The 72,089-nt window shown below is 40.6% G+C and overlaps 1 protein-coding gene and 2 non-coding genes across 3 annotated transcripts; 2 read left to right on the top strand and 1 right to left on the bottom strand.

Annotated features, from left to right (window-relative positions):
* The first annotated feature begins 24,022 nt into the window (after window positions 1–24,022).
* Window positions 24,023–61,978, top strand: LOC148824928 (uncharacterized). Its single transcript, XM_088926305.1, has 6 exons — window positions 24,023–24,410; window positions 27,596–28,035; window positions 28,225–29,224; window positions 56,572–56,604; window positions 56,805–56,951; window positions 61,944–61,978. The coding sequence occupies exons 1-6, from the start codon at window positions 24,023–24,025 to the stop codon at window positions 61,976–61,978; spliced, it is 2,043 nt and encodes a 680-aa protein (XP_088782431.1).
* trnai-uau (transfer RNA isoleucine (anticodon UAU)) lies at window positions 50,331–50,424 on the bottom strand. Its single transcript has 2 exons — window positions 50,387–50,424; window positions 50,331–50,366 (listed from the first exon to the last, which is right to left on the bottom strand). It is a non-coding gene; the product is annotated as a tRNA-Ile (tRNA).
* trnag-acc (transfer RNA glycine (anticodon ACC)) lies at window positions 61,958–62,029 on the top strand. The gene has a single exon. It is a non-coding gene; the product is annotated as a tRNA-Gly (tRNA).
* Window positions 62,030–72,089: the final 10,060 nt, after the last annotated feature.

The raw sequence follows: 72,089 nt of genomic DNA, 5'->3' as shown, positions 1-72,089 counted from the left end.
AAAATAATAGTATCCGGAATTTCCGCAAGGTGGAGCTAATAAAGCTCAACCTCTCATGTTTGAGCTGTGGCCATCAAAGTCTTTAACGGAGATATTACTAATAGTATTAATAATGAATGACCTTGGACAAGCTGTAAGTGTAAACTCAAAGTATTGCCCTGGTCAACATTCTTTCTTTCATTGACCGTCTTTGTAAAAATAACACCACAGCATTTCGCAATCACGCATTTGTTTCCAATCATGCAAAGTACAGTAATTTTTGAGAATCGATTCACCATGCCTTTCACATGCTCATAAAAGAGATTGATTTAGGAACATTAACATATTACCGTATAAAAACTGTACTGTATACTGTACAGTATGTATATGTATATTTAATGTCTTAACTGTGCCCGTTTAAGTATTGAATATTCATATCTAATTTTACCACTGAAGGGAAATCTTAGTAGCTGAGCATAAAAAGAATAGGAGCATACTGCAACGCGTGTGAAGGCCATAAACGATATTAATTTTGGAACATAAACATACAGTATATGGCTGGTCTCGGTACTTTAAAGAAAACATACATGAAACATGGTTTCATTATGACCAGAATCGGTCTTGAGATATTTTTAACTTGATTTACAGTATTTGAGAGGTATGTCTTAACACCGATACTACAGTACGTAAATACTGCTCACGTATATGTTTCTAGGTTTATATTATGCATTTCATACGGTCAAATTACTTTTGAGCAACTAATTAGAAGCGCGAAACGGTATGCCCAGGGCGTTTTAGTTTCGTTTTGTGCTGGGACTCTGCTTTAACAATGTCGCCGTGGATTGATTAGAGATATCAAGTACATACAAGTCATTTTTTAAATGTTGTAGTTCGTCTTGTAAAAATGTTACGAGTACATCATCTATCAACAATTACACAGGTTCTGTTTCCATATTGCGGATTTTGGTTACGTAATATTATTTTCTAAATTTCACGTTGTGAATATATGATTTGGGCAAACAGAGCCGCAAAGAAGTACATTATGGGTTGTTGTTTTTTTTTTGCAGTTTTATCTAAAACAAGCAATGCTTAAACCTTTGTCTGATTCTTGTGAAACTATCCACACGACAGTTACAGTACCTAGGAGTTGACTTCAGTGATGTCACTGATGGGATGTTTCTAAAAATCCATCCTCTGTAAAACGTCTTCTCTAGTTGTCCTGCATATGTATTCGCTAATGAAGCTGTGTGTTCTGAACCTGGATCTTTACATTTCTGTATGAACCAGCTTAGAGGGCTAAAGACAGCTTGTGTTTAAATTGAGTGTAAGGTAATTTATGCTTCTAAAGTCATGGTCAGCATTTATTATTGTACTGTGCTGTAAACTTGTTCTGTGCCTAGTCACATTATTTTATAGCATTTTTATAGCATTATCAAATCTGGTGGCGCTGTGTGTTAGTTTCCTGACTCCCATGTCACATGGTCTGTGATTGAATCCCATGGAACTATGACTTTATTTTTTAACAAACATTTCTTTGAAAAAATGAAACATTTCCCTTGGTCAGAGATTAAATAAAGCCTCACTCGCACCAAACAAATTTATATTTCTAAATATCACAACATGATCGAATTTAAGTCTTTTTAATAACAATGAATAGTCACCTATGCGTTACAAAATAAACATTTATATTGATTTGAATCGCGTTTTGATTTAAATCGTAAACGCGTATTTAAATATATGTGTTTAAAGGCGATATACTGTATAAAAGCGCCGATTCTTATGGAGTGTGTTCCGCCGGGGATTCAAAAAAATTATTTTTTTTAATCGCGTATCTAAGGAAAATTGCAGTATAACTTTGTTCATGCACAAACAGTGGCATGTTACATTATAATTTGGGTGTCTCCTCTTGCCAGAAAGCTCTAAATTGCATTTTGAGTGCGGTTTTTGACTTTTTCTAAATTGCAACCCATAAATAAAGCTGATAAAGCTTAGACTAACTGTATTCTAGACTGTATTACAACAGCACATTGGACAATGCAACGTAAATTGCAAAAATGCACTTGGAATCTGTCCAAGCCCTCCTACGAAAATTATTTAAACTGCGACACTGATCATTCATCTCTAAATAAACTTTATTTTATATAGCGTTTTAGGCGAATAGGTAATTAGATTGCTCATGACCTAATCGCTTTTTCTACATAAACACAGCGTGATTGCTCTCTGAAAATGCTTTTCCTTTATATTTAGGCTCAGATTTCAACTATAGATTGTATTATTATAAACTTTCTTGGAAAAATGTATTTTATGTAAACCATGTTTGCTATTAATTCATTTAGGGCTAAAATACGTTCATTGTCTTCCAATCGAGTCGAGTTGACATTAGAAGCTTGCCACTCCCGGACTGTTACACCAACGCATTAGCATGTTAAATCGATTTCATTGAGGAGCCCAGCTACCAGTTAACACGGTACTTCCTACTTTGAAAATACCTGTGAAACCGGTTTAATTCGTCACAGCCAGCATTCTTGCAGAGAGGGGGTTGTACTCGTAAAGTAGAAGCAGGCGAGATTTCCAGCGAAAGACACCTCCCCCCCCCCTCAAAAACCCAGTAAGCAGTAATGCTTTATGTTGAAAATTGAGGTGGATTTTGTTTATGATAAAGAGGATAAACTGGGATGGGAGGAGGGTTTGGTTTTGCATAAGGGGCGGGATTATGATAATTGGAGGAATTTGCGAGAGTATAATGGTTTGATATATTTGATTTTGTATTGTGGTCGTTATCTATGTTTTTGGTTGGTATTATGTTTATATGGTTGTTCTTGATGGTTGGTTGTTATTATGGTTATTAATAATACGATCTATAGTTGAAATCTGAGCCTAAATAAAAAGAAAAAGCATGTGATTAGGTTTATGAGCAATCTAATTACTTATTCGTTTAAAACGCTATATAAAATAAAGTTTATTATTAATTTGCTGGACAGAGCGGTGAACATTATTATGCATAAGACAAAGATAACGATCCTGATCAGTTTAGAAATCTGTGTATGCTGTAAGGTTTTTACTTCTTAAACTTTTAAAATACACGTTTCGAATAGAAAGAAATCCTCTTCCTGGTACAGTCGGATGAAGAGAGAGGCAAAACAGCCCTACACAGCCCTGTCGCAGTACACGAATATAATCATATTGTTATTAAATTCTTTAGATACGCGATTCCATATTATATTAGCAGAAAAGCTTAAACTACCACTTTTTCACACGCTATTTCACATGTTAGTTAAATTTAATTTATTTATATATTATATATTTATATCTCTGACCAAGGGAAACGTCTCATTTTTTCAAAGAAATGTTTGTTCACAACGGCGACTGTCAGAAGATAGGACACAGCGGCTCAGGCACCCGCTGAATGGAAAAGGGGCACTTTAATGTTCTGTATGGCTAATACTAAAGCCAATACTAATATTCAATACTTTAATATCCTTTTCTGTATGTTTAACAATAGTGGGTACTGGCCTAATTCGTCCCTGCTCCCGTTGTTAGGTGAATGTGTTGTTAAGTGTGAATTTGTACCTGTTTTCCTGAGGTCTGGCTTTTTTTCTGGAAAACCATAACTCTGGTCTTGTTCAGTTTGACTGTCGGCGCCCAGGTCTGACAGTGCTGCTCCAGCAGTGCCAGGTTCTGGCGCAGCCTCTGTTCTGTGGGCGACAGCGGGACCAGGTCGTCTGCACAGAGCAGGAACTCGATTTCCATAATTAATGCAGATCAGTAAATCAAGGGACAAAACAATTATTGCGCCCGGGTCCTCAATGGGCTTTGACGTGCTAATGCGTTGGTTTAACAGTCCGGGTGTGGCAAGCCTCTAATGTCTCCCGACTTTGAAAACCAAGTAATAACTTAACTATATGTGCAAACGTTTCATATGTTGCTGTTGTGGATGCCTGTGGAGTGTATCTTATTTGCCGCGCGCCCTCCCCACCTCTCTCCCTCAATTCAATTCAAGGTGTTTTATTAGCATGGCAGATGGGTTCAATCAGTGTTGGGTATTTACTATGCTTTGAGATTCCACTTTTAAAGGTGATATATAAATTTTTGACTAAAATAAATTGATATCTTTGTCTTCTAAGCTCTCTGTGTACAGTGGAGCCTCCTGTCCAGCCAGCACATGTCCACAGACATTCACAACAGCGACATATCATAAAACGTTTGCACATATAGTGTGCAAAAATGCACTTTATTTACTAAAAATAAGACAGAGATACTGTATCAATTTATGTTGCATTAGCCTGATTATAATTAAAAAAACACATATAATTAAACACACGTTTGCGATTTAAATCAAAACACGATTTAAATCAATATAAATGTTTATATTGTATCGCATACTGTCCAGCCTCCATTTCTCTATAAAAATTTACTCTATTACACACACACACACACAATAGAAGCAGGAAGCAGAAGCAGGGACCGTTGTCAGAAGGGAAGAAGGTGACTATTCATTGTTATCAAAAATGACTTAGAATCGATCATGTTGTGATATTTTGAAATATAAAAGTCAATTGATTGTCCATAATATCGCTATTCTATTTTTCCGAAGAAATGTTTGTTGAAAGAAAAGTCCAGCACCAGCTGGATTTGAACACACAAGCCGTGAGTTGGCAAGCAAGCACATAGACCAGTAGGCTACAGGGGAAGTCACATGAAGAGGGAGGCGAAACAGCCCTACACAGCCCTGTCGCAGTACACGAATATAATCATATCGTTATTAAATTCTTTAGATACGCGATTCCATATTATATTCCCTATTAATCAAATTCTAAAAGTATGCTTGTTGACTCCGGTATCTCTTTAGTTAAAGACTTTGATGCTTAAAATGTTTAGGGAGAAATGGAATACTGGTGTGTATTTTTTCTTTAAAGTACCAAGACCAGCCATATACAGTACTGTATGTTTATGTTCCAAAATCAATATCGTTTATGGCCTTCACACGCGTTACAGTATGCTCCTATTCTTTTTATGCTCAGCTACTAAGATTTCCCTTCAGTGGTAAAATTCAATATCTACAACGGGCACAGCAAAGATGTTTAGTGTAAGTCTTTCTACGACAGACCAACGGACCACGCGTGCCCCTGTCGGTCAACCAATCACGTACTGCGGTGCCTCGCGTCATCTTGCGTCACAATGCTCAACTCCACCTGCCTGTAATGCGCACTTTGAATGGCTGCATCTGTATACACTTATAAGGCTACACAGGACACTAGAACTACTATGACATTATTTACACAGTTAGGGCCAGCTGCTGGTCATCGTGCTAACCCTCAGACTCTCCCCGGCTACAACTCCCAGCCTGCCCAGGGGTACTATGAGCGCCTAGGGGCGCTTCCTCTTCACCACCGGGCGAGGGCGTTAAAATACGTATATCTGACGAATCACTGCCCACTGGTGTTGCTTTCCAGACACCACAACTATTCATGATGAATCTTATGAATACACATCTTTATGAATAATAGTATTATTTATTAATAATTAACTTTAATGTATATCTTTATTAGTAGCTGTATTACAGGTAATGCATGTACAGCCTTTATTATGTGATAGTGAATTTGCAGGTATCCTGGGGAGGGAAGAGAACTGAAATTAAGGAAATACATATTTAAAGGGGGTGTAAGTGTTACATCCGTTCTGTCACATCTGGGTGTTAACTGAATAGATTTGTGGTATTATTTATTTTGTTTGAACTCTATACTTGTGTTTCTCAGGAGACAGCAGAAATATTGGCGACCTGTGGCTACAGACAATAGTGTGAACTTTATAGGCATATGTAAGGTTACGTTAAAGAAAAAAAAAACTTATTGTCACCTTTATCAACGTGATTATTTGAGACAGTTGTTCGGAACAGTATCTCTTTTCATATCTGTGGCTGTTGTCCTACAATAACGGTGGTGAAACAGACAGAATGTGTGGAAAGAACTGGAGATAGAACAGGAGACTCATCCAGTCAATAGTAAGGTTGTGTAGGACCGCACACACTAGGTGACAGTGTTGAGTAGCATGGTTTAAAAGCTTGATGAGCCAGACAGGAATCGAACCTGCAATCTTCCGATACGAAGTCAGACGCGTTATCCATTGCACCACTGGCCCTACTAGCTCCTTCCCCAACTGCACTACAGTGAACTCAGAGCCGCTACTAGTGAAGCATCGCCCCGGTCCACATTTTCTCAATTAGATTCAGGTGTTTTTTACGTGTGTCTAATTACTACGTCTTTCATTTTGTCTGGTTTTATAAAAATGTCTCTTTAAAACAGACAAAGGGTTTATGTGTCTCCCTGAAATTCACACACGAAGGAAGTCACACGAGGAAGGAAATATATCGCGTTTAAGAAGAATCCAGAGTGGAGACGCCGGCGAATGAAAACGAAGCTTCATATAGTACGTGCACACTACCACGGAACTAAACTCCCGATAGTGAACTTTTTCCGCAGGTTAATTGTGTTAGGAAGAGCGAACAGTCAACAGAGCGCATTTTAAAGGCCAAAGCAAGACAATTAGATGTGAAGAGAATTCAGAACAGGAGCTTCTGCTTCTCTGTTTACTGAGCTTTCGGTGAACGTCAAAGTGAAAGACAAATTCGCTATTTTCACTTTTTAATTAACGAACAAGAAAACACCATCCTTCGAGCCGGATTCAAAACAGCTACATAACAATCGCCCACTGCTTTTTTTAAACAGTTTTACGCTCTAGCAACTGAGCTATCGAAAGGTCGACTCCAAACGCACGCGTTTTGTCATACGCGTAGCCCAATGTAGTGTAGAGTTCCTGTTTATATAAATCGCAGTTCGACATCAAAATACTCACTAACATAGTCTCGTTTAGAAGAAGAAATGGACCAGGATTCTACTGTATAATCTTCCAGAGGTCTTACAAAACGTTTGGAGGGACATCAGTGCAGGTGGAAATTGACTCTTTTTCTAGTGGGATCAGTACCATATAAAACCTTTCTTTTGGATTGAGAAGAGGATCATGGTGACACTCAAAACATCCCTGTCTTTGCTTCTTACGAGGACTTTTGAGCTGCAAACATCGGTTCAAAACAAAACTCTGCTACTGCAGTTGCTTCTTGGAGAGTTTCTTCAAATCTTTCAACTGAACGTCTTGGGATATTGACGATGATATAATACAGATTGTGGTTTTCTTTTGATCGAAAATTTTATTAAAATATGAGCCTCTTTTACCTTTGTCTTGGATGTTTCGCAAGGTATAATACTTTCCCTTGCATCCTCAGATAAACATTCTAAATACCACAGAGTTACAATATATGGAATAGCATTTATTTTTACATATGTTTTAAAATGTACTCTTATTTAAAACTACATTTAGTGCTAGGTAAAGATAACATTGCTAATACTGATGTAGTAGAAATGTAAGATGAATTGATAGCTTTATCTGAGCTAAAAAAGTCCTAAAACGCCTCCTATAACAGGAAAGGACTCGTAGCAAGATTAAACTCCAAACGTTGCTATTACATTATGCATTATGTAAACACGACCCATTTCAGCTTCTGGTGAGTGCAGTTTTTCCAAATTGAATCAAAACTACAGCTCGAATGAAATAAAAAAAAGTTTATGTGTCTCTTTGCTGTAACAACTCTGCCAAAACTATTCAGATACATCAGAACGTGACTAGATTTTATTGGATATTAGGAAATTTATTTGTGTGCATTTCCCTCTACGATCATAATACCTTCCTGTTTTCATCGTGTTTATTGTTTCTGCCTGTGATCTCGGAAATAAAGTATGTGTTCACCGAAATATTCCGGGAGTTTGCTGTGGTTTGAGAGGAGTGTATGAAGGTAATGAAGGAGGCAGGACACGCGCATTCAGCACGGGGAGCGCAGAGCAATGAGCCGCGCCTGCAGTTCTCCGAGTCTTTTCTTATATAACCACTGAGTCCGGACACACAGCGTTTCCAGCCCGTGTTGGAGAGTGACAGTTCAGAAAACGACTGTCTCGAGCAGAAACTGATCTTCCTGCTTTAGTTAAGGTTATCGGAATCGGCGGCTGCTGTGGGGGTATAGCGCTTGTATCTCTTTTCTCTGGCTAAACACTATCTACTGTAAAGTATAGAAATAGACAGAAGATGAAATACAGCTACAAATACTTCAGGAAGGCCGAGCAGATAGGAAAGTTTAAATCAAATGTTCTATAAATCGATCTGCCTATATTTTCGAACTCTCTGTTCGAGCTCTTATATAATCCTCTCTGCTCCTGTCGTTGTCACTCTGCATTCAGTAGGGCTATAGGTTGATTTCACAATGCCACAATTAATTAAATACAGGAGAAACCGCAAGGACAACAATATGTTTTAAGAAATCTTCTTCTGGATTTATATTTCGGTCTTTCTCCTTTGAATGCATACCTTGCCGTAAATCTTTACTCGATTACAGGCACCCCAAACAGTTCTTAAGGCAGAAATCGAACCCCATTTGATTTTCTGCTAATAACGTGTAAGTGTTCACGAAGCATTTCCCTGCACATCATGTGCCCACAAACCGGTTTCTCCGTTTTCCTCTTCCTGTCGTTGTTAGCGAGCACAAGAAGACGGGACAAATGCAAGAGAGGGAAAAGGGAGCGGCTGTCAAAAGTGAGATTTGAACCCACGCTTCTATTCAGAGACCAGGGGGTGAGTTTCCCGAAAGCATCGTAGCGCTAAGAACATCGTAAACTCGCTCTTAAGATCGATCGTTGATTTACGAGTGTTTCCCAAAACCTATCGTAACTAAAGTAGAACGTTAAATCCTTCGTAATCTACGTGCTCCCCAACCCATTCGTTAATCACTAAGTGCTTCTTAAACTGGCTACCTCTTGCGCCAACCTTAGCGACAGAGATCGCCAGACAGAGCACATTCAATTCACGTCATGGGAATTCTCTGGAAATATAGAATACTAAGATTTTATATTAAGGATTTTGATATTTTGTTGTACTATGTAAGAGGAAATTCGAAAAAAGAACATTTATTTATACAGTTATGAATTTATTAGTCATCTTGGGTAAATTTCATATTCATAAGTCAAATGTTTTAATAATACTCCCTCTTTTAGTACTTTTGGGGTGGGGTTTAAATTGTATTTAAATTCCATAAAGAACGTGAAACATGTAACATGTATTACAATGTAGCACCACGCAGGGCGGGCTGAGAACAGCACCTGGGGACTACCGGACTGTATATAGTGGGACGGAGGCTGAGATACAGTCTCTTCCCTTCGTGTGTGTGTATGTTAGTGTAGGTGCAGCGCTGTAACCCCTGTCCCTGTACCTTTCCCGATTCGAGTTATTAAATGTGTTGTTCAACCCCATTCCCTGAGTCCCACGCCTGCTCCATTCTGTACTGAAACCCGCGGTCGATACAATATTTTAAGTTCGAATGCCGTTTTATGTTCTGTCTTGATTGTTGACGGTAAAGCTTAGACCTACTTGTTTTTAAATTTGATTATAGGTCCTGTATTTGTTGAGTGACACGTGCCAAGCTTAGTAGTTATTTTTTTCCAGATGTCATGTTAATAAGACCAATTAAAAAGGAGTTCCAACACACCCAACAACTTTAAATAACAACAGTATTTTCTCTTGAAACACTGTGATTCCTAACAATGGCAGCGTGACAAAAAATATTGCTTAAATCAAAGACGTCGTGCAGGACCCATACACTGTTCACACAGTTAAACTTGGTTTTCTTTTACAGCATGTCAGTCATTTATTTTATTTTCTCTTAGAAACAATAAGGGTCCCATTTTGTGCCTATCTATACGCTTTCGCTTAAATGGTTGTTAAATTATGATGTCATGTTTACTTCATATTCCTTTTCACAACTTTATTTCATCACACTGAAGGACCAAAACCGACACCATATAATGAAAGTATTGTCAATCGACTTGTGATGCTTTTTGCTAAGCGACTTCAGGGGCGGGGTTAACAAAGAAGTACTTTATACTCGCTCGTTAAATGATCGATTAAGAGGGGTTTTGGGAAACCCACGAAAGAGTAGCTCATACATTACGTACGTACATCGTAAAGTTGCTCGTTCGTCTCTAAGATTCATCGTTTTCGGGAAACTCACCCCAGAACACCCAAGCAATGAAAAGATAGGAGTCCTTGAGTCTGGCGCCTTAAACCACTCGGCCATCCTGACGAGGTATGTAAGTTGGTGTGTTAAAAGCACCAGTAGTTCACAAAACTGAGAAATGCTTTGCTGGAGAAGCACCACGTTGCCTGTTGTTGCCTAAACGGATCGCGGAAATCAAATATTCGGATCGATTCAGAGTGTGCTATACAGCCTTTGTGTAATATTTTAAATTGTTTTTTAAAAAAGTGTGTGCTGTGTACTACGTTTAGGACTAGTTAGTGTGGTAGAATATGGAGATAATATCCAGCTCTGAGCTCAAATGCAACAAGAAGTCATGCTGAACAAGTCAGAGCCCAGCTGTACGTGTGCTCAGTGTGGTGCTCAGGACTCAGGAATATTGTTGTGGTTCTAATTTGCACGAACTGCAGGGGCTCTGAATCCGAACATTTCAATTTATCTGTTCAGTAAGTTAAAATGCAGGACACGTTAAAATAGGATTATTACTTTGTCTCTGTCCCGTTTGTATATAACTGAATGTCCCTTACATTTTTAAGGACACATACCTACTAATGCGATACTCATTGCAAATAGTCCCCAAACAAGCACGTCCGGCAGCTGCGGGGTTGAAGGTGAACATGTATCGTATTCTAATGTCTTCTATTTCCACTGATGAATGAGACAGATTCACAAGGAGATCCTTCACACAATTAAGCAAACACATTGCCTTTTCTGTCTGATGTAGAGGCTACATTTGTGTCAGCAGTACTATACAGGTAAGTCGAATACACTTTCGGTGGCTGCATCTGTAGCGCTTCATCTAAGAGGATTGTTAGAGTATAGTTACATTCACCTACCCAACTTATTCTTTGATCATCTAAGAGGATTTTTTTACTTTCGCACACAGTTACATTCGCCCACACAACATATAATCTCTGAATGTCCAATGGCTCAATAACCCTGTTTTCCCTTGAGAACCACCAGTGTACAGTCCCATCCCATTCAAAAATATAACAGATATACTCAATTAATATATTCAATTAACAAATATACAGAGATATTATGAACAAGAGAACTCTTGTTCATATAGATCCAGGTTTACACAATTAATTTAATGCATACTCGAAGTGCTTGAAGTCTTGCTCTGCTGTTTTAAATATACCTCCAAAGCATTTAGTTGTGTTAACTACCAAATTATTTGAACTAATTTAACGTCATATTCAGGAAATTCAGAAGAAAGTCTTCAGACTTGTCGTGGCTGTTGAAGAAGCCACCTGTTGAATCTCACCCGGGATTTCTTGAGAGATCATTCAGCGTGCGAGTCCTCCCTCTGGACTCCGCACTGAGCTGAAAGCTGCAAGAACTCACTGCATGTCCTGTACTGTTACAGGAGCTCTCGTGTATATGTGGAGCACAGCGACAAGAACACCTTGAACTTTCTCCATAAGTAAAGGAAAATTCAAAAGAGCATGAAAAGTATGGATCGTATAAAATATCCATGGTACAACTCGAGAAAAAAACTGAAGGACTAAACAACGACTTTTGATGATTACAAGAGATTCAAGAAACACAACCGTCCGCACACGGGCTTGGATCCTGAAAGCTTAAGTTAAAATACGAAGCGAAGGATGCGAACTGTAAACTCTCTTCACGTCTTACAGTTTATGAAATAAAACAATTTCTTACTTTCTTTATAATTTCTTACTGCTGATAGACGATTTATTGCATTTTAACAAAATCACAATTACAAACATTTTGGGTTAAACTGTTATTGACACACTCAAACAGAGAGAAACGTTAGTGTCTTCAGGTGTGTGAGCCCACTTCTAAAAAAAATAAAAAATAAAAGTTATATGAAATTAATTGTTCTACTTTTTAGGCTTGCATAGCCTTATGAATATTTCGGTTAAATCTTTTTTTTTCTGTAGTAATTTCAGTTGATATTAATATTAGTCAGGATTTACAATTTTTGGACATGGTTCATCTTAAATAATTTTGTAATTAGTTTCACTTTTGGAAAATCGCACCCAGAAGCTACCAAAACTGGTAGTGTTCATATAATGTGTAATGCAATAGCAGTATTTTGGGTGGGAAAACAAAAAGTATTTCTTGGTATGAATCCCAACACTTCATAAGTGGCGTTCGAGGACTTCTCGCTTCAGATAAAGCTGTCAATACATTATAGATTTTTAATCAATATCAGCAGTGTTATCGCTACTGAATGCTAAATATAGATCCTGGCAATAATTCGTGAGATCTTCGTAAGAAAATCCAAAATACTACAGAAGCAATCAAAGGTATACGTTTCTTTTGGATCGAGAAGAGGATAATTATGAGACTCAAAACATGCCTGTCTTTTCTTTTTTCGAGGACAAATGGATTATTGAGGTGTAAAGTTGGGTTCAAAACCAAGATCATCTGCTATTGCTGCTGTTTCTTTGATAGTTTCTTCAAATCCTTCAACTGATCATCGATATCGAGGAATAATATTATACAAATTGTGGTTTTCTGTTAATTGCCAATTTTATTGTAATTACATCTTCGTTTACAGATGTCTTGCATGTATCACAAGGTATAATAGTCACCGTGCGTCCTCAGCTAAAATGTTTTAAAAAGTACGACAAAAGTACAATATGCTTAACAACATTTATGGTTCTATCTATATTAAAATGTAATTTTAGGTAAATATACCAAGATATTAAAAAACAATTTTACAGTCCTAACCTAATAATGCTTGTGAAGTTTTCCAATAAATCCGAACTGTAATTTTGAAATATTATTGCTGAGAATGCAAAGAGAATACAAAGATCAAATTCAATGAGTGAAAATACAAAAGTAGTTCACTAAACTGAGTTTCTTCCCTGAAATGATTTGCTTGCGAAGCACTAAGCAGCTTTGAACGGAACGCGGGAATCAAATCTACAGATGGGTTCAGAGTGTGCTTTCCAACTTTGTGTAACATTTTTCTTTGATAGGGCGGAGTTCTCTTCACAATCTGGGTTAAATAAAAAGGAGTGACGTCAGTGTTAAACAGCTTTCCTTCTTGGGGAACAAGGGTTGTGTTCCATATTTCTAATTATTTTGGTTTCAAGATCGCAATTTAGTGTGAAACATAAAAGCCAGCTGGATAAGCTTTATTAATTTCCCTCACGGGATCAATAAAGTACCTATCTATAAATCTCTTACACGTCATTTACAATGGCCTTTCAACTAATAGCCCGTGCAGGGATCAAACCCTAGCTGTTGGTACAGTACGAGTTGCGTAAGGCTCTGTAACGCACAGATGAGAAACTAACCTCTGCTTCTTCGTTATATACGCAGTGAGCTTACTGCCTCCTACGGGCTCTGTATTTGATTGCGGTACAAGACCGGCCGTGGAGATGAAGTGAGACGGGTGTGTACATTAAAAGGCTCATAGCGTCTCTGGGAGGGCTCAACCCACCACCCTTTTGGTTAATAACCGAGCCACAAGACTCATTATACAGCTTAACACTTCTCGGTCTCAGTGAAAGTGATACACTCCGTAAAATTTCGGGAGATTAATTTGTTTTTAAAGGAAACTCACCAACAGTGGCTGAGATCTACTGGAGTTTTTTCATTCTGTACTGCAATTTCTGAAGGGTACCCTGTGAAAATACGAGTTTTGACAAGAAGGGATGGACATCGTAAGGTCAGCAGACTTGGGGAATTGGACCTTTTGGTGAAAGCTGCCAGCTCAGCAGCAGCAGAACCTGATCAGTATCAATTAACTCCGATATACTTTGAAAACTTAATGTCTGAATTTAGAGACAGACGCGCTACTGATGCACCATGGGGTCAATGTTCCTGGATCTGTTATCGAGAACAACACCTACACAAGAGCTGCGCAGGAAGAATAAAATGTAGTCTGGGAAAAAGAGACTCTCTTCAGAAGAGCGGTGCTCCTCACAGGAGAGAATGAAATAAAAAATTAAAAAAATTGCGACGCTGTTTTTTCTCCTTTGGGGGATTAAAAGTAGCTGCTTCGTGTGACCTTGTGGCGCAACGGTAGTGTGTCTGACTTCAGATCAGAAGGCTGTGTGTTCAAATTGTGTTGAGGTCAGCTATATGTTTTTCAGGTTCTGCTGGTACTGAACCCGGAATTCTCACCATGCAGTTGAGTTCTATCTGTGCACCACATAGATAATCTAAACAAAATAGAGCTGTTCAGGACACGCAGTGAAGAGCTCACGCAGCAAATACCCTTGAACACAAAAGAAAAGGCACATTTCAAATCTGCTAAACATCATGTCTGACTTTAGTGACAGCTACATCAGAGAATGGAACTCTAGAAGTTTTAGATCTCTTTTTTATTACAGGTTCAAACAAACCTGAAAGTTAGGGACTTTCAGGACACTTTTGTTTCATTAAAAAGTGTTTGAAGCCTTTAAATATAATTTGAAAAAAAAAACACTATTGGACATTAGCTGGTGCTTTTTGTAATGATTTGCTATTTCATGCTGGAAAGAAAAGGAAACAGACCCAACGTTTGCTTTCAGATGCAGTTTCCCAGTGGGCAAAAGACGTATAATATACGTCTAATAAACGCATAATTTAGATGTATAAATGTGGTCCGCAATTCGTCTAGAATGAAATTCTAATATACGTCTATTGTTATACGTCAATTATACGTATACGATTAGATATTCATTATACATGGTTGGAGTTCTATTATACGGATAAATTTAGAGGACTGTTATACATATATGGTTGGAGTTCCGGATAACTTTAGAGGTCTATTATACGGATAACTTTAGAGGACTATTATACGTATATGGTTAGAGGTCTATTATACGGATAACTTTAGAGGACTATTATACGTATATGGTTAGAGGTCTATTATACGTATATGGTTAGAGGTCTATTATACATCAGAGATAGGTTTTACAGAAATAGAAACTAGTAAACCAAGCCAATGATTTGGTTTAGAAATTTATTCTGAAAATACACATTCACACCTGAAAAATCTGTATTTCAAATTATACATTGTATACAATCAACAATCAACTTATGGGCAATAATCATCAATAATAATCAAGACACAACTAGTCTTAAACTTCAGCTACAAATTCTGGTAACATGGCAATATACAGTATAGTAATGACAAACACAAACTAATTACATTAACACACTAACTCAAAACCACATTTTGATTCAAATATAAATTTTAAAATGTACAACTTCTATATTTCCTAGAAAAAAAATATTACAATGGAAGTTAAGACAATTTCTGTCCACTATTTGCAAACCCTGTCTAATTGTCCTAACAGTTAGAACCAGAAACCTACAGTATTATTTTCAGTGTCCAGATCTCCTGGCCCCCTGCCTTGCATATGCATTCTTCAAGTAACGCATTGCGTGCTCCTTTATTTCTTTTTCTGTTGATGTAGGGTGGGACTTCAGCACCGTAGCTAGGAGAAAATTATATAATATTACTTCCCAAATAAATGATGATTAATATCTTCTTTAGTATAATCTAAAAAATGAATGGTTTACTAAGCTCAAAGCTGAAATAAACGTATAACATTTGGCTTGGATCATAGCAGTTGAGCAATAGTCTGTCCTAATTAAAGAGTACCCAAAGTTTCAAAGTACAACATAGAATAAGAATAATTAGAGAAACGGCAAAACGATTTTGTGTCATCTTCCCCATTCACACTATTTTTATGTGCCATTTTTTGCTTATTCACGTACTATTTTAATCAAAATAATATTAAGAAAGATCTGTATGTATTCAGATAGTGTTATTATTATTCATACTTACTCGTCAAAAGAGGATTGCTGATATATTTGCGGATAAATACTTCAATCTTCTACGTTTGAAAAACGTGTCCAAAATGGTGACCAACGAATACTAGCAATGCATTGTGGTATATAACCGGAAAATATGCTGGATTAGATATTTTCTCAACGTATGCGTTTATTAATGCTGTCGATATTATGGTTGAAATTTAACATTGATAATACATCGCGGCTATGTGCCCCCTGCTATGTGCTGATGTGCAATTTTAACGCATGCAGTTAGTAAGGATCGGGCACTGTTGTATGGTATTATATATAATTACATTATGGAATAGGATGGGGACAGGCCTGGCATCACGGGGGGAGGGAGGAATGTCGCCCCTTCAGCTTTGGGCAAAAAGATTTACCTAACTTAATTTGCGCCCTAAAAAAATAGCTGTACTTTGTCAATGGTCAGACAACACTAAATGACACTAACAGTCAGTCGGACTGTTTGATGTGCAGGAGGGCTATCTGTCCAGGAACTGCACATATCAGTGTCGTTATTGAGTGTCAATATTACGATCCTGTTTGCTCAGGTGGACGGATTCCTTGCAGTAGTTTATCATTATACTTAAAATCATTATATAACTAGGACTAGTTATAGCAGTCTGTGCTTTCTGTTAGTTTTACAACAATTTTTTTCTTAACGATTCAGAACCTCCATGTAGCTGCAAAAATGAATGCTTATGGTACTTTTCGCTCCAGGCAATACAAACCACGAGAGTGACGAAAAATGTGAAACTGAACTTCATCGCAAATACCAGATTGCTAGTCCTTATCTTCTATCATGAAGCACTAATCAATGGCATAGCTGCGAGATTTCATTTGGGTAGCTGCACCGTACAGCTCAGTTTCAACCGAAATATCACCCCCCCTCAGAATTTCAGACACCCAGATTACAGATTTTTCCCCGGGCACTGCGCACTGATGGGGGATGGGATGTCCAGGAAATGGTATCAACTTTTCTCAAGAAAATAAAAATAGAAACTCTATAGGCACTCAAACATTTTACTGTTTTTTTCAGGCAGGTGGCAAGACCCCCTCCGCAAAACCCTTGTATGCCAAGCTGTGGGCATTGATTCGTCGAATATACTAGGAGTATACGGCACTTTGCACAGTGTACAAAGTAAATTATTTTTGCAGTAATTAATTTATTTACACGTGTATAATAAATATAGTAATATATATAATAAATAAATTAATTACTGCCGTATACTCCTAGTTGTGGCACACACGATATATACAGTAAAAAGCCTCAGGCACTGTGTTAGATGTGTTTTCGACGTTATATATGCGTTTATTAATGTCATCGATTTTACAGTTGCAATTCGACGTTGATTATACGTCGCGGCGACGTATACTGTATATACGTATAGCCGTATTTTCGCCGTGAATATACGTATATTCGACGAATCAATGCCCACTGGGTAAGGACTGGTGGAGATTGTAGGAGTGTTGATGGTTTTTCTCGGTAGAGGATGATTGAGTTTTTTATCCTTCTCTGAAGTGAGAAACCGGAAGAGTTGGGGGTTGAGGGATCTGATGAGGTTAGTTATAAAAGGAAGTTGATGTGGAGCTGTTAGCCGTAAGAATTCCTTAACGACTTTGATGTTGTCATCAAAGATAAACTGCAGTCAGCAAAGATAAAAATATAATTATCTTTGCTTACTGCCCTGTCTTTCTCACACCTGAAGAAGGCTCCACAGCCAAAACGTTGTGATTCTTTTCTTCTCTTTTCAGCATGGAATAACCCTTTACTTGTTCCTTTGCAGCCTACGCATGCAGGAACAGCTACCCACTTGATACTGTATATAACATTCGTATAATCACAACTGTGACTGTCCACTGCAGGCATTTTTTCCATGATTAATTATTCTGGCATTGAAGTGTATTTTATGTCATAATCACTGAAAAAATATGTTTTGTACATTCAGGAAGTAAGACAATGACAAATCACTATGTACTGCAATTAGCTTGACCTGATCTAGATATTCTATATACTTTAACATTTAATTTTAAACATAAATACTATACAGTCTATTGTAATTTTAAAATATGTTAGCTGAGGATGCAAAGGGGTGAAAGGGAAAGGTCAGAGGGTATACTGTAGTAACAACAAAGTTAGGATTGGTGGAGGTGGTAGGGGTGTTGATGGTTTTTCTCTGTAGAGGATGACTGAGTTTTTTTTATCCTTCTCTGAAGTGAGAAATTGGAAGAGTTGGGAGTTGTGGGATCTGATGAGGTTAGTTATAAAAGGAAGTTGATGTGGAGCTGTTAGCCGTAAAACTTCCTAAAGTCTTTGATGTTGTCATCAAAGATAAACTGCAGTAAGCAAAGATAAAGAAAATTATCTTTACTTACTGCCCTATCTTTCTCACACCTGAAGAAGGCTCCACGGCCAACACGTTATGTTTCCTTTCTTCTCTTTTCAGCATGGAATAATCCTTTACTTTTTCCTTTGCAGCCTACGCATGCTGACACAGCTACCCACCTGATATATAACATTCCTATAATCACAACTATGAATGTCCACTGTGTGGTATTTTTTCCATTATTATTTATTTTGGCATTGAAGCATATTTTATGTAATACCGAAGTGTCATAATCCCTGAAAAACATATTTTTTCATTTAGAAAGAATTAAAAAAATATAAATCACTTTGAATTGCATTTAGCCTGTTCTGATCTAGGTTTTCTATATACTTTAACATGCCATGTTCAGAATGTCACAACGCAGAAATGCAACAGTGAAGTGTCGTAATTACAAATGTTCATGATGAGTGATTCTGTCTCTCTTACCTTAGTGTCGGAATATTAATTTAATCTTAATGGAATTTTAAGATGTTTTGGTAATGAGGAAGGAGGGACATGCCATGTTTACAGGGTCATATTTTAAAAATGGTACAGTTAAATTTCCTGAAGTTCAGGATTTTGATAGTCTGTCTCTCAGACCTCAGTGTCAGAATTTTGAGCTGTTTTTATAACCTGGAGATAGTTTCATGCAATAAGCAGAAAGTCCCATCACACTTTGTTCATCCTCGGTTAACCATATATTCTCATATCCATGTTCTAATGTCCCAAATTAAAACTGCTATATTAAAAGTTCTTGCAAAATGCAAGATTTTAAGATTTTTAATGATTTTTAATGATCAGATGGCAAGGTCGTGGTAAATATGCAGAAAGTGCCAGTGAATTCAGGTTTTGCCTTTGTCTTATTTACTCGATTTTCATCAGCCCAAAATCAATGTACTCTCCAATCGCTGTTGCTTCTTCAAATCCTTTAACTGAACGTTGATATTGAGGGATTATATTGTACAAATTGTGGTTTTCTTTTTAAAGCAAATTTGAAAATCTGAGCCTCTATTACAGTTGTCTTGGATGTTTCACAAGGTATAACAGACCCCTTGCACTCTCAGTTAAACTATTTAAAAATATAACAAACTTAATTGATATAGAACAGTATTTAAGGTTACATGTAAATTACAATTAAGGTAAATATACAAAGGTATTAAAATACAAATGTACAGTCCTGACATAATTATGCTGTCCATCTGTCTTTTTTGCTTGTCAAGTTCTCCAACAAATCTGTGTTGTAAATTTAAATATTCTAACAGCGAGAGAATGCACTAATAAGCAAGATTTGTATATCATCTTTCGCAAGCTGTATGGATTTCATGAAAAGCAAGTTGTTCCAGAAAGGAAATGAAAACTTGCATTAAACAAAATCAAGCTACACGTGATCATCCATAGTGATACATTCTATAAGACAAGACAGGAAGAAAGGAATTAATGTCTGGGAATTCTGAGGAATACTGGAACCAATGTCCAAGGATTCAGGATTAGCACATTTAAAAATGACTGTAAAGAGCCATCTACAGGCGAAAGGCGACATAACATCACAGAAGCAGCATTTAAGGTGGATCGGAAAACGCGAATAAGAGGAAGCTGGCGAATAAGAAGCCAACTTCAGCCTTGTTAATGCAATATCATTAGGTGAGCCGAAGTGGAAAAATATTTCTTGCTCTGAATCCTAACATTATTATAGGAGGTATTCTAGGACTTCTCGCCTCAGATAAAACTGCCAATACATCAATTATTTCTACTCCATCAATAGCAGCAGTGTTATTGGTACTGAGTACTAAATGTCATCATACAAAAAGTCGAAAGTTTCAACTGCATTCAAGTTTCAACACCAGGCAGGAGGGTCAGGTCTGTCCAGCACCAGAGCAGGATTTGGTTTCTCCAGCAATGCTGGGCTACTGGGAGTGATGCTGGTACGACCTTAATCAGAGTCAATCGTCTCCTGTTGGCACTGCAGTACGAATACAGAAGAGCTCAGACTGGAGCTGCTGAATTCACAACTTCCTGGCGGGATTCCGAGGAATATTACAGCCGATGTCTACAATTTGAAGGAATAAAGGAGCGGATGTTTGGGAATTCTGAGGAATACTGGAGCCAATGTCCAAGGATTCAGGGAAAGGCTGGACATTTAAGTGTCCTTAAATGTGGAGGAATACTGGAGCCGAGACTCACACACCTCTATCCATTCACTAACTTCCTATACTGCAGGTTCAGAGGCCAGTGACTCCTCTACCTGCACTCAGGCTACCAGACTCTCCTCTGGCCTTCCAGTCTTTACTTCTGTCTCCCCAGAATTAAAAGACCAGCTGTCCATTCTAGCTCCTGACAAATGTGCTTCATTTCAGTTTTTAGCTTTTATTATCCATTTTATTTACCTTTTTGCCTTTTCAAGCTACTATGCAACTGCCTAAAGTCACTCATTAAAGAACATATCTATCACTTCTAGCAGTTCTTGGTCATCTCCTTTGCATGTATAAGGTAAACAACTACTGTTGCACTGAACTAAACTAAATTCCACCTCTATAATTACTCTTCACACAAAGACAGTGTAAACAAGAGAATCCCACTTCTAAAACAATTACAGAGAAGGGATTAAGCTGATATAATTAAATGCACTTTGTTCCCTGGCAGAGCTCTTGGGAAGAGCTAAAATAAAGAAAATAGGGTTAAATGAATATTTACCAATAATGGAACAAGTAAAGGGTTTATTCCGTGCTAAAAAGAGAAGAAAGGAAACACAATGTTTCAGTTGTGGCACCTTCTTTGGGTTAACTTTAACTAACCATTTAATAGATAATAGATAATAGATAATAGATAATAGATCAGTGAGGTGGCAGCGCCCCAAGGCAAGGTGACCCCGCGCACCCCCTCCTTCCTGCGGATTGCCAGGCCCAAGGGCTCAGTCACCAAGGAGAAGAGCAGGGCAGACAGAGGGCAACCCTGCCACACTCACCTGGTCACGGGAAAGAAGATCATGAGGGAACTGTTCACCCTGACACACCTCAGGATCCCCCTGTACATGAGCTTCATGTCCTCTCCCTTTCCCGTCATGTCCTCCACAGGAAGACAGATGAAGGGAAATCCATGTGCTGATTGACAACAAAAAAGTTGCTTCAAATTATTCACCAATCTGTTTTATGTCTGACCACATCTCTCCTTCCTCTTTTGCAGCGAGCACATTACTTTCAGTGTCTTCTCCTGTCTTTTCCTTGCTGTATTACTGTCCCCTTCCCTCATGTGGAGATGGATCCACAGCCGAAACCCTGCTTGTTTCACCCTGTTTGTGCAGCATCAGTCTGTGTGAGGAGAGGGACTCACGCTGCTCCGGTGGTGCAATAGGTCAGCATATTTATACAGCAGAGTCATGCTGAGATTGTGAGTTCCAGCAGCTCCTGGAGTATCATTACTTCTAGTTTTAGCGACTGAAACTAATTGTTAAGTTTAGGTCTGTTCATGTTTCTCTGTCCATTTAAAAGAACTATATTAACACAGGTAAATATGTTTCCACAAGCCAATACACTGCAGCTACATCTGATACTGTTGCTGTTTGTGGGCCAAGTGTTCCTGGTGTCAGCCTACTATACCATCTTCAATTGGCCCAAGTTTTTTTCTGTCACTTGACAATTCTGCTTCTGTATTTTTGCCAGTCTTTTTTGCATTTTATATAAACAGCTAACATTTGTTGTATATATATGGTTCATTCACAGAAATAGGAGAGACTGCCTTCTACTTATATTATTGTTTTGTTTTTGTTTCTGAGAGATCTTGGTACAAAGTATATACAGTATAAAACAATTTTACGTTGTACTTCAAGGCTATGGATCATAAAAATTTCACTTTTCCTTGCTGAAAGTCTAACGCACAAGAGAGAATGGTAATAAACTTCCTGAATATTTGTCCCACAATAGACACTTTTTGGGGAAAAAAAAACTTTTAATTTGATGTGTTATCATGTGAACTCTTGCTCTTATGATGGAAAAATATTGCATTTGGTATTGCATGTAATTAGATGGTAATTCTTTTATTTGCTCTGTCCTCTTGTTAAGATGTGTTATTTCAGGAAAATAAAGTATATGCTCAGTAGAGGGGGTATAATATTTTGTCTGTTAATCAAACATAATCAGCAATTATGGACAACCATTTTTTTTGCCAAGGTTGTGAATACTGTAATGCCTCTGAAGTCACATTGAAACTTCCTGTAGAATTAAAAAAACACAGAAATACAAGCGGGCATGATTTGTGTCCAGGATACTTTAATGCAACAAATCCTGACCCGGAAAGTGCCCCTTCTCTCCTTTTGAGCCACTGCCCACCAAAAGGTCTCTGCACGGCTCTGTTTGGGAGATGTCAAGATGCTGAGCGTGTGCTGTGTTTCAGTGGCAGGTGTAGAGCACACGCTGTTGTACACGGAAAGCACATTGAGCTCCTTGGACATGAAAATTGCCAGATGGTTAAAACTTCTCTCAGTAAACAGGAGATCCTGTGTCCAAAATCCCGAGGTGCCTTTCTTCCTGTCTTGTCATACAGAATGTATTGTAACACTACGGGGTTCATGTGGGCTCCCTCGCTGCCACCACATTAGGTCGGCCCCCAACCGTCGGGGACTCAAACCTGGGCCTCTGGCGTCACTCAACAGGGACCCAGCCTGTTGAGCTAAAGAAAGATCTCCCTTTAGCCCAGCGGCTACAGCCCCTGCTATCACAGGGAAGGGCGGAGAAGTCACCGCGCTGGTAAGCCGGCTCTTACACGCTTCCGGTGGCCGTAAGCATTACACTCTCCCCCGCTTAACTCGCCGTCCTCGGCAAAGGGCTATCCCATCATACTGCTGACACCAATGTAACACTACGGGGTTCACGTGGGCGCTCTCACCGCCGCCACATCAGGTCGGCCCCCCACTGTTGGGGACTCGAACCCAGGATTCTGGCGTCACTCAACAGGGACCCAGCCAGTTGAGCTAAAGAGAGATCTCCCTTCAGCCCAGCGGCTGCAGCCCCTGCTATCCACAGGGGAGGGCGTAGACATCACCACTCTGGTAAGCCGGCTTTCACACTCAATGGTGGCTATTAGCGTTACAGTATAATTAAGGACAATCACATAGGGCTTGATTTAGTTTCATGCAAATATTTACTTCCTTTCTTGGAATAACTTGTTTTTCAACAACATTCATACAATTTGCGAAATATGAAATACAAATATTGCTTATCGGTGCAGAAGAAATACTGCCAGCTGGCAAGAAAATGACAGATTTTTTTTCTTTAACCAAAAACCTGCATAGGGAGATGTAGAACAAAAATCCGCTTGAGTCGTTTTCGTTGGGGAGGAGGGTTGTGGAAGGGCAAAAAAATAAATCTGTTGCGTTTCACAAAATTCAGTTACGAACGGCGCAAGTCGCAGGTGATTCACTCCTCTTCATTAGGTGGCGATAGGAGGTGCAGTGAAGTTTATATCCGGCTGCAGAGACTCCTCTTTCTCAGCTCCGCTTCTCGATTGTCTTGAAGTCGCCGCCACGTTAACGAATGACGTCATCACACTGCGCAACACTGCATATATTTCACCCACGTGTAGGTGATTGAATCATTTTCTTTAGGTAAAGAATGAAGTTGTTTTTTTTAATAACTTCAGTTTCTGAAAACGTAGCGTCTTGTCGGTTGTGTTTATGCTTGAACAGAGCACAGACCTGACAACAGAATCTGTGAAGAATAAAAATAAAGAAGTTGTTCTGTTTAAACATCGCAAGTCAGCCTTTGTTTCTGACCGACTCTGAAGAAGGATGGCGGAGTACTTGTTAAATCTGCAAACCCAGCTTGACTCTTTCATGCAGGTTTTGCTCAAATCGATCGTGTATGAAGTGTCAGAAGTTTTCCGAAACAGGATGTCTGACTCTGAAGACGAGTTTCAAGACAAACTCCGCAGCGTCTCCCAGATCCTGGTGAGACGTGCCGTGTTTAAAATCACGCAGTGTGTGGAGGACAGTGTCGGGAGTGAAATGGCGCAGCTGAAGAAGGAAAACGAGAGCCTGAAGTGGAGATTGCAGCTGAGGGAGAAGGAGTCGGGAGCAGGAGGAGATAAGGAACAGACAGATCGTGTTGGATCCACGCTTCCCTGTGAAGTCACTGCAGAAATAAAAGAAGAAATGGACACAGAACTGCAGCTCTCAGGTCAGTGTGGTGACTTGTATGAAGTCAGTGTGTTTAAAACCAGTGTCTATAACTTTCTCACTGGTGAGATTTTTTTAAAATAAACTTTATTTTAAAGAAAACATCTCGCAAGAGTAAACATTCTCGTTATCTAACAAACTATCAAAGTGTCATAAAAAAAACTTTCCTCGGTGGTGAGAATATAGTGGCGAGATGCAGTGACGTGGGAAAGACTTGTGTGATGTAGCAACGGGATTCTTTATTGGAAACTGAACTGTTTTGTCCGGTTACGGTGCTGAAAATACCTCGTTCACATTCAACAATTGTTTCACTGAATCAATTTGTACTCCGACGTCATTAAGAAACAACATTTATAAATGAACAAGTAATAGGTTTATTCCATGCTGAAAAAAAGAAGAGAGAAAAAACACAACGTTTCGGCCGTGGAGCCGTGTTTTTCCTCTCCTTTTTTTCAGCATGGAATGAACCTATTACTTGTTCCTTTGCAGCCTACGCATGCTGACGCAGCTATCCACATGAACATTTATAAATATTGTATTTACGTTGTATTGGTCTAAATTTTTACTAAGTATACTAATGTTTGTGTATATAAACATTATTTAATTGGTTTAAGTATTACTGTCGTCCAGGGTCTGTGTCTGTATTGAGTCCTTGAATATTAATCCAGTGTGTCTATATTAACCCCTCTCTTTCTCAATGCAGTGTTAGTGTACTGTAGTGTCCAGAAAGTGTCTGTATTAACCTCTCACTCAGTGCAGTGTTAATGACCTGTAGTGTGCAGTCAGTGTGTCTGTATTAACCCCTTTCTTTGATTGTAGTGTTAATGTCCTATAGTGTCTAGTCAGTCTGTGTTAACCCCTCTCTCAGTGCAGTGTTAATGTACTGTTATGTCCAGTCATTGTGTCTGTTTTAACCACTCTTTCAGTGCGATGTTCATGTACTGGAGTGTCCAGTCAGTGTGTCTGTATTAACCCCTCTCTCTGTGCAGTGTTTATGTGCTGTTATGTCCATTCAATGTGTCTGTATTAACCCCTCTCTCAGTGCAGTACTAATATCCTGCTGTGTGCAGACAGTGTGTCTGTATTAACCCCTCTCTCTCAGTACAGTGTTAATGCACTGTAGTGCCCAGTCAGTCACCATGTCTGTATTAACCCCTTTCTCTGATTGCAGTGTTAATGTCCTGCAGTGTCCAGTCAGTGTCTGTATTAACCTGCCTCTCTCTGTGCAGTTTTAAAGTAATGTAATGTGCAGTCAGTGTTTCTATTAACCCCTTTCTCTCAATGCAGTGTTAATGTACTGTGTTGTGCAGTCAATGTGTCTGTATTAACCCCTCTCTCAGTGCAGTGGTAATATGCTCTTAGTTCCAGTTTGTCCGTGTCTGTATTAACCCCTCTCTCTTTCAGTGCAGTGTTAATGTACTGTAGTGTCCAGTCAATCAATGTGTCTGTATTCACCTCTCTCTCTCTCAGTACAGTGTTAATGTCCTGTAGTGTCCAGTCAGTGTCAGTATTAACCCCTCTCTCTCAGTGCAGTGTTAAAGTACTATAGTGTCCAGGCAGTATGTATCTGTTAACACCTCTCTCTCAGTGCACTGTTAATGTGCTGTAGTGTCTAGTCCGTATGTATCTATTGACCCCTCTCTCAGTGCACTGTTAATTTACTGTTATGTCCAGTCAGTGTGTCTGTATTAATCCCTCTCTCAGTGCAGTGTTAATGTACTGGAGTGTCCAGTCAGTGTGTGTGTCTGCATTAACCCCTCTCTTTCTCAATGCTGTGTTAATCTACAGTAGTTAATCTACTGTTTATTAACGGTCCAGTCAGCATGTCTGTATTAACCTCTGTTTCGGTGCAGTGTTAATGTGCTGTAGTGTCCAGTCAGTGTGTCTGTATTAACCCCTCTCTCTCAGTGCAGTGTTAATGTGCTGTAGTGTCCAGTCAATGTGTCTGTATTAACCCCTCTCTCTCTCAGTGCAGTGTCAATGTACATGTAATGTAATAGTGATATTTTTACAGTAGTCTTACTTTTTACATGGTAGTTGGGTTTCTGACTAAGCTGAATCAGAACATGCCCTTATACCCACATATTCCGCTATGTTTAAACAACCCAAATTGATTGTGAGTGTACTTGTATGCATGTGTGTAGTTTAAAGCTTTTTAGATCACATGGCCTCAGCTATCACTACTATGCTGATGATACTCAAATATACATCCATACCAAACCTGACGCTGATGTGGCTGCCTCTATTCTATTTGCATCCCCGATATAAAAACTTGGGTGACTCAAAATTTCCTTCATTTAACTGTGACAAGACTGAAGTCATGCTTATTGGCACCACCCATCAACTTTGTACGACCAATGTGTAACTCCATCTGTAGATGGTCTTGTACTTGAGCTTCAGTCTAAATTGAAAAACTTGGGGATGATATTTGACGTTCGACCCACATGTGCAGCATGTTGTCAGAACATCTTTCATTCACCTCATAAATATTGCTCGACTACGCCCTATGTTATCACTAACTGTGGCTGAAAAGTGTTGTCTAATCTTGAATCAACTACTGTAATGCTCTACTCTCTGGGGTTTCTAAATCCACATTGAACAAACTCCAGTATGTCCAAAATTCAGCAGCCAGAACCCTGACCACGTTTAGTACAAATGATCACATTACTCCTATCCTGGAGTCCTAGCACTGGCTTCCTATCAAGTTTCATATCGAATTAAAAATCCTCCTGCTCACCTATAAGGCTTGGCACCTCCATACTGGTCTGATATTATAACCCTACTCCCTACCTTGCAATCTTCGCTCTTCTAATTGTGTTCAACTATTTGTCCCCCAGTCTGTCTAAACTCTATGGGTGACATGGCCTTCTCCTGTTTTGCCCCAAGCTCTGGAACTCTCTCCCCAAGGATATCAGAGAGTCACCTTCTCTAAACTCTAAATCCAGACTTAAAAACTTTTTCTTCAGAAGAGCCTTTATTTAACTGTTCTGTACCCCTCTGCTCCTACTGTACTTAGTACCACTGTCTACTGTCTCCTCTAACTGCGTATTCTCATCGTGTTAATTTTGTGTATTTTTTGTTGTTGGCATTCTGTAAAATGCTTTGAGAAGCCACCTCTAAAGGTATAAAACTATAAAATAAAGTTTATTCTTATAAAGGTCGTGTCTTCTTGGCCTGTGTTTACAGGCTCAGAGGCCAGTGTTCTCTCCAACGCTGGGGAAAGGGCTCTTCTTGAACAGCAGCACAGTGAGGAGGAGTGGGGCTCCAGTCTGATGCAGGAGACAGAGCTCACTTCCGCAGAAGGGAAAGAGGCACTTAGTGAGCAGCACACAGACAGCAGACAGAGTGTCAAGGATCTGGACTCTGTGGCCATGATGAAGACAGAGCCTGAGAGTGAGACACCTGGGCTCTTAGTATGTGATGATTTCACAGAGAAGATGAATAATCTGGACACAATCAATATTACACAAGGTTGTAATGAACTGGGCTGTGTCTCTGTACAAGAGCACAGTGAAGAACTGGATGTTTTAAATCTTACAGAGCAGGATATGGATCCCAAGTTGATTGACCCTGCAGAGCAGCAGACTGATGTACCTGGTGAAGAGAACATTACTGATATACAGCACACAGAGGAGAGTCAGTACAGGGAGGAGCAACAGCAGCTCCTACAGGGCTTGATAATAATTAGGCCTTGTTCTGTTCAAGTGGAGAGACTGTCACTGCAGAGTCTCAAACAATCATATGATCCCTTAGTATCTGATGACTTTACACACAGGTTTAATAATCTGGTTACTGAGAAAATTGTTGAACTGGAGAGTATGACTGTTCTTGGCCAAAGAGAGGAACAGCTGAATGAAGTGGATGGTTTAAGACCCAGAGAGCTGGAGAACGAGCCCCAGATGATTCACACTGCTGAGCAGCACACTGAAGGTCACAGTGGAGAAAACACAGCTCTGTTTCAGCACACGGAGCAAGACCATTCCATTGAACATTTGCAGAATAAGAGACCCCAGCACGATCAGAGAATGTGGAAGAATAACTCAAGGCCTTGCTCAGATGGAGTGGACAAACTGCCATTATGGCAGTCTAGCATTTCAAAACCCTACCAGCACTTTCACACAGGAGAGAGACCTTTCAGCTGTAGTCATTGTGGGAAGAGTTTTAGTCAGTCAAGTAACTTAATTATCCACCAGCGCATTCACACAGGAGAGAGACCGTTCAGCTGCAGTCAGTGTGGGAAGAGTTTTAGTCGGTCAGATGACTTAAAAACCCACCAGCGCATTCACACAGGAGAGAGACCATTCATCTGCAGTGAGTGTGGGAAGAGTTTTAGTCAATCAAGTAACTTTAAAACCCACCAGCGCATTCACACAGGAGAGAGACCGTTCAGCTGCAGTCAGTGTGGGAAGAGTTTTAGTCAGTCAAGAAGCTTAATAACCCACCAGCACATTCATACAGGAGAGAGACCATTCAGCTGCAGTCAGTGTGGGAAGAGTTTTAGTCAATCATGTGACTTAAAAACCCACCAGCGCATTCACACAGGAGAGAGACCATTCATCTGCAGTGAGTGTGGGAAGAGTTTTAGTCAATCAAGTAACTTTAAAACCCACCAGCGCATTCACACAGGAGAGAGACCGTTCAGCTGCAGTCAGTGTGGGAAGAGTTTTAGTCGGTCAAGTAGCTTAATAACCCACCAGCACATTCATACAGGAGAGAGACCATTCAGCTGCAGTCAGTGTGGCAAGAGTTTTAGTCAGTCAGGTGGCTTAAAAACCCACCAGCGCATTCACACAGGAGAGAGAGACCATTGTTGCGGCAAGGTTTATTAAAATACAGGAATTAAGTTTGCTGCTCCCTTGCCAGTCTCTCTCTCCCTCATCTCAAGTGGTGCTTAATACAGAGAGGTCATTCCATTTGGTTCACATTTAAGGTGTTTTTCTAGCTGATAGAGTGTCCTGATAAGGAACAACTCCCAAAGCTGAGACACATCAACCACCCTAACAGATGGTCATCTCTGATGCCTCACTGTCTGGGAGATTCCAAGGGAGAGTTTCATCCCAAGTGGTTTACAACCCCAAGGTCAGAGTGCATGGTTACTCATCCTCACATGGGGCACCAATAAATGTAGGCATCCTCTCATGAGGCACCAATAAATGTAGGGGTTTGTGCATTTACTGGGATTGTTAATTGTTCCAGTTAGTCACAAAATGATTCTCGAATGCCCATGGATCTTCCAACCAATGAGCGACTGTAGTTCCTCCAGGCACAACTCCAGCTCCTCCTGGACATCCTCAGACTCAGCTCAGACACTCACGTAACGACCAGTGTGTCCCAGTGCCAGGACTTTTCCTTGTTCTAAGAGTTGAGAACGGAGGTTGCCAGCATGTAACCAAAGGATCCACCCGAGGTTAGCCCAGCAGCAAGCCTCGTGAACCCACCGCGAACGCTCACCTGATCAACGAGTAAACTGCGGTTGGAACTGCGGACAGCTGAATATCAGTACTCAGGACTCGCGCTACATCGGGAACGAACCGGTCTTCTTCCTGTCTAAAGAGTGTGACTTGCTCGGATCTGCAGTCACTTTTCTGTGTGCAAACTCTGCTAGTTTCAGTCAACACTAACTAGCCGGTCTTCAGAGAGCATCAGCAGCGCACCGCAGCAGAAATCTCACCCTCCTTCTCCTTCTCTCACGTCGAACCAACACTGCCTGGCACCGGGCCAGAGAGCGCCGATTGGACACGGCAACAGCCTGCCACTGCTTCTTTGCGTCTGCGGGAGATCTGAATCCCCACAGAGCGGATGAGTATTCCACTTTCTGCATTACAGCTTGAGAATTCAATTGTTACCTCAACCTGAGTTGATATCAATTTAATTCCTATGAGTCATGTACTTGATTTTGAGTATCTAATGTACAAGTTGTGACAAAGTTCATTTACAAAATGGTCTAAATGAATGATGTACGGAATGTATGTCCCTCTTGGTTTGTAACTCTTCGTGATGGAATGTATACCTTTTGTATTCTGCTAACCCTCACTATAAGATCTGTTATGTTTAAATGCACATTTTATGCATTAATAAATTTATTAGTATCCGAGTGTGTGTGTTGCTGAGTTATCCCGCAAGGTCGGTTTTCTAATAGCCATCAAAGCCATTTTCTGACTTAATGCTACAATTAATAATTGTCCCTGTAAATGCACAAACCCCTACATTTACTGGAGCCTCGTGAGAGGATGCCTATAAGCTCCTCCAGTCAGGACAGGAGGTTCTACTGTACACAGAGAGGGGTGGGACGGGGGAACAAGCTGATACCCTGGCTTCTCTCCAGACACAGCTGGATGAACTCCTCCAGTTGGGATAGGTGGCTCTACTGTACACAGAGAGGGGTGGGGGTGTGGAACAAGCTGATAACCTGGCTCTCTCTCCAAGCACAGCTGGATCAGCTCCTCCAGTCAGGACAGGAGGCTCTACTGTACACAGTGAGGTGTGGGGGTGTGGAACAAGCCGATACCCTGGCTTCTCTCCAGACACAGCTGGATGAGTTCCTCCACTCAGGACAGGAGGCTCTACTGTACACAGAGAGGGGTGGGAGAGGGGAAGAAGCTGATATCCTGGCTTCTCTCCAGACACAGCTCGATGAGTTCCTCCAGTTAAGACAGGTGGCTCTACTGTACACAGAGAGGGGTGGGGGAGGGGAACAAGCTGATACCCTGGCTTCTCTCCAGACACAGCTGGGTGAGCTCCTCCAGTCAGGACAGGTGGCTCTACTGTACACAAAGAGGGGTGGGAGAGGGTACCAAGCCGATACCCTGGCTTCCCAGTGGGCAGTGATTCGTCAAATATACGTATATATCACAGCAATAATATAGCTATACGTATATATACATTGCCGCGACGTATAATCAATGTTGAATTGCAACCATAAAAATGACGACTTTAATAAATGCATATATAACGTCGAAAACACATCTAACACAGTGCCAAAGGCTTTTTATACATTGTTTGTGCCGCATCTAGGAGTATACGGCAATCTGCATAGTGTACGAAGTAAATTATTTTCGCAGTAATTAATTTATTTACACAGCTTTGCATACAAGGGTTTTGCGGAGGGGTCTTCCCCCTGCCTGAAAAAAAAAACAGTAAAATGTTTGAGTGCCTATAGATTTTCTATTTTTATTTTCTTAGGAAAAGTTGATAACATATCCTGGACACCCCGTCCCCCATCAGAGCTGGTGCCCAGGGAAAAATCTGTAGGGGGGCGTCTGAAATTCTGAGGGGGGGTGATATTTCGGTTGAAATGGAGCTGTACGGTGCAGCTACCCAAATGAAATCTCGCAGCTATGCCATTGATTAGTGCTTCATGATAGAAGATAACGACTAACAATGTGGTATTTGCGATGAAGTTCAGTTTCACATTTTTCGGCACTCTCGTGGTTTGTATTGCCTGGAGCGAAAAGTACCACAAGCGTTCATTTTTGCAGCTACATCAACGGAGGTTCTGAATCATTAAGAAAAAATAGTTGTAAAAACCAACAGAAAGCACAGACTGCTATAACTAGTCCTAGTTATATAACGATTTTAAGTATGATGATAAACTACTGCAAGGAATTGGTCCACCTGAGCAAACAGGATCGTAATGTTGACACACTAACGACACTGATACAGTACGTGCCCTTCCTGGATGGAGAGTCCTCCTGCACATCAAACAGTCCGAGTGACTGTTAGTGTCAATTAGTGTTGTCTGACCATTGACAAAGTACAACTATTTTATTAGGGCGCAAGTTAAGTAAATCCTTTTGCCCAAAACTGAAGGGGCGACACTCCTCCCTCCCCCCGTGATGCCAGGTCTGTCCCCATCCTATTCCATAATGTCATTATATATAATACCATACAACAGTGACCGATCCTTACTAACTGCAAAATGTACTACTAACTTACTAACTGTTAAAATTGCACATCAGGGGGGCACATAACCGCGATGTATTATCAATGTTAAATTTCCACCATAATATCGACAACATTAATAAATGCATACGTTGAGAAAATATCTAACCCAGCATATTTTCCGGTTATATACCACAATGCATTGCTAGTATTCGTTGGTCACCATTTTGGACACGTTTTTCAAACGTAGAAGATTGAAGTATTCGCAAATATCTCAGCAATCCTCTTTTGACGAGTAAGTATGAATAATAATAACACTATCTGAATACATACAGATCTTTCTTAATATTATTTTGATTAAAATAGTACGTGAATAAGCAAAAAATGGCACATAAAAATAGTGTGAATGGGGAAGATGACACAAAATCGTTTTGCCGTTTCTCTAATTACTCTTATTCTATGTTGTACTTTCAAACTTTAACTCTTTAATTAGGACAGACTTTATTGCTCAGCTGCTATGATGCAAGCCAAATTTTATACATTTATTTCAGCTTTGAGCTTAGTAAACCGTTCATTTTTTAGATTATACTAAAGAAGATATTAATCATCATTTATTTGGGAAGTAATATTATATAAGTTTCTCCTAGCTGCGGTGCTGAAGTCCCACCCTACATCAACAGAAAAAGAAATAAAGGAGCACGCAATGTGTTACTTGAAGAATGCATATGCAAGGCAGGGGGCCAGGAGATCTGGACACTGAAAATAATAGGTTTCTGGTTCTGTTAGGACAATTAGACAGGGTTTGCAAATAGTGGACAAAAATCGTCTTAACTTCCATTGTAATATTTTTTTTCTTGGAAATATAGAAGTTGTACATTTTAAAATTTATATTTGAATCAAAATGAGGTTTTGAGTTAGTGTGTTAATGTAATTAGTTTGTGTTTGTCATTACTATACTGTATATTGCCATGTTACCAGAATTTGTAGCTGAAGTTTAAGACTAGTTGTGTTTTTTATGATTATTGCCCATATGTTGATTGTTGATTGATTGTATACAATGTATAATTTGAAATACATATTTTTCAGGTGTGAATGTGTATTTTCAGAATAAATTTCTAAAGCAAATCATTGGCTTGATTTACTAGTTTCTACACCTGTAAAACCTATCTTTGATGTATAATAGACCTCTACCCATATACGTATAATAGACCTCTACCCATATACGTATAATAGACCTCTAAAGTTATCCGTATAATAGACCTCTAACCATATACGTATAATAGACCTCTAAAGTTATCTGTAAAATAGACCTCTAAAGTTATCCGTATAATAGATCTCTAACCATATACGTATAATAGACCTCTAAAGTTATCCGTGTAATAGACCTCTAACCATATACGTATAATAGTCCTCTAAAGTTATCCGTATAATAGACCTCTAACCATATACGTATAATAGTCCTCTAAAGTTATCTGTATAATAGACCTCTAAGCATATACGTATAATAGTTCTCTAAAGTTATCTGTATAATAGACCTCTAACCATATACGTATAATAGTCCTCTAAAGTTATCCGGAACTCCAACCATATATGTATAATAGTCCTCTAAATTTATCCGTATAATAGAACTCCAAACATTTACGTATAATAGAACTCCAAACATTTACGTATAATTGACGTATAACAATAGACGTATATTAGAATTTCATTCTAGACAAATTGCGGACCACATTTTGACGTCTAAGGTATGCGTTTAATCGATGTATATTATACGTCTTTTGCCCACTGGGGTGTTTTTGTATCCACGCAAAACCTCGCATGAAAGTGAAGTTGATACATTTTACTTGTAAAATATTTAACACGTTACAGTGCCAAACTATTAAAATACACCAGAAAAGTACCTGAACTCATCCAATTTATGCATTTGAAATGAACGGATGGGGGAATTTAACATGACTTTCAGGAATCTGGAAATTCACTTTTAGGAGTCTTCGGAAGTCTGGACCCAGATGTGCTCGTACAGTGAGGAGGGGTGTTTTGACTTCCTGCTTTCAGCGCGTGCATTGTTTCTACTTGTGACCACCAATAGAGAGACGCTTTACCGGTTCACAAAAACGTCCCGGGAGTTTTCTGGGTTAAGAGGGAAGAATAAATGTAATAAATGGAGATGTTATTGCCGCTGGGGAGTATGAAGGCATTTAGTGAGGCGGTGGTGTGTGGAGGGAGGAGACGCGCATTCCGCACGGGCAGCGCAGAGCAATGAGTCACACCTGCTGCGCGCCAAATCCTGTCCTATATAACCGCTGAGCTCGGACACACACAGCATCTCCAGCCAGTGCTGGGGATGGAGATAAAGGTAAAAACTGAAGAAATGCTCAAGCAAGCACTTCAATGGATTGAACTGAGAGATGCATTTCATGATGCACTTTTCACTGATGAAACAACAGTGGCTTTGGAACAGTTTTCAAGGTCCATGGCTGGGGGTGGAATATCTAGAAGAGGCCCAGGACAACTTCTTAATTTCAAAGGAATAACGGATCGGAAATTCTTCGAGGAAGTCATGATCAAACAATCTACTGCCCCATACATCAGGGAGCACTTTGGATCCAGGCATCATTTCTGTCAGGACAACTATCTGAAACGCACAGCAGCAAAGGGAAGACTTAAAGCAGAGGAAATAAACTGGGTGAAAACTCCAGCAGAATCCCCAGATTTAAATTCAATAGAAATGGTATGGCATTCCCTGAAAGACTATATTTGGGGGGGGGGGGGGGGAAGCAAGAACTCCTCAGAGCGATAAAAAAACTGCGACAATTTTAATAACAGGCGGTTTCGTGTTCTTCCTTAGATTGTTGAGTGCAAGGGGATACATTCGAGAATGTGATTTCATGAAGGCTTTTGTTCTGTCTTGCTTTGTCAGGTTGTGAATCAATAAAATCATTGAATTAAACATGCCTTTCCAATTTTAATTTAAAAAAAATAGTATAAAAATGTTTTCTTGACCCCTGGGGGGTAATTATAAACGTAAATATTAAGCCCCAAAATAAACACACAGTAATAACGTTTTCTACGTTGACCTTTTTATTAAGTGATAGACAAAAAGCAGGGCGATGACTTTCTATGCAAGCTAGTAGAAGAAATAAGTAGGAGACTCGAAGCTCAGCAACAACAGTAATAGAGTGTATTCTCCTCACACGGTACAAAATAGAACAATGTAGAGCACATAACGTGGTTATGTATCGGAAATGTTTACAAATATTGTGGTAATTGTGCAGTATATGCTTCTGGGAACACATTTGTTTTTCTAGCAGGTAATTGCTCACTGCTGCCGTAGAGTGTTTTGGAATCTACATGCTCTCCCCCCATAGTTATCAACAATGAAAATGTCTCTGGAACAGGCATACTGCGTGGATGATAAAGCGAAGACTGGAGGATCCCAAATCACCTGCTACTGAAAACAAGTGTTTGACATGTGAATGTGATGCCTGTGGCGCACCGAGTGCGTATCCTACAGTGTGAGTACATTTCCACAGCTATTAAAAATGGTTGATCAATTTAACAGTCCGGGTGTGGCAAGTTTTGACTGTTTCCTATCAGTCTTGTGTGAAAAGGAACCCCTCGTTCATTGGAAGGTTCACCTGTTCTACTCATATATGAGCCTGCATTGCAACAGCCATAGTATGGAGTCAAAGACTTTTTATGGGAAGACACATGGTGCATCAGCTGCTCCGGCTTGTAAAGTGAGAAGGGTAATCAAATCCAGAGGGCTTCATTTGAAATATCTGATTATAGTGCAAAATACAATATATTTTTGCTGTGTTAAATTATACATTCTATTATAAATATTTATTTGCACACTGGCTATGTCCCTGACCTCTACAAACGATATATTGATGACTGCGTTGGTGCCGCCACATGCTCCAACGATCAGCTTGAATTCTTCCTGCACCATTTCACCAACTTCCACCTGTCCCTCAAATATACGGTTAACATATCTTCCACTACTCTTCCGTTTCTAGACATCAACTTCTCCATCAACTACCCCCGACTGTCCACTTCAGTTTATTACAAACCCACGGATTCACACAGCTATCTCCTGTACAGCTCATTTCACCCCAACCACACTAAAAACTCTCTTCCTTTTTCACAGTTCCTTAGGCTACGACGATTATGCAGCGACGACATCGACTTCGAGAACCAAGCCCTCGAAATGTACTCCTTTTTCATCAACAGAGGATACCCCAGCAGTGTGATTGACAGGGCCCTTGCCCGAGCCAAAAACACCCCCAGGACCATCAACCCAATCAGGAACTCCCGCCGTAACAACCGCATTCCTTTGGTGCTTCCTTACCACCCTAACACACTTCCTATCCCCAGGACCATTAACCACAACTTTTCCATCCAACAGGATGATCCCTCCATTGGGGCCCTCTTTTCTGAACGCCCTATCATCTCATATCGCCGACCACCTAATCTGCGTAACCTCCTTGTTCACAGCTCCCTTGACCGCCCCCAACAACCATCCACACCAGGCATTTTCCCTTGCAACAGAGCTCGCTGTATCACCTGCAAGTACACAGCCACCACCACACGCATTCAAGGCCTCTCAGGACAATTCCAGATCACCCAGATGGCATCTTGTACCTCCAGCAACCTTATTTACTGTATCTCTTGCAGTAAATGCCCAGCAATCTACATTGGAGAAACAGGAAGGAGACTCGGAGACCGCTTCAGAGAACACGTCAGGGCTGTGAAGATTAAAGATCTTTCCAAGCCCATTGTTTCTCATTTCACCTCTGACGGCCACGACCACTCTAATCTCTCCGTCTGTGTTCTCAAAGACGGTTTTCCGAACTCATACATCAGAAAGACCACCGAAACCAAAATTATTCTGCAGCTAGGATCACACATTCTCCCTTCTCTTAACGACAGACTACTGTTCTTTTAAATTTTCTCCATTCATTGTAAGTTTCATTTCACACCTCTCTGCACCCATTCTGACTTCACACCTCTTGATTGGCCTCTCTTTCTGTCCCCTGCTCCCGCCTCTAACCCCTCCTCCCTCCAAGCCTTTGTTCTCCCGCTACTTTACCTTTGCCTACTGCCCTGTCTCTCTCACACCTGAAGAAGGCTCCATGGCTGAAACGTTGTGTTCTCTTTCTTCTTTTTTTCAGCATGGAATAAACCTATTACTTGTGGCTTTGCAGCCTACGCATGCTGACGCAGCTACCCACCAATATTAAATGTACTTGCCGCCACACTACCATGTGCACTGGCTCAAAAGTGATCTCGGCAGACGTTGTTCCCTACATAAAGCTGAAAGTGCCAAAGAGAATTTCTGTTGAGAAAACAAAATATTTTTTCTTCCTTGATGTTAAGCTGACAGCCTGTCTTTTAGAATGTCTATCTCTAAACACCTCACGCAGCCTCTCAACAGACTAACAAAAAGAGCTTTTACTGATCGTATTGCATGTCTTAAAACACTAACATTTGGCAGTGGTGGGATTCAAACCCACGCTCCCAGAGAGACTGGAGCCTAAATCCAGGGCCTTAGACTGCTCGGCCACACTACCTTCCACCATGCCCATCTTCTTCACGTTGCTGGCTTGGACTGGGGGGGCTTCAGCTCTTGTCATCGGATCTAATGGTATCATGACATGTGGAAGTGACTGCACCTTCATCTTCCAAGCTGCTTTCAATAGCACAAATGCTACTTTCACCAGCACAAACGTAGCAATAACGAAAGAGGTGGGTTTCATCCTTTGTGCTGTTTGTAGGGGCGCAACTCCACTGGGATCTACTGAATTGAAGAGCAAAAATCAAAATCCTCTGCTATTACTGTTGCTTTTTTCATAGTTTCTTCAAATCCTTCATTTGAACGTCAATTTTGAAGGATATTGATGATAATACCACATAAGTTGTGGTTTTCTTGTGATCGCCAATTTTATTCAAATACCAGCCTTTTTTACAGTTCCTTGCGTGTTTCACAAGGTGTTATAGCCCCCCTCGCATCCTCAGCTAACATATTTTAAAATTACAATATATTATACAGCATGCATGTTTACATTTATATTAAAATTAAAGTAAATATACCAGAATATATACAGTGCTAACCCAATAATTCTTGTGAGGTTCTCCAACAAATCTGCATTGCTATTTTAACATGTTTCAGCTGAGGGTGCAACGGGAGTATAAATGAATTTTCCCGCCAGCCATTCAAAGACCAAATTCCATGAGTGAACATTATTTTCTCAGACGTTGCCGGCATTGGACTTTGCCGGTGGTATTGAATTACTGTATGTCCACAACTGTTGTAGTAGTTCCTTCTTGAAGTTCGACTCGTGCAAAGCACTCGTAATATCATAGGTGTTAAAGTTTCACTGAGTCTAATCGACATAATTGAAGCTGTTTTGTTATTCTGTTGTAAAAGCCGAAACCCGAAACAATAGTAGTGTTGTCCTAACAGCTGACAAGTGCTCCTAGTTAGTGTCATGGTGTGTATCCCTGCCTATCATTGGGAGACGGGTAGCTTTTTTACACTCAGATTCCAATCTTCAATGCTTTGTGTGAGAGCTTACATAACTTTCCTTTTCTCACTTTTTCTGACGACTATTCCAAAGGGGCACCCTGTCAATTACGAATACTTTTCAAAAATCTGCCTGCATGTTTGATTATTGTCATTTCATTTCGAAAAAGTTCAAATAATGATCACGAACAAAAAAGGGATAAAGATGCGAGTCAATCTTGAATCAGAGCTGGGTGACATGGGCTTCTGTTCTGATATGGTTGTACGAGAAACAGGAGAAATCGCCAATCTCCTATAGAACATGAGTTGAATCAGGAGTAAGACATATCGTATACTTGTACATATGTCAACGCCAGACCTACATCGTAAAACTAAATTAAAAACTAACATTAAGTTTTCAGAGACATTCATTTATATACAAACAAGAGACAGACCGAGTAGTAATTCTACATTAGTTCAGGTGGGTAAACCTGAACTAACTAGCTAATAAACCTATTAATAATTCTACATTAACGTGTCCTACACTGATCAGACTAATTGAAATGGTCTGATTCAGAGCCTGTGCAGTTCGTGCTAATTACAACAACGCCAGTTCTGAACCCTCATCACCGAACTGAGCACAAGTTCAGCTGTTCTCCAGCTTTGTTACGCATAGTTTTTCATTGCAATTAAGTTCAGAGCAGGAGCTGATCTCCAGACAGTACAGTGTTAAGTTGTCTGCAGCCTCATGCGAATTTCGACAACTTTTCCCAAAGTGTTTTCTATAGCTTTCAGGTGCAGTTCATTTATATAAAAGAATGCAAGTGGTATAAACGCAACAAGCCAGAGGGCAGTCGAACCTATAATCTTCTGACGCGAGGCCTGACGCGTTATTCATTACGCCACTGACCCTGCTATTGGAGGGCCAAAAAAACACGTTTTCTACATTTTTGTCTGTTTAAAAATCACTCTAAAAAAGACAAAGGGTTTGTGTGTCACGCTAAAATTCCGCTTCATTTCGAATGCAAATAAAAACCGTTTTGTTCCAAGAAATCATACATTTTTCACATCCTTCATACTATACTTCTCTCTTGTATTAGTAAAGCATTTTGATTTAAACTGAACACACCTAAGTGTATAGGTGTATAGGTTTCATCTATACACTTACACATAATAAGTATACGAATAAGTACTCGGAAGAAGCTGCAGCTCAGGTATTAGAGAGATTTAAAATCGGATCGGAGGATTTAGAGTCCAGACTGCAAACCGACAGCTGACACAGGTCTTCTATAGGACCGTTTTGATTTCCTCTACTTTGTCCCCATGACGTCATTGTCCTGCTCGCAGCCGAGCCCGACACACGTCTGGTTTCTGTCGCTGGACGTACACCCTGCGGTCCATGCGGGTCCTAATACCCCAGTACAATGACGGGGACACTAAACTGTAAACAGGTGCCGTCCTACCGGGGTAAAGTTAGCTTGAAGTTCGAAAACGATTTTGGCACGCCTGTAGCATTTACACGAAACCTCTTAGAATCGCGAGAATACTTGCTTTGTGTATAAAATACATTGTGAATGCTTTCTCAGCCTTTACTTTTTCATTTATATGACATTTTTTTGACCAAGCACGAATATTCTTTTGTCCATATCTTCACAACGGAAGCACAGAACGCCTTCAAACCAAATGCATTTTAAAGACCACAACATGTGGATATTTCCACAGCCTCTACATCAAAGTATCAGTGAGCTAATTATCTTTTTTTAAACCTCCAGTTTTTCATCGATGCGTAATTATACACTAACTGGAAACCAGGGGACCGCTGTATACACAAGTTCACAATGCGAGAAATACTGTTCAATACAGCTTCATGCGAAAAACCCATATATGACCATAGGCAACAGAATAGCGCAGTCTCCAATTACTCAGACTGTAAGCTCGGGAATTCTGCCGTGACCTGGATTTGAACCAGGGTTGTTGCAGCCACAATGCAAAGTACTGATCCCTATACGATCACGGCGAGTTACCGAGACACACGTGGCTGGGTGGAAAAGGCTGTGCTCTCTTCGTGTGACATAATTCAGAAAAGTCCTGATGTTGCATTTCAACTGAGTTACATCATTTTCAACTGAGTTACAGTATACATCGACCCTTCGGCACTCTGAGTGACAACTCTCTTGCATGTTTTCTCATATTTATGTAGTTTGCTTGCATGATGCCCGGAACAGCATGGTTGTGCGCTCCCATATGGTCTAGCAGTTAGGATTCCTGGTTTTCACCCAGGCGGCCTGGGTTCGACTCCCGGTATGGGCACGTGTCAGTTTTGCCTCCTACTTTCCAAAAGATCAGCACCGTGTACGAAGGAGCCGCATTAAAACCACTCGAACGTGCAAAACGTGCGAGAAGAGGGGGGGCTTGTTTCCAACCGAAGACTTCTTGTGTGTGAGACAAACAAACAGTTATACAGTTAATTAAATCATCAAACCGGCTGAGGAGCTGAGAGCTCGGGTGGAAATAAAACCAGGAGATACTCTTCAACCTTCAGGATCAGGTGTCTGATCCTCCTGGCTTCTATTCTGTGGAGATTCGTTTAAAATGCTTAAAAGAGCTCATTATAGGGACTTGTGCCCTTTCTCTTCTACTCTACGGAAGTATGCTATAGAATTATTTTAGTCTGTGAAGTAAACATTTTTTTTTGGTTTAATGAATTTTATTCCTTGGTTTGTCGCTCTCCATTTTCAGCTGTTACGAATCGCCTTTATTATTGGAGATGTTATATCTGTAAGAAAAGCCCCCTGGGCTCCGGACAGGAGTCTCCTCCAGCGGAGACATGTCTGCTCCGTCAGAAAGAGCGCTGTGACGTCACGGACACCAGCCAGAGCACCAGGATCAGAGAGCGAGACCGCGGGAGGCGAGTGGAGCGCACGGAGGAGAGTTATTGATCACTTATCTATCGACAACCAATTAATTCAACTGAAGAACCGTAGAATAATCGATTAACTTCACGGATTGGTGAGTACTAATTCTTTTCCCATTTTGACCCTGTTTTTAATATCTAGAAAACAGTCAATACAGCCTGTATCGATCAATTACCATAGTGCCTTTAGTGTTAATAATGTTCAATCCGAAATTAAAGAATGGTTATTCAAATTATTATTTAGGAATTTAATCCTAGAGCTAGAGAATTATATTCCAAGTTGATAAATTTGTTTAAGTAACAGTTGAAATGCATTTTCCATTTGTTTACAAATCATAAGTATGGTAACCACGGCGACACGCGCCACGTCACTGTGCCCAGCTAGGCGTCTCGCCTTCGTCACAAAGAGCGGTGTGACGTCACGGACAGCTACTAATACTAATGCTAGTGTCTTCCTGTTAATATTAGTGAGAGTACAACTGGTAGTTTTAATATTAATGCTAGTGTTCATGTGAGTATTAATGATGATAGCGCTACTGATAGTTTTAATGCTAGTATTCATGTACTATTAGTGCTTATTATAGATTTACTGTTAGACTATTTACACTAGTAGTCATGTTAGTTTTAGTGATAGCATTACTGTTATTATTAGTATTAGTAGTGTAGTAGTAATTTTGTGTTATTGTTAGTAATAATGATAGTGTTAGTCATAGTGATAGTGTTACTGTTGTAATATTAGTGGTATTTTTGTTAGTGTTTGTTATAGTGTAACTGTAGGTAAGAGTGTATGTGGTGTCCGTCATTGTGTGAGTTTGTGTCTGTGAGTATGTGTACTGTCTATGTGTGATTCTGTAAATGTGTGCGTATCAGTGTGTGGGTGTGTATCTCTGAGTGTAGTGTCTACAGTATGTGTGTGTCTGTGAATGTGTGCTAGTTTGTATTTGTGCATGTATGTGTCTGATTGTGTGTATAAATGTGTATGGTGTTAGTCAGTCTGTGTAGTGTCTGTGTGTGTGAATGTGTGTGAGTGTGTGGCTGTATATCTGTCAGTGTGTGTAAATGTGTGTAGGTGGGCTTGGGCTCCAATGTTGTGTCTGATAGAAGTGACCCATCAGCAGGTGTTGAGGTCCAGAGCTGCTTGCAAATGGAATCACTTTCTAGAGTCCAGACCAATGTCTACAGAGCTGTGAGTGCTCTGTTTTTATCACTATTAGTAGTAATGACAGCAGTAATAGTAGCAGGAGTATTAGTATCAGAATTAGTATTAGAATCTGAAGTCATGGTCGTAGTAGTAATGGTAGTAGTGGTAGTAGCAGTTGTGTCAGTGGCAGCAGTATTAGTAGCAGTACCAGTACTACTAGTAGCTTTAGAAACATCAGTAGTAGCAGTAGGAGTAGCTGTAAAATTTTATTAGTTGCAGTTGCATCAGTGGCAGCAGTAGTAGTAGCTGTAGTAGCAGTAGTAACACTAGAACCATGAGCAATAGTAACAATAGTAGTAGTAGTTATGCTGTATTTAAAATATTTAGTTCAACAATATAGTAGAGCTGTGTTGGAGCTTCACTTTAATAATTGCAGCAGCAGGAGCAGAAGAGCAGGAGTCAAAGTCGGAAAAACAACAAAAAGAAAACATCAGTACTTGTTAATAGACCAAGGCTGAACAGTGAGAACACAGCTCTCATCCTCCTTATTAATAGTAGCAGAAGTAGTAGCAGTGGCAGCAGTAGTAGCAGTAACAGTAGTACCTGCAGCAGTAGGAACAGTAGTACTAGTAGCTTTAGTAGTAGTAGTAAAATATTACTAGTTGCAGTTGTATCAGTGGCAGCAGTACTAGTAGCTCTCATAGTTGTAGTAGCAGTATTAGTGGTAGTAATAGCAGCAGTAGTATTTGTTGCAGCTTCACCATAATAACTACAGGAGCAGAAGAGCAGTTTGTTCAAAAGTATTAAAAAACAACAAAATGATTAACTAGAAACAATCAGTTCTTGTTAATACAGCTGAACAGCTGTGATTTAAGGCCACAATTCCTGCTGGCTAGCATGAAAAAATGTCATATAATGATATGACAGCATATTTTTAGAGAGGGACATATTATCTTCAGTAAAACTGCACTATCTCTTCACTCCTTCACTAAAGACATGGGTCTTTAGGAAATGGGCCTGTTTCGACAGAGCTTTACTGGAACTGCAGGTCAGACTGTGCAGTGAGTTTGTGGTTTGTGCAGTGCAGTGTGATGACGTATACAGGAAGACACATGGGGGAGCCCAGTGTTCAGATCTCTAGCGCTGTACAGAGACACACGGGGAATCCAGTCAGAGCTCTGTTCCTGTACAGTGAGGCACACAGGGGAGCCCAGTGTTCAGAGCTCTACAGGGTGACAAGTCTTCTACCCACACAGCTGTCTCAGGGCTCTAACAGCTCTCTCAGTGTGTCTTTCAGGGCTGAACAGGAGGGGCTATTCCTGTCAGAATGGAGGCTGACTCTTAGAGCTCCAGAGTCAGTATGAGGAGAAGCTTCCAGACCTGACTGCTGCCAGAGCCTCTGAGCCTGAGTGGCCATGAGCCCTGAGCTCCTCAGCAGCTGAGAAAAGCCTCCTGTCTCCTGTGGTCACAGTGTGGTTGAACACCAACACTGTCTTCCTGCTCCTTCACCTCTCTCTCCCACTTCCTGTCTCTCTCTCTGTGTGTGCTCTTATCTGTCCATCTCTCTCTCCTTTTCTCTCACTCTGACAGTCTTTGCAGAGTATCTGAATGGGATGTAACATTGATTGGCAAAGGAAAAGACTTCTCACAGGCAGAATAAAAAAATGTATCTCCTCTCAGTCAGATTCACAGCTCAGACTCACACACAGAGCATTGGATCCCTCAGTACTTTACCAAAACTCCTACCTCCTGAACAGACAGAAGCTCATCTCCATCCTTCTCTTTATCCTGACAATCTGAGTTCTTCATTTGAATTGTATTCTAGATATAAAAAACAGGGTCAAAATGGGAAAATAATTCGTTCTCACCAATCAGTGAAGTTAATCGATGATTCTGCGGTTCTTCAGTTGAATTAATTGGTTGTGAGTATTGCCACTCTTACCAGTGTATTATGATTCTCAGCAGCAGCAGACCAATGGTTGTGTCTACAATAGTGACCAGTTGACCAGTCTTAGTAATAGCATTACTGTTATTATTAGTATTATTAGTGTAGTAGTATTTTGTGTCAGTGTTAGAGAGGATGATAGTGTGAGTCTTGGTGATAGTGTTACTGTTGCAATATTAGTGGTATTTGTATTAGTGTTATTTATAGTGTATTTGTAGTTATGAGTGTATGTGTCTGTTTGTGTGTGGTGTTTGTGAGGAGTGTGTGGTGTCTGTCAGTGTGTGAGTGTGTGTTTGTGAGTTTGTGGATGTGTGTCTATAAGTATTCGTAGTGTCTATGTGTGTCTGTGAGTGTGTGTAGTGTCTGTGTGTGAATATTTGGATGTGGGTCTTTCAGTGTGTAAAAATGTGTGAGTGTGTGTGCATATATCTGTCAGTGTGTGTGAGTATGTGTATAGGTGGGCTTGGGCTCCACTGCTGTGTCTGACAAAGGTGACCCATCAACAAGTGTTGAGGTCCAGAGTCACTTGTGAGCGCTTCCTGCTTTCACTTCAATGCGCGACCTTATGTCGAGTCGTGTGCTGTGCAGAGGCTCTGAAAGCAAGAGCAATGAAAAGGTGCACGGTGCTGTGAAAGAAGACACAGAGAAGTGAAAGGCAGTCCGATCCTCTAAGGAGGTAGAAGCAGAGAGACTCCCCATCGGGGAATCGAACCCCAGTCTCCCATGTGATAGGCAGGGATACTCACCACTATACTAACAAGGAAGACATTGCTTTTGTCGACCCCCGGCATCGTGTCCCGACCCACCGTGCTGGAAGCCTACGCGTGCTGTGATTCCTTTACGGAGCAGAAATGACAACCGAGGAGCCGTGAGATCAATTCAGCATTTCGGAAACACAAACGACCAACTTGGAATGACTTGCTTTTGACGCTTTTCAAAGTGTTCTTTGTGCACGACGACTGCGCTGCCTAGCAGATACAAATGGGTTGTACAACTTTGAACTAGCAAATGTAAGACGGCTAAGCCCCCTCTCTTTTAGCCCAGGTTCGATCTGTCTCCCAGAATCACCAGGGCATGCGCACACACACACACCAGTAAGGTTGAAGTGTTCTGCTTCATTTCTAAGGGCTACTCAACATTCACTCTTACCCCGAGAACAGAAAAGACAGCGTCCGCAGCAACAACAGCTCGAGTCTCTGCATAGAAGCTAAGCAGCCCCCATCTCCTCTGCTCTGCGGCTCCTGCGGAGTGGAGTCCTGCCTGGACCCGTGTTGCAGGCGGTGGCTCCCGTCGCTCTGTCTGTGCGTCGAGTCCAAGGGCTCCTGGGAGGAAGAGAGTGCCCTGCCGCTCGGAGGTTTTCCACGGTCTGTGTAAGGAGGAGCAGGTGTATCCAGTAGTTTATCGAGCGGAAGCCTGGGGCGTCGGAGAGCTGTGATCGTGCAGACTTTGAAGTGTCACCTCTTTGTCTGCTTTCCCGTCCCCCCTCCGCCCAAGTTCTGGTCCAATCTGGCCTGGCAACCCCTCACACCTCCACCTGTCACAACATAAGATGTGGTCATGAGACACCCGTGGGGTGTTGTTCTGTTCTTGCTAATTGTTTCCTGCCTGTCGCAGGCAGGAGTACACGCAAGCAAGATGCGCTGGACAGAGCTCAGAGGGCGCAGCTGGGTGGCTTTCCTTCTGAGTGACATTCCTGCAACACTCTCCTGCTCCTCTTGGTGCGCTCATGCCGCAACACAGGAAGGCTGGAGCAGGTGGCTGTGGGCGGTGTGCACCGCCGATATAGCTCAGTTGGGAGAGTGTTAGACTGAAGATGTAAAGGTCCCTGGTTTGATCCGGGGATTCTGTGTTTTGTTTCATCGCGCCCTTTGTTCCTCTCTCCAGCGACCCCTGCCTAAAGTGACGCTTCCCTTTCTCAGCCCGAAATGCAAGCGAGACACCAGCAGCAGGCCCTGCAGGTTTCCATAGTGTAGCGGTTATTATGTTTGCCTCACATGCGATAGGTCACCGGTTTAAGACTGGGCGGGAACAGCCTCTTTTTGCACGCTCCCGTACTTCACAGAGCACTTGAGCCACCGGTCATTTGTTCCCAATGTATTTCCGGTGCCTTCGTGCACTCTTGTACCAAACGCACGTTCCTTCTGTACGCGGAGCCGATCATTTGCAATTGGGCTAAGCAAGACGAGCTCTGTTAGCTCAAAAGCAGCGCACCACCTGCGAGAACAACAGAACGATTAGCATCCAGCGGGGGCCTCTTAGTGAGCCGAAAATCTCATAAAGAATCGGCTCCAGCATCAGGGCTGGGCGTATTGTTCCATTCTCCGACCACTCTTGGTGTAAACAAGTCCCTCCTGGTCTCTGCTTGAAATGCACTTTCCTGCGTTTGCTTTGGTGTAACTAGCTTCCCCTGCATGGGTGAATGTGAAGAAGATCCTTAGTAAGTCATTGAAGAAAACCGAGAAGAGGTCGGAGTGGCCTCTCTCGTTCATCAACCATCCAGGCAGGCAGTACTCCTCCTATTCTGCCAGGACCCGGAATCGAACCGGGGTTGTTGCAGCCACAACACAAAATACAGACCACTATACGATCACAGCGAGTTACCGAGACAGACGCAGAGAGGTGGGAAGGATGTACTCTCTTCGTGTGACACTAGTCGGAAAAGTCCTGACGTTGTATTTCAACTGAGCCCTAGTATACATCGACCCTTCGACACTCTGAGTGCCAACTCTCTTGTGTGTTTTCTCCACCAAGCAGGTCATGAAGGCAGCAATTACAGTTTATCTTACATGACGCATGGAACAGCACGGCTGTATCCTCCCATATGGTCTAGCGGTTATGATTCCTGATTTTCACCCAGGTGGTCAGGGTTCAACTTCTGGTATGGGAAGGTGTCAGTTTTTCTCCTGCTTTCCAATAGATCAGCACCATGTATGAAGGAGCCGTATTTAAACCACTTGATCATGTGCAAAACGTACGAGAGGAGGCGGTGCATGTTTTCAACCGAGGACTTCTCGCGTGTGAGCCGAACTGATCATCGCTGCAGCTCAGAAACCTGCCGGAGGTAGGAGGGGTGACTCTGGTAGACAGTGTTGACCTTCAGCAATAGGATTTATACTCTCCAAGATGATATTTGCACTTTCTGGAGAGGAGAGTTTCTCCAGTTCAGTAGCCCGATTTTGTCGATTGTGTGGAGAGGGCTGTAGAATGTGCGGCCGCCTTTCCTGCTCCATCCATAACAGGCATGTTGGGCTCTGGTGTGAGAGCACGGTCAATCAGCGCACTCCAACAAAGATACTGGAAGCAGCTGAATAGCACTGGCGAAGCTCAGCGCTGAGCCACTGGGCACGAGTTCCCATCGTTCCCTTTCTCAGCCTGAAACGCAAGCAAGACACCAGCAGCAGCCCCTGCAGGTTTCCGTAGTGTAGCGGTTATCACGTTCTCCGTGTGACTCTGTTGGTGAAGCTCTTCTGTGCCTAGACCTGTAGGAGGAGCTTCTCCCAGACAGCCCTGTCAGTCTCACGGTGCCCATCCTCTCCCAGAGACACTGACACAAGGAGGGTCGGGACCTCAGTTTTCCGCCTCCCCTGAAGGACGGCGCCTGTTTGCGCAGTAGAGTATCGCCATCAGGATGCTGGGGCATAAGAAAGCCACACGGACCGCAGGGTGAGTGCTCCTTACTGGTCCCAGTAACCAGTTAAAAAGCAGGGAACAGTATAACAGAAGATCAGTGTCACTTGATATTGCATCACAGAGGCTGATCTCTTTTTCATCATATCCACCACTTCCAGAAAGCCAGTACACATAATTGTGAGGGTTTAAATTCAGAGGGAAAAATAATTCTCTAAATTAAATTTTATGCTGCACAGAGAGCCTCACATGTATGTGATCAGGTAGCTCAGTTGGATTGATTGTCGTTCTAATAACTCCACGGCTGTGGGTTTGATCCCTTACAGGCCAGGAGATCTCCTTATCTTTTGCCAAAACCATTTGATCTTTCAGTCCATGGTGAAATATATTGTGTTGAAAAGATGCCACAAACTGTAGACAAATGCTAGTGCTGCAGGTGAAGAGGAAAGCATTCAAAGATTTATGAGTTTCTTATGTGGAGCTAAGATAAAGTGTCACCATTTGCATATGTGAAGCTTCCAAATCAGCTCTCTGTAAAGACGCTCAAATCCAGCCTGAGGAGTAAAAAATTTTAGCTGGGGATCCTCAAATCAGGCGTGTAGAAAAGAGCACCGTTGAACACCATCGGGAGTGCAGAACATGTGATAAAAGTGTTCTTTAAACAAAAAGTGAAAATAGTGAATTTGTCTTTTACTTAGACGTTCATCGAAAGCTCAGTAAACGATAAAGCGTGTTTACTGAGCGAGAGACTCGTGTTCTGAATTCTCATCAGATTAACCGGTAATACAGCTACTAATAAAGGTTTACATTAATCTTAATTATGAATAAATTACACTTTTATTAATAAAGACATGTATTGATTAAATTCATTGTGAATAGTTGTGGTGTCTAGAAAACAATTTTAGCTAAATATTTCAAGCGAGTTGTGAATACTGTATGTTCGTTACTTTGTGACCATATTATTTCCACTACATTCAGAACACTTCAAAAGCGATCGACTGTTCCACTACTGAGTTACTTAAACCCTGTGAAGAGGTGGTTTAAGTTAGTCTCCTACATCACTAAGATCTAATGGGCAGCAGATGTTATTTTAGGTTTGTTGCAATTGAGAACAGGTTTAGTACAGAGCTGCTGACAAATTTCAGCAGCCAGGTTCGCAGCAATGACCCGTTGTAGGGACATTGCCAATCAGCCACAAGAAAAAAAAAACATCATTTGTGCCTTTATTAAAAAAAGAGGAAAAACAGAGTAGTAGTTCATGTGGTAATTTCAGGTACAATGTAAGAACTTAAGTTAACTAGTCCCACAGTAATGCGTGGGGTCCTATCAATAGAAAAAAAAAATACTTGTAACCCAAAAACACAACAACCACAATGCGAGAAGCCTTCCGGGAACCTCGGTAAATCACTGTAGTAGTCTAACGACTACAGAAAATAAAATAAAAAAAATACTTAACGGAACAACTTCAAAACAAAAATAACATTAAAAACAAATCTGGGAAACAACAAAAACAGAATCAAATGCGAGAGCTTTTTCAAGTCTTCGGTACCCCATCGTGCTCCCTTAGTCCCAGTAGACCTCTCGTCTAAGAAGATATCTCTCATCTATCTGTGTAGAGACCAGCAGGGGGTCCACAGCTGATGGGAAATTAAGTAGTGACCTACATCAGCTGCAAAGGAAAAAGTATAGGTTTATTCCACGCTGAAAAGAGAAGGAAACACAACGTGGACCCTTGTTCGGGTGTGACGTGGAATAAACCTTTACCTGTTCCTTTGATGTTAATTTAGACCGGGTCACCAGCAAATACCTAACAGGCTACAATCCCGTTAGATAAGGTGTTAAGGACGACCTATAAGTAGCAGTAACTAAAGTGGACAGTTGCTTTCAGTAGCTAAAGGCAGGCTACACTGCTCCAGGTGAGGCTCGAACTCACAACCTCGGCATGACTCCGCTGGGTACTGCGGTATAAGTACCGCGCGCTGACCGATTGCGCCACTGGAGCTGCGTATGTTGTTTTCCCTTCACACACTGATGTTGCACAAACACAGTGAAAACGATTTCGGCATGTTTTTCGTCTCTCCGTGGGAGAAAGGGACAGTAAAAGAGCGAGGAAACTACAAGGGAAGAAAATGAAAAAATAGTGCTCACTGCAAAAGAGGGAGGAGAGAGATGGTCAGACAGGTAAATCAGCCCGGCGGATTTACAATACAAATTTGTCATTTGTAGTGACATTTATCAGTCTTCATCTGTCTGAAACTGTCCAGTTTGTATTTTCGTTTCAAAAATCCAGTAAACTTGAATAAGACAAGAAGGCACACTGCACATCTGCGGAACATCACGTCCGAGTTTACAGTGACATCAGAGATTGAAAGCGAAGTCGTTTTTTATTAAAAGTTCAAGGAAACCTGAATGTTTTCTAGAAGTATTTCAGAATCACAGTGAAATGTAGTACGATTGCTGCACAGATCTGCAGTCTGCAATTAGAATACGGTTTGTGCGTTGTATAAAATATGCCATTCAAAACTTTTCTAAAACTGCAGAGATACATTTCGGAATGCGTCTTCCTGTAAAAATAAAATATCTATTTTATTTGACGGGCGCTATAAGCAGAGTCTGAAGCCAGCTCCACAGAAGAACTATATTCAGTGGGCCAAAAAAGTATTTCACTAAGTGAACAATTACTGTACATCATAATCATATTTGTTTTACTCCTGCCATTGCAATTTGTGCACAAAGATTTTTTTTATTTATTTTCAAAATATATTATTCTTGATGGAAAAGAAAATTAAAGGGTGGGCGCGGTGGCCAAGTGGTAAGGCGTCGATCTCATAAACCGAAGAGCGCGGGTTCAAACTCTGTCCGTGCCTGGTTTGCTTACCACGGCTTACCTTTATCTAAATCGTCAATTGTCTTGCAATGTAGAAATTTCTGTAATAATAAGAAAAGAACTGTCAGTGGTAGTTAATAATCCTTTGACAAAGCAACGGGCATCCTCCACTGCTTGTCAGGATGCCAGCCTCAAGAACTCAATCGTGTGTAGTGACAGTTGTTATTCACAACCCGGATTTCTATGGAAGCCCGTTTCCGCCAGGGAGTAAAAAAAAACGCGCTATGGTATCTCAGAATTCCGACTTAGCATCTCAGAATTGCGACTTTATATCTCACATTTGCGACTTCGAAATAGCCCATATTTCATTGTCTGTCCTTTTGTTATTGTAAAGGATTCGGTTTTAGGGCTTGTGCCTTCGCTGCTCCCACCCTAGTTCGTGCCTCACTGCATTGGCTCGAACCCAGGTCTTATCAGCTGAGCTAAAGAAGACCTTTTTTAAGTAAAAAAGGACATACAATGAGATACCATAGCGCGTTTTTTTTTACTCCCTGGCGGAAACGGGCTTCCATAGATTTCCCTTCATGTTCATTAAGATGTGTAATTTGTATGTTGCTTATATAAGAACAGTTTCTTCAAAAGTTCTGTCAATTAACAGTGGAGAGCTAGCCGATGTACGTTTTCATGAAAACTCTCTTTAAGGCGATTACAAGTATCTTGAGCAAATCTGCGTCATATTTTAAAAAAAAAAGTTTAGCTCAAGATGCAACAGGAGTATAAATGAATTCTCCCGCCCTACATTCCAAGATATGGAATCTTATTTTTCTTGAAGTTTCTGATGTTGGTCGTTATTGGAAATTGCCCGGTGATATCGACTCAGGTAGTCAGTTGTTACGTGCTGTAATTCGATACATGCAAAGCATTTGTATTCCCTCAAATTATTAATAAGGTCAATAATGTATTAAACATTACATGCCACTTTTTCTCTAGATGATGTTCACGATGGAACAGTGAGAAAGGCGTGCCTAGATGTGCTTGAACCACCACCTTACTATCATTTTAGTCCCGACCTGACCGCACTGAGCAATGGTACTACAGAGACTCCAACGGGTCGGTTTTCTCCTTTTACAGTTTTTGGGAAAAAAATAATCTGCACTTTTAAGCAAGTATTTTATTTCAAATTTTGCGTAAGTGTAAGTTTTTTCTTGAAAAACGTTGTTTCAGATAGAAACTGAGTTGACGGGAATAGCCCTGTCAGTAGAATATTGAACTTTTCATCTCAGCTAGTTCTTCTGTGGAGCAGGCTTCAGAACTCTACGTACAACGCCTTTGATGTCATTTTATTTTTACAGCAGCCGCATCCGGAAAGTTTTTTTTTACTTTTTATTTGAACAACAAAATAGATTCAATATAAACAAGAGCACTTATAACATCAGTAGAATCGTCAGGGATACATAAAATAACACAATTACACTTTCTGAAAACGATTAAACTAGGTAAATCAAGATAAGGTCCGCACAGCTTTAATGTTCTTACATTTCGAAAGAGTCTGTAATTACCCCTTTTCGTCTATTTTGAACTATTCAAACTTAGGACTCGTACCAGACCATTTCACTCTACGTACAGTATATCTCATTTCGTAACGAAAATGTTTTTCCTGTCTTAGAAATGCTCTGGGCGGTATGTCTTACACAACGCACCTAAAGTATTCTAATCGTGGACTGCAGATCTGTGATATAGCCGAATTAGAGGGATCCAGCAATCGTACTGGATTTAACTGAGATTCTGAAATGTCTCTTGCAAAGGTATTCGGGTTTGCTTGAACCTTTAATAAAAACAGTGATCTGAGACTTCCTAGCTTTCAGTCTATAATCTGTAACTTAACTAGGATGTGATATTTCGCAGATGTGCAGTGTGCCTTTACGCTTGGCATGTTCAAGACTATTCGTTGCGTGAGCTCCTCACTGCGTGTCCTGTACTGTATTGTGATTTCGTTGAGATTATCTACGAGGAGAACAGCGACTAGAACGCCTTGAACTTTTTTTTCGGTATATAAAAGAAAACGCTAAAGCACATACAAAGTAACTAACATTTCCTATATGTAGGTTTTCTGATTATGTCTCTACTTCACTTAAATTTCTTAGTGACAGGCGATTTCTTTCCGATATTTGTTCTGGCGCGGTTATTGATCCCATACTAAAGATTATTTTTATAAAGAACATGTCACCTGCAAACTGGTATCGGGAAAGTTTAATAATATTACTTTTTAAATTTATCATAACCTATATGATTTCTTACCAGCGTGGAGCTCGAATTCACAACCCCGAGATTAAGTGTTTGGTACTAGTTGCGCCACAGAAAATTGAAATCTCTTATTTATATTAAATACTGCGGCTCCTGTCATTTTCTTCTCGTCAGAGAAGAGGTCGGTCTGGTCTCCAGATTATCAACTATAAGATCAGGCAGTGCTCCTTTGTAAAGCAGTGTTGGTTCACATTGCTTATATGGGCAATACATCAACTCGATGATCGTTCGCTGTACACGCATGCCCCCCTTCACTGAAATAACATAGACGAAGGAAACTCTCTTGTCTTGGGCTGCTGTCACCCGGATTCAAAGCGCGGGTATTGTGGTCACAGCACAAAGTACTGACCACTATACCATCGCGGCAAACTGGGACAGACTATCGTTAATTTTATTCAAATGCTCACAGTCTCTTTAATCTGATGGATTCATATACCGTGCTCATGAGAAAGTCACAAACCTGTCATCTACACACTGTTCCCAGAGCTGGATAGGTGATTCCAGATTCTACAGCTCTCTAGCAGTAGTGGAAATCAGGCTACAGAAATGGAGAAAATCTCTTCAAAATGTGGAAATATATTCCCGAGACGAGTCCTTTCTCAAAGGTCAACTCTGCTTGCAAGTCACCCCTCCCCACATCGCGCAGTGTAGCGGTTATAACCTTCTATTAACACACCAAAGGGCTTCAGTGAGAAAGCGGGCAGAAACAAAGCGATCTCTTTTATTTATACGTTTCGCACGCCTGACGGGGTTTTACGGTGTTCTTTTCTACACTGAACTGATCATTTGGACATCGTAAGGCAAGAGAGACACATTTCTATGTAATCAGGAAACCAGGAATCCTAACCGTTAGCCCGTTAGTGCCACAGAGGACAAAAAAACGTTTCAACAAGATAAAATTGCAGGATAAACACATTTTTTTCTTTTTCGTAGCGTTTGTGTTTTGTTTGATTTAGCGATTTTTATACACTTTATTTCTGTCACATGACTTAAAAGGCTGGTAGAGTATATTTAATACAAGAGCGCTGAACAACAATTTTCATCTACCGTATTGTAATGTTTTTTTTTTAAAAAGCAAGTTAAATGGATATATAGTAAATGTTTTTCTTTCATATAATAGTGTTTATGGTCTGAAAAACGTCATTCATTATTTAACGGACATTTGGTATAATTAAAAAAATACTAATTCACGAATGTTAACATTTTTTACAATAACGTGTTCTATTGTGATCTTGCGCCCCATGCAGCAATATCACCAGACAGTTTAATGGTCTGTCGTCCTTTTACAGTTCTGGGTTTTATTCTGTCTTCAGATGCACCAGATGTATTTTTATAATACGTAGATAACAATTCTGGTGCAGCGAGGCATTCTGATTAATTCAGATTCACTCTTCACGTGTGTTATAGATATCATCTAATGTTTTTGTATCCACGCAAAACCTCGCATGAAAGTGAAGTTGATAAACTTTGCTTGTGACATATTTAACAAGGCACAGTGCCAAACTATTAAAATACATCAGAAAAGTACCCGAACTCATCTAATTCATGTATTTGAAACGAACGGATGGGAGACTTTAATATGGCGTTCTGGAAATTCACTTTACCGGGGTAAAGTTAGCTTGAAGTTTGAAAACGATTTTGGCACGCCTGTAGCGTTTACACGAAACCTCTTAGAGTTGCGAGAATACTACCTTTGTGTATAAAATACATTGTGAATGCTTTCTCAGCCTTTATTTTTTCGTTTTTATGACATTTTTTTGACCAAGCACGAATATTCTTTTGTCGATATCTTCGCAATGGAAGCACAGAACGCCTTCAAACCAAATGCATTTTAAAGACCACGACTTGTGGATATTTCCACAGCCTTTACATCAAACTATCAGTGAGCTAATTATCTTTTTTTAAACCTCCGGCTTTTCATCGATGCGTAATTACGCACTAACTGGAACCCGGGGGACCGCTGTGTGCACACGTTCACAACGCGAGAAATACTGTTCAATACGGCTTCGTGCGAAAAACCCGTATATGACCATACGAAACAGAACAGCGCAGTCTCCAATTACCCAGACTGTAAGCACGGGAATAAAGTTTTGTTTGATTTCTGAAACCCTTCCTTTACGTCCTGTTTTCATTCAGGTAAGGGTCAACTATATTCACAATACTACTGACAGCAGGAAGATTAAAATATTCTTTACTCAGCAGCTTATTAAAAACAGCTCCCATGATGTTCAAACCGACACTGACACAGCTAGGTGTTCTGAAACTCTTTTTCTCGTGCTTTTATTTAATGTGGCACAATGCACTGGGATAGCGGTATTCTGTTCACCAAAACCAGAATCACTTGGGACTCCGGGGGGATCGGTGTATGCAAAATATGAATTCCTTATGCAAGAATTTGTATATGGTCAATATAGTGATCATATCTTATCAGCAGATTGTCTCCAAGGAACAAGTAATAGGTTTATTCCATGCTGAAAAATTATCAAATGATTGATGAACCCAAGTGATTCTGGTTTTGGTAAACTAAAGGACAATGAGCTTCACGATACCAGGGGGACAGTGGGTGGTCAAGTCTCCCCTAAACAATGTCTCTTGTCAGATTATGATGTCAGTGCATTTAATAATGTTGTTGAACTCTCTTTAGCCCAAATACAGAGGAGCCCAGACCCAGAATATTACACATACTGACAGAGAGTGATCTCATTATGTGTGTTTGGATTTTAACAACTATTATTATTGTTTGCTAGAACCAAAACAATCTATGTTAGACATTTTCATCTTCAGCCAAAAAATACAAACTTGTGTACGTAGTGTGGTTCAGGTTCTTGTCCCATCCTGCTCTTGGTCCAGGTTGAAGGGTTGCACCGATTCTGAGTCTTGTTAGCTGGTATGGATGGGTTTGGGGGTGTTGATACCAGAGTGGTCCAGGAGGGCGGTGCAGGTGTTTCGGGGGCATTCTTGTTTTTCTATGAGTTCAGGTTGATTCTGTTGGTTCTGTCACGAATCTCCCTCACGCAGGCAAGCGCTCCCGCATTCCCACGAGCTCTCCCCGTACCAAACGTGCACACATCAATCAGTCGTCTACTTAAACCCTCATCTGTCCCCCGGTCATTGCTCACGATTGAGATTCTCTCCCGGAGCTTACCTACTAACTACGCCTTTGCCTTACTACGACTTCTCCCCTGGACCTCGACTCCGCTTTTCCGACTACCGCTTCAGCCACTTGATTTTGTACCTTCGCCTGTTTTAAGCTTTCTCTGATCCTGACCCCAGCCTGTCTCTTCGTTTACGCCTCTGCCTTCTGAATCCACACCGATGCAACTTCTACGCCTTCCCGGACTCCGACCCCTGCCAGTCCCTCAACTACGCCTTCGCCTGTCGATTCTGTGCCTACGCCTGTACTACGCCTTCCCGGACTCGGACCCCTGCCTGTTTACTCCGACTACGCCTGCGTCTCACGCCAACCCTACCAAGGGCACCGCATTGGATCCCTATCCTCAGCAGTCAACCTTCAGAAAATCATAAAAACGGTTTGGGGGCCTGTCTGGTGTGTAAAACACTTGGTTTCAGCAGTGTGGCTGTTGTATTTGAAATGCTATTGAGCCATGAAGACGACCCACCTGTCCCAGTGTATTACCTGTAGTGTTCTCTTCAAAAAATCATAAAAAAATAAAGGTTCCACAACCCAAAACAAAGCTGGGAAAAGTCAGAGGACCTGCTTAGTGTGCAAAACACTTACTTGCAGCATTGTGGGTGCTGTGGTTTAAAAGCTATTAGTTTGTGAACAGAATACCTCTATCCCAGTGCATTGTGCCACATTAAATAAAAGCACGAGAAAAAGAGTTTCAGAACACAAAGCCGTGACAGTGTCGGTTTGAACATCATGGGAGCTGTTTTTAATAAGCTGCTGAGTAAAGAATATTTTATATAAAGTGCTGGCTTAAGGCTCCAGTCTCTTTGGGGGTGTGGGTTTGAATCCCACCGCTGCCAGATGCTTCTGTGACCCTTTTTCTTCTGACTTGGAAAGCAATCAGTGGAATTTTGTTTTGACAGTCTCTTGAGAACCTAAGCAAAGTTTTTAGAGATACTTTGTCAGCTTGACATCAAGGCAGGAAACAAAAGCTGTATTGCGTCCTCTCAACCCAAATGCGCTTTGCCACCTTTAGCGTTATGCAGGGAACAACGTCTGCTGAGATCACTTTCCAGTCAGTGCAAATCGTTTTAATGTCGGTTGTGCTGGCGTACTGCTTCCGTCTGTGAAGCTTTAATGTTCTGCTAAGAGTTAAGAGGAGTGCTTAATGTTAAGAGGAGTGTATGAAGGTCATAATGGAGGGAGGACACGCGCGTTTTAATAAATCTTCTTCTGGATTTATATTTCGGTCTTTCACCTTTTAATGCATAGCTTGGCCGTAAATCTTTACTCGATTACAGGCACCCCAAACAGTTTTTAAGGCAGAAATCGAAGCCTATTTGACATTCTGCTAATAACGTATAAGTGTTCACGAAACATTTCCCTGCCCATCATGTGCCCTCAAACTGGTTTCTCCATTTTCCTATTCCTGTCATTGTCAGCGGGCACAACAAGACGGAAAAAATGCAAGAGAGGGAAGAGAGAGCAGCTGTCGGGAGTGGGATTTGAACCCACACTGCTACTCAGAGACCAGAACACCCAAGCAATGGAAAGACAGGAGTCTTTGAGTGTAACACCTTAGACCACTCGGCTATCCTGACAAGCTCCTTACATCACTTTGTTAAAAGCACCAGTAGTTCACAAAACTGAGAAATGCTTTGCTGGAGAAGCGCCACGTTGTCTGTTGTTGCCTAAACAGATCGCGGAAATCAAATATTCGGATCGATTCAGAGTGTGCTTTACAGCCTTTGTGTAATACTTTAAATTGTTTAAAAAAAGTGTGCACTGTGTGCTACGTTTAGGACTAGTTAGTGTGGTAGAATATGGAGATCATCTCCAGCTCTGAGCTCAACTGCAACAAGAAGTCATGCTGAACAAGTAAGAGCCTAGCTGATCGTGTGCTCAGTGTGGTGCTCAGGGCTCAGGAGTATTGTTGTGGTTCTTATTTGCATGAACTGCAGGGGCTCTAAATCAGCACATTTCAATTTATCTGTTCAGTAAGTTAAAATGCAGGACACGTTAAAATAGGATTATTACTTTGTCTCTGTCCCGTTAACTGAATGTCCCTTACATTTTTAAGGACACATACCTACTAATGCGATACTCATTGCAAATAGTCCCAAAACAAGCACGTCCGGCAGCTGTGGGGTTGAAGGTGAACATGTATCGTATTGTAATGGCTTCTATTTCCATTGGTGAATGAGACAGATTCACAAGGAGATCCTTCACGCGATTAAGCAAACACATTGCCTTTTCTGTCTGATGTAGAGGCTACATTTGTGTCAGCAGTACTATACAGGTAACTCGAATACACTTTCAGGGGCTGCATCTGTAGCGCTTCATCTAAGAGGATTGTTAGAGCACAGTTACATTCACCCACCCAACTTATTCTTTGATCATTTAAGACGATTTTTTTACTTTCTCACACGGTTACATTCGCCCACACAACATATACTCTCTGAATGTCCAATGGCTCAATAACCCCGTTTTCCCCTGGGAACCACCAGTGTACAGTCCCATCCCATTCAAAAATATAACAGATATACTCAATTGATATATTCAATTAACAAATATAAAAAGATATTATGAACAAGAGAACTCTTGTTCATATAGATCCAGGTTTACACAATTAATTTCATGCATACTCGAAGTGCCTGAAGTCTTGCTCTGCTGTTTTAAATATACCTCCAAAGCGTTTAGTTGTGTTAACTACCAAATTATTCGAACTAATTTAACGTCATATTCAGGAAATTCAGAGGAAGTCCTCAGACTTGTCGTGGCTGTTGAAGAAGCCACCGGTTGAATCTCACCCGGGATTTCTTGAGAGATCGTTCAGCGAGCGAGTCCTCCTTCTGCACTCCACACTGAGCTGAAAGCTGCATCGTATAAAATATCCATGGTACAACTCGAGAAAAAACTGAAGGACTAAACAACGACTTTTGATGATTACAAGAGATTCAAGAAACACAACCGTCCACACACGGGCTTGGATCCTGAACGCTTAAGTTAAAAGACAAAATGAAGGATACGAATTGTAAACTCTCTTCACGTCTTACAGTTTATGAAATAAAACAATTTCTTACTTTCTTAATAATTTCTTACTGCTGATAGACGATTTATTGCATTTGAACAAAATCACAATTACAAACATTTTGGGTTAAACTGTTATTCACATACTCTAACGGAGAGAAACGTTAGTGTCTTCAGGTGTGTGAGCCCATTTAAAAAAAAAATAAATAAAAGTTATATGAATTTAATTGTTCTACTTTTAGGCTTGCATAGGCTTATGAATATTTCGGTTAAATCTTTTTTCTGTAGTAATTTCAGTTGATATTAATATTAGTCATGATTTACAATTTTCGGACATGGTTCATCTTAAATAATTTTGTAGTTTCAGTTTTGGAAAATCGCACCCAGAATCTACCAAAACTGGTAATATTCATATAATGTGTAATGCAATAGCAGCATTTTGGGTGGGAAAACAAAAAGTATTTCTTGGTATGAATCCCAACACTTCATAAGCGGCGTTCGAGGACTTCTCGCTTCAGATAAAGCTGTCAATACATCATAGATTTTTACTCAATCAATATCAGCAGTGTTATCGCTACCGAAAGCTAAATATAGATCCTGGTAATACTTTGTGAGATCTTCGTAAGAAAATCCAAAATACTACAGAAGCAATCAAATGTATACGTTTCTTTTGGATCGAGAAGAGGATAATTATGAGACTCAAAATATGCCTGTCTTTTCTTTTTTCGAGGACAAATGGATTATTGAGGTGTAAAGATGGGTTCAAAACCAAAATCATCTGCTGTTTCTTTGATAGTTTCTTCAAATCCTTCAACTGATCATCGATATCAATGAAAAATATTATACAAATTGTGGTTTTCTGTTAATTGCCAATTTTATTGTAATTATATCTTCGTTTACAGATGTCTTGCATGTAGTCCTCAGCTTAAATGTTTTAAAAAGTACGACAAAAGTACAATATGCTTAACAACATTTATGGTTATATCTATAATAAAATGAAGGTAAATAAACCAAGATATTAAAATACAATTTTACAATACTAACCTAATAATGCTTGTGAAGTTTTCCAATACATCCGAACTGTAATTTTGAAATATTATTGCTGAGAATGCAAATAGAGTACAACGATCAAATTCAATGAGTGAAAATACAACAGTAGTTCACTAAACTGAGTTTCTTCCCTGAAATGATTTGCTTGCGAAGCACTAAGCAGCCTTGAACGGATCGTGGAAATCAAATATACAGATGGATTGAGAGTGTGCTTTCCAACTTCTGTGTAACATTTTCTTTTGACAGGGCGGAGTTGTTTTCACAATCTGGGTTATATTAAAAGGAGTAACGTCAGTGTAAAAAAGCTTTCCTTCTAATAATTTTGGTTTCAAGATCGCAATATAGTGTGAAACATAAAAGCCAGCTTAATAAATCTGTTGCACGTCGTACACAATGGTCTTTCAACTAATAGCCCGTGCAGAGATCAAACCCCAGCTGCTGGTACGAGGTGCGTAAGGCTCTGCAACATGCGGATAAGAAACTAACCTTCGCTTTTTCATTATATACACAGTGAGCTATGTTTACGAGCCTGCTGCCTTCTTCGGGCAGTATTTGAATGCGGTACAAGACCGGCCATGGAGAAATGAAGTGAGGAGGGTGTGTACATTAAAAGGCTCATAGCGTCCCTGGGAAGGCTCAAACCACCACCCTTTTGGTTAACAGCCGAGCCACAAAGACTCATAAACAGCTTAACACTCCTCGGTCTCAGTGAAAGTGATACACTCCGTAAAATTTTTACTACTGGAGTTTTTTACATTCTATACTGCGTTTTCTGAAGGGTACCCTGTGAAAATACGAGTTTTTACGAGAAGGGATGGGACATAAAAGGTCAGCAGGCTTAGGGAATCTGACTTTAAGCTGAAGACTGTGGGTTCAGCAGCAGCAGAAGAACCTGATCAATATCAGTTGACTCCCATGTACTTTGAAAACTTAATTTCGGGATTTAGAGTCAGACGTGCTACCATTGCACCATGGGGTACTTAATTCAAAAACAAATAGAATAACAATCAGTGTTCCTGGATCTGTTATCGAGAACAACACCTGCACAAGGGCTGCGCAGGAAGAATGAAATGTGGTCTGGGAAGAAGATACTCTCTTCAGAAGAGCGGTGCTCCTCACAGGAGAGAATGAAAAAAAAAATTTTCGCGACGCTGATTTTTCTCCTCTGGGGGTTTAAAAGGGGAGGATTGGTGTGACCTCGTGGCGCAGCGGTAGCGCGTCTGACTACCGATCTGAAGGCTGAGTGTTCAAATCACGTCGGGATCAGCTCTTAGTTTTTCAGGTTCTGCTGGTGCTGAATCCGGAATTCTCACCATGCGGTTGGGTTCTGTCTGTACACCACATAGATAATCTAAATGAAAGAGCAGTACAGGACACGCAGTGAGGAGCTCACACAGCGAATACCCTTGAACACATCTGCGAAACATCACGTCCGACTTGAAAGACAGCTACATCAGAGAATGAAATCCTGGAAGTTTCAGATCCCTTTTTATTACAGGTTTAAACAAACCTGAAAGTTAGGGAGTTTCAGGATACTTTTGTTTTATTAAAAAGTGTCTGATGCCTGTAAATGTCACTTGAAAAAAAACCGCTATTGGACTTGAGCTGGAAAGGAAACAGACCCAGCGTTTGCTTTCAGGTGCATTTCATTACATAATAGACATCTATTACTGAGGAGCTTGAATAACATTTACACGAGCCAGGTAGAAGCCTACAATCTGAGAAACTTACAATCTCAGTGTCGGGGCTGCTATGTAAAAGAGGCAATTTGCTCTGAGAGCAGGCTCAGCGCTTACTGAACGCAGATGTCTCAGAGCGGTCTGTCCAAGTGGCTGTAAAAGGACAGCAGCAAGAATACGTAAAACAGGTGTAAAATAAAAAAAAAATAAAACAATTTAAAAATAAATACTAAATGGGTTTAAAATTCAGGAATGTGATTGGTCAGATGCTTACGATGAGTGTTGTTGGTGTTTCTTGTGACTTAGCGAATTGAAAAAAAATATTCAATTTAAAAACGGCAAGAGCTCGTAAGGAAAAAAAAATAGTTTGTAAGTATCTTTGTTGTAACTGCTGCGCCAGAACTATTCAGATAAATCAGAAAAGTACCTGAACTTGACTGGTTTATATTCAGTAATGTGCATTGGGAACGAAAGGAAGACTTACATGGATTTTAATAGGTTTTAGGAATCAGAAAATTTATTTTTACACGTTATTGCCTACGAGCAGAAATAACTTCCTGCTTTCAACGCTTTTATTGTTTCTGCTTGTAACCTCAAACAGAAAAACCCAGTACTGACTCACAAAAACGCCTCGGAGTTTCTGTGTTTCTGGGATTTAAGAGGGATGTATGAAGACAGTAAAGGGGAGTTTTTTTTTCCCCGCTGTAGAGTATGAAGGCGGTGTGACGAGTCAGGAGGGAAGAGACGCGCATTCCGCACGGGGAGCGCAGAGCAATGAGCCGTACCTGTTGCGCGCCGAGTCCTGTCCTATATAACCGCTGAGCCCGGACACAGAGAGTCTCCAGCCAGTGTTGGATAATTAAAGGGTTAAAGCCCAGAAGTAGAGAGTAGAGTTTTTGTACGAGTATAAGATTAAGGGAATAGGGTTTGGTGCACAGAAGAGGTTTAGGTTTGGTTTGCTTTTGCCACATTTGTAACGGCCATGGCGGCCTGTAGGGTCGGCATGCGCCGTTACTTTTGCGCGCGTTTGGTGTACAAGTGTGGTGAGGGCTCGGCTCACTCGGGTGATATTTCACGGTTGGACTTTTCAAGGAAGGTGTTACAGAAAGAGTTAAAGGTTAAGGCATTAGATGTCAATTGCTTAATTACTTTGCCGAAGGGAATTGGTTTTGACATTAGTTTCAAATCAGCAAAGTTACTGGAAGAATTTTGGAGGAAAAATAGAAGAGAAAAAAGATGTGGGCCTGATTTGAATGGCAGAAGCTGACGGATCTTTCTAATAGGACTGTGATTGTTCGCATGTTTAATGAGATGGTGATGAAGGAAGATATTGTGACATGGTTGTCTAAGTATTGTTTAGTGAAAGGTGAGCCTCAGAAAGTCTTGGATGATGATGATGGGATCTGGAACTGTGCAGGGAGAGTACCTATTTCGTTGCATGAAGACAAAAATGGTTATGGTGGATTTAAACACATTCCTTCTTTGATTGGATTAGGTGAAAATAGAGGCCTTGTGTTCTACCAAGGGCAGCCAAAACTGTGCGGGAGGTGTGGGGAGCTGGGTCACTTTGTGGATGCCTGTACAAAGGTGGTGTGTGGTAAGTGCAAGGAAATTGGACATGCATATACTGAATGTACAAGCGTGAGGAAATGCAATCTATGTGAGTGTGAAGGTCATGTGTTTAAAGACTGTCCAAATTCCTTTGCAAATAGAACAAAACTGGGAAGACCGATGCAAAAGCAGGAAGAGTTTGAAGAGGCATTTAGGGCTGGAGCAGTGGTTCTGGATCAGGAACTGGATGTGGTTGACGTTGAAGAAAGTAGTGGAAAAGAGAGCGAGGGTTCAGAATGGAGTGAAGGAGATGAGGCTGAGGTAGAAGAGAATGATAATAATGTGGAAAGTGAGGTGGACTCTGAATTGAGTAGTAGCATCTCTCCTGATCGTCTGCCACCCGTGGAGACGGAAAGCGCTCAAATGGAATGTATAGAACAGAGGGTGCAGTCTAAAAGGTCTGCTGAGACATCTGATTTAGAAAGTGATCTAACTCCGAGTGGAAAAGTGAGGGAAGATCATTTTCAGAGTCCTCAGATGGCAGGTTCTCCCATGGGATTAGTTCTCTCCAATCCTACTGATCCAGCTTTAGAACTACAGATGCAGCCATTCAAAGTGCGCGTCACAGACACGTACCGCAGGTGACGTCGCTCAGTATGACGCAAGATGACGCGTGGCACCGCAGTACGTGATTGGTTGACCGACAGGGGCACTCGTGGTCCGTTGGTCTGTCGTAGAAAGACTTACAGTAAAAACGTCTTTGCTGTGCCCGTTGTAGATATTGAATTTTACCACTGAAGGGAAATCTTAGTAGCTGAGCATAAAAAGAATAGGAGCATACTGTAACGCGTGTGAAGGCCATAAACGATATTAATTTTGGAACATAAACATACAGTATATACTGTAGCTGGTCTTGGTACTTTAAAGAAAAAAATACACACCAGTATTCCATTTCTCCCTAAACATTTTAAGCTTTGAAGTCTTTAACTAACATGATACCGGAGTCAACAAGCATACTTTTAGAATTTGATTAAAAGGGAATATAATATGGAATCGCGTATCTAAAGAATTTAATAACGGTATTCGTGTGCTGCGACAGGGCTGTGTAGGGCTTTTTCGCCTGCCTGTTCATGCAAGCTGTCTTCTAGCCGACTGGTCTAGGTGCGTGACTAGCAACTGGGAGGTTGTGTGATCGAATCCAGCTGGTGCCGGACTTTTCTTTTAACAAACATTTCTTCGAAAAAATAGAATAGCGATATTATGGACAATAAATTGACTTTTATATTTCAAAATATCGCAACATGAACGATATTTGCGATATTTTGAACATATCTTCCCTTCTGACAGCGGTTCCTCCTTCTATTGTGTGTGTGTGTGCAACAGAGTAAATTTTTATAGAGAAATGGAGGCTGGACAGTATGCGTTACAATATAAACATTTATATTGATTTAAATCGTGTTCTGATTTAAATCGCAAACGCGTGTTTAATTATGTGTTTTTTAATCATAATCAGGCTAATGCATTTCTACATTTTCTGTATGAACCAGCTTAGAGGTTCATACAGAAAGACAGCTTGTGTTTAAATTGAGTGTAAGGTAATTTATGCTTCTAAAGTCATGGTCAGCATTTATTATTGTACTGTGCTGTAAACTTTTTCTGTGCCTAGTCACATTATTTTATAGCGTTTTTATTGCGTTATTAAATCCGGTGGCGCTGTGTGTTAGAGTAGTTTCCTGACTCCCTTGTCACATGGTCTGTGATTGAATCCCATAGAACTATGACTTTATTTTTTAACAAACATTTCTTTGAAAAAATGAAACGTTTCCCTTGGTCAGAGATTAAATAAAACCTCACTCGCACCAAACAAATTTATATTTCTAAATATCACAAAATACGTTCATTGTCTTCCAATCGAGTCGAGTTGACATTGGAAGCCTGCCACACCCGGACTGTTAAACCAACGCATTAGCACGTCAAAGCCCATCGAGGGTATTGAGCCAGTATTGCCTTTAGTATTCCCCCCTCTCCCCTCAATTCAATTCAATTCAAGGTGTTTTATTTGCATGACAGATGGGTACAAGCAGTGTTGGGTATGTATATTGTAACGCTTACGGCAGACAGGCACTGTGTAAGAGCCGGCGCACCAGAGCAGCGCACCGAGGGAGCGTCTGCATTTCTAACTTAGTTTTTAAAATTAGTCAAGCAATATGAAGCATCTCCTTTTACTTAGTGCCTGAGCATAAAAAGAATAGGAGCATACTGCAACGCGTGTGAAGTCCATAAACGATATTAATTTTGGAACTTAAACATACAGTATATGGCTGGTCTCGGTACTTTAAAGAAAACATACACACCAGTATTCCATTTCTCCTAAACATTTTAAGCATCGAAGTCTTTAACTAACGCGATACCGGAGTCAACAAGCATACTTTTAGAATTTGATTAAAAGGGAATATAATATGGAATCGCGTATCTCAAGAAATTAATAACGATATAATTATATTCATGTTGCAAAAGAACTGCAACGGACATAAAAACTCCCTTGCTTTTAACAGAGCGTTCCATAATTTCTAACTACGAAAATGCCAGGTGAAAGGATTTGTAAACATTTTGTTAAAGCAAGTCAGAACCCATTCAGAGCCTACATTACATTTTAGCGTTTCATTCTGAGCAGAAGACCCTCACACCTGAAGAAGGGGGAGGTGTTTTTCGCTGGAAATCTCGCCTGCTTCTACTTTACAACCGGAGTGCTGGCTGTGACGAATTAAACCGGTATTACAGGTTACAATCACAGACCATGTGACATGGGAGTCAGGAAACTAACACAGCGCCACCAGATTTGATAACGCTATGAAAACGCTATAAAATAATGTGACTAGGCACAGAACAAGTTTACAGCACAGTACAAAAATGCTGACCATGACTTTAGAAGCATAAATTGCCTTACACTCAATTTAAACACAAGCTGTCTTTAGCCCTCTAAGGTGGTTCATACAGAAATGTAGAGATCCAGGCTCAGAACACACAGCTTCATTAGCGAATACATATGCAGGACAACTAGAGAAGACGTTTTACAGAGGATGGATTTTTAGAAACATCCCATCAGTGACATCACTGAAGTCAACTCCTAGGTACTGTAACTGTCGTGTGGATAGTTTCACAAGAATCAGACAAAGGTTTAAGCATCGCTTGTTCTAGATAAAACTGCAAAAAAAAACAACAACCCATAATGTACTTCTTTGCGGCTCTGTTTGCCCAAATCATATATTCACAACGTGAAATCTAGAAAATAATATTACGTAACCAAAATCCGCAATATGGAAACAGAACCTGTGTAATTGTTGATAGATGATGTACTCGTAACATTTTTTCAAGACGAACTACAACATTTAAAAAATGACTTGTATGTACTTGATATCTCTAATCAATCCACGGGTCCCAGCACGAAACGAAAGTAAAACGCATACCGTTTCGCGCTTCTTATTAGTTGCTCAAAAGTAATTTGACCGTATGAAATGCATAATATAAACCTAGAAACATATACGTGAGTAGTACTTAAGCACTGTAGTATCGGTGTTAAGACATACCTCTCAAATACTGTAAATCAAGTTAAAAATATCTCAAGATTCTGGTCATAATGAAACCATGTTTCGTGTATGTTTTCTTTAAAGTACCGAGACCAGCCATATACTGTATGTTTATGTTCCAAAATTAATATCGTTTATGGCCTTCACACGCGTTGCAGTATGCTCCTATTGTTTTTATGCTCAGCTACTAAGATTTCCCTTCAGTGGTAAAATTAGATATGAATATTCAATACTTAAACGGGCACAGTTAAGACATTAAATATACATATACATACTGTATACAGTACAGTTTGCATACGGTAATATGTTTATGTCCCTAAATCAATCTCTTTTATGAGCATGTGAAAGGCATGGTGAATCACTGTACTTTGCATGATTGGAAAAAAATGTGTGATTGCGAAATGCTGTGGCGTTACTTTTACAAAGACGGTCAATGAAAAAAAGAATGTGGACCAGGGCAATACTTTGAGTTTACAGCTTGTCCAAGGTCATTTATTATTAATACTATTATTAATATCTTCGTTAAAGACTTTGATGGCTACAGCTCAAACATGAGAGGTTGAGCTTTATTAGCTCCACCTTGCGGAAATTCCGGATACTATTATTTTGCTAGCGGTATTTACCGGTAACTCGCGGTATTTACCGGTAGCTTGCGGTAGACTGCGTACAGCGTACCGGAAAATAATGCGGTATCGCCCGCGCATTTTGAATGGCTGCATCTGTAGAGACTCAAGGAGGGCAGGTGGAGAACCATCCTATTGATGGCGGGGGTGGTGGAGGAGGAGGCAAGGAGAGCAGATTACCTTTTAAAAACAGCTATAAGGATATGGAAGAACTGTGGACATTGGGCCCATCAATTTGGAGTGGGTCCAATGAGAATAAATCTGATGGTATAGCTGTTTTAATTAAAAATAAGATGGTAGAGGTACGTCAGTACCTTGTAGTGAAACCAGGGAGAGCACTGGTGGTGTATCTGGGTTTCACGAATGTCAAATTTAAACTTTTAAATGTGTATTGTCTGAGTTGCCCACACGACAGATATGTCCTAATTCAGGAATTGAGAGAATATTTATTGGGATGGGAACCACTGGTTTTAGCTGGGGATTTTAATTGCCTTTTAGAAAGAGAAGGCAGAATGAGGGATGAGAGACGGTCCAATTTGATAAATCATCAATATTATTGCAAACGGTATGTAAAGATTTTAAACTGAAAGATGCCCTCAAACTTCATAGTCAGGGGAGGGCAGGTTTCACATGGCACAAGTCTAATGGGACCCAAGCCTCACGCATAGATTTTGTTTTGATACGTGATTTTACTTGCACAACTGCAGGCTTAACCCCTGTTTTTTTCTCTGACCATTGTTTACTGTCATGTACACTTGCTATTCCAACGGTTGTTACTGTGGGGAAGGGTGTGTGGAAGCTGAATATTTCACTTCTGGAGGATGAGGAAGTGAGGAGCAGGTTCAGGGAAAGATATAAGGAATGGCAGTCTTTGTACGTCCTGTTTGGCACAAGAGCACAGTGGTGGGAGGAGGTGAAGGAGCGTACAAAAGCATTCTTCATAGAGATGGGGAGGAGAAAACAGGCTCGGATACGAAGGGTTGAAAACGGATTACAAAAGAGATTGCAGAGGTATGTTAAGTTATTAGAAGAGGGGTGGGACTTCAGTGAGGAAATCAAAGAATTAAAGAATGAGCTTTTAAATCTCTCTAGAGAAAAGATTAAAAAAATCATGTTTCAAAGCAAAGTGAAAGAGCTTGAAGACGGTGAAAAATGTACAAGATTCTTTTTCAAGAAAAGGGTTGCAGGGAGGGGACTAATGTCTGCATTGAAGGGACGAGAGGGGGTTTTGCAAACTAGTATGGAAGACATGTTGACTGTAGCTGAGGATTTCTATGGGGAGTTGTTTGGAAAGAAACAAGTGTCTAAGGATTTGTTAGAAAAATTTGTTCAAGTCATTCCAAAGAGTGTAAAAGACGATACTGTGTTATCAAAAAGCCTTTCTGTAGAAGAGTTAATGGAAAGTTTGAAGACCTTCAAAACGGGTAAGACTCCAGGGTTGGGTGGTCTACCCATTGAGTTTTACAGGGCCTTTTGGGATATTTTAGCATTGGATCTTTTAACCATTTTTAAAGAATTTGAGTTTTTAGAAGAACTGCTGGACAGCTTTAAGACAGGAGTTGTGATCTTACTATTCAAAAAGAATGATCACACGGACCTGGTAAATTGGCGACCGATAACTTTATTGAATTGTGATCTTAAACTGCTTTCCAAGTGTTTAACGCTTTGATTAAAATCTGTCCTGAGTGAAGTCATTCATCCAGATCAAGCTTGTGGTGTGGCAGGGAGGAGGATCACGGACAGCCTGATACTGATTAGAGATACCATAGGTTATGTGAGAGAGAGGAATATTGGATTAGCAGTCTTAAACTTGGATTTTGAGAAAGCTTACGATCGTATCTCTTATGAGTATATGTTTAGAGTACTACAAAAGATGGGGCTTTCAACCAGGTTCCTCACTTGGGTAAGGTTATTATATAAGGATATAGGAAGTAGAATAATGATTAATGGCAGCATGTCAAATGTGGTTAATGTGAATTGCGGTGTTCGCCAAGGCTGTCCGTTATCCCCACTCCTTTTTGTTTGCTGTATAGAACCACTGGCACAAGCCTTGAGAATGGAGAATGGGATTGAAGGCATTAAAATCCCTGGGAGTGGGGCCCAAGAGGTGAGAACTGTACTATACATGGACGATGTAAATGTTTTTTGTACAGATTATAAGGGAGTCAGAAATAGCTTGGAGGTGACAACCCAGTTTTGCGGAGCATCAGGGGCCAAGCTGAATAAAAACAAATGTGTGCTGATGCAATATGGAAACTGGAGTGAAGAGGAAAATGTGGGAATCACAATTCGTAGAGATGAAATAAAGATCTTGGGAATAAACTTTGACAGAAATGACAGGGATGGGGAGTAGGAATTGGGATAGGGGGGTAGGGAAAGTCAAAAGCAAGATCGGTCTGTGGAGTTTACGGGAATTAACAATGGAAGGCAAGGTTTTAGTTGTCAAGACTGTAATTTTACCATTACTGTTGTTTGTCAGTGCTGTTTTTATGCCATCAAGGTCTGTTTTATTGGTTTTAAAGAGGGCTATTTTTTATTTTTTCTGGAGGTCAAAATGGGAGAGAGTAAAGAGGGTGGTTGTAGAAAAAAAGGTGGAAATGGGTGGAAAAGGCATGCCTGAACTGTTCACTTTCCTAATGTACAAATATGTATCATTACACTTGTCTTTAGCGGTAGGGAACAGGGGGAAAGTATCCTTTATGTCTCGCTTTTTGTGTGGTTTTTATTTAAGGACATTGAAAGTTTTAGAGATCCCTTTAACAGCACCTGTTGCTTTTGACCTCCCATATTCATATTTTATCATAAAGAAATTTTTAAGGGAACAGAATTTGGAAAATGAGGCACTGGATGTGTTGACAATTGCAAGAAGGTTGGAACTTGTTGTGCAGGGTAGAGGTGCAGTATGTCAAATTCGTGGCCTCGTGGCTGGGGATCCCAGCCATGTTTGGAAAAGGGTTGGCCACACGGTTTTGTTGAATAGACACAGAGACATGTGCTGGATGATTGCACATGAAGTTTTACCAACAAGGGCTGTGATGCATTCGAGAGGCATGGGGAAGACATCAAGGTGTCCAGTGGAAGGATGCGGACAAGAAGAATCCATCCGGCACGTCCTGTGGGACTGTGGCATCGCAAAAGAGGTGTGGACATTGGCTAACAGCTGGATAAGGTGCTTTCTGGCTTGCGGTATAAGTGACCCCCAGGTAGTGCTCTATGGACATGGACTTGAGAAGCTATTGAAATCGGAAGAAAGCAAAGCCTGGCAGGTCATCTGTTGCCTAAGGGAAGCTTTATGGAAGATTAGAACTACATTGGTATATAGAATGGAAAAAACTCTGCCTCTGTCAGTGATACAGAAGGCTGTGTCTTATTTGAGAGACTACATTTTGATCCACCGGAGAAGATTTGGGGAGAAAGAAACTGAGAGGGTCTGGAAGTTGACATTATGGCCCAAGCATGTTGCAATCAAATGGTGATGGATCACAAGTCATGTTTCAGCAGGTCATGTTGGAAACTTTTTTTTGTGATGCCTCTTGCCTTGCACAACATCTGTCTAGTGTTTTTATTCTTTGCTTTTGTATCTTATTTAATTTTATGTAAGAACTTAATAGTGTAAATTGTTATTGCTTGTGTATCAATAAAAACTTTAAAATTTCAAAATTTCTTTTGAGCTGAAGCTGGGATTCTTTCTGTAGTTAAAGTTATTGGAGTTGGTGGTTACTGTGCTAGACCTTCGAGAATAGCGCTATTATTTCTTTTTTCTGCTCAAACAGGGCCGGGCAAAACTTAAACTATAACCCTGTTTCAGAAAGATTGAGTCTGAGGGGTAATAGGTGGAGGTTAAAACCCAAAATAAAGGGCTGTTGTTGGTGAAAGCAGTAGATTG

Source organism: Atractosteus spatula, chromosome 10 (genome assembly GCF_055471065.1).
Source record: "Atractosteus spatula isolate fAtrSpa1 chromosome 10, fAtrSpa1.hap1, whole genome shotgun sequence".
NCBI classification, from domain to species: domain Eukaryota; kingdom Metazoa; phylum Chordata; class Actinopteri; order Semionotiformes; family Lepisosteidae; genus Atractosteus; species Atractosteus spatula.
This window is presented reverse-complemented; position numbering and strand designations above follow the sequence as displayed.

Bases quoted from the DNA above. Each gene is read 5' to 3' on its own strand.
- LOC148824928 (XM_088926305.1), top strand. From the start codon at position 24,023: ATGGCGGAGTACTTGTTAAATCTGCAAACCCAGCTTGACTCTTTCATG. The intron at 24,411-27,595 runs GTCAGTGTGGTG...CTGTGTTTACAG, and splicing joins CACAGAACTGCAGCTCTCAG to GCTCAGAGGCCAGTGTTCTC. The intron at 56,952-61,943 runs GTACTACGCCTT...GGGGTTTAAAAG, and splicing joins TCGATTCTGTGCCTACGCCT to GGGAGGATTGGTGTGACCTC.